This window comes from Lactuca serriola, chromosome 7, assembly GCF_051521515.1.
Source record: "Lactuca serriola cultivar US96UC23 chromosome 7, Lser_US96UC23_V15, whole genome shotgun sequence".
Classification (NCBI taxonomy): domain Eukaryota; kingdom Viridiplantae; phylum Streptophyta; class Magnoliopsida; order Asterales; family Asteraceae; genus Lactuca; species Lactuca serriola.
In genome coordinates this window covers 192402926-192475014 of record NC_136414.1, presented here as the reverse complement: position 1 = coordinate 192475014, position 72089 = coordinate 192402926, and positions in this window count along the sequence as shown.

Below are 72089 nucleotides of genomic sequence, written 5' to 3'. Positions count from 1 at the left end.
CTATGGATTACCTTGGAATAATAGGTTGGAAGAATTCTATGGGGAAACCCATTAGAAATCGTCCAAGGGGTATTCTAAAAGGGTCCATGGGCTGCTTAGGGATTAAGTAGTCAAATTAGGGTTTCCTAGTTGAAAACCCTAATAGCCTACAAGTATATATAGTACCCTGATGCCCTAAAAACGTGGCTAAGAGTTCCACTAGGGTTTCTACACGTTTTGGGCAGCCTCCTCTCTCCTTATTCTTCATCCTCTTGCTCTTGGTGTTTGTGAACCATTAGAGGAGTGACAATTGTGACTCTAAGCTTTCTAAAGTCATTACAAGGAGGATTTGAGATTATTATTGCTACATAAAAATCAAGGTAAGATCTAAAAACCCTATCAAATGTTAGTATGATTAATTGTATGCTAGATTTAGGGTTTAAAGACTTGGATGAATTGCATGTACAATAGAGAAACCTAGATCCAAGAATTAGGGTTGCATGAGCACATAGGATGTTCTTATGGCTAAAACCCATCAAAAGACCCAGCTCGACTATGAACGGTAGATGTCCCTGTCGGTCTAGAAGCTGGCGTCACTATACCCTCGCACATTTAAGTCATCACTCCCTTCGAGGACTAGAAACCATTCTTTGGTCCTCTGAAGGTACTTAAGTATATTCCTAACTGAGGTCCAATGTGCTCTGCCAGGGTTCCCTTGATATCTACTGACCATGCTCAAAGTGAAGGCCACATCAGGGTAAGTACAAGTCATAGCATACATGATTAAGCCAACTGCGGAAGCGTAAGGTACTCGGCTCATCTCTGCTATCTCAGCTTCGATACTCGGACTTTGAGGCTTACTCAACTTGGCATTACTTTGTATCGGTAATTCTCCCTTCTTCGATTTTTCCATACTAAAACGTTTTAGCACCTTGTCCAAGTAAGTACTCTGACTATGTCCTATTAATTTCTTACTTCGCTCTCTGACTATCCTTATTCCCAAAATATAGGCAGCCTCTCCGCAGTCCTTCATAGCGAAGCACTTCCCAAGCTAAGACTTAACCTCATGCAGAGTCAGGATGTCGTTTCCTATGAGTAGTATGTAATCGACATACAAAACCAGGAAGGTAACTATACTCCCACTGGCCTTGACATACACACATGATTCATCTTCGCTTCGTACAAATCCAAACTCTTTGACTTTCTCGTCGAAGCAAAGATTCCATATGTGAGACGCTTGCTTAAGTCCATAAATGGACTTCTCAAGCTTGCACACTCTATTGGGGTGCTTCGTATCGACAAAACCCTCTGGATGAGCCATGTAAACATCCTTAGCCAACTTCCCATTAAGGAAAACAGTTTTGACATCCATTTTCCATATTTCATAATCATGAAATGCAACAATGGCTAGCATCACGCTAATAGACTTTATTTTAGTAACTGGTGAGAAGGTCTCATCGTAGTCAACTCCGGGAGTTTAAGTAACGCCCTTCACAACCAATCACGCCTTATACGTGTGCACATTCCCATCCATGTCGGTCTTCTACTTGAACATCCACCTGCACCCAACCGTCTTACGTCCGGGCACATGGTCAACCAAATTCCAAGCTTGGTTGTCATACATGAACTGAATCTCACTGTCCATCGCCTCTTTCCATTTTGCAGACTCCGGGCCTACCATGGCTTCCTTATATATGTTAGGTTCCTCTAGATTTACTAGTGTATATCACTAATATACGTCTCCCCTTCGGTAGTAATATGAAAACCATACAACTAGGGTTGAACTCTAACTCTTTCGGAACATCTAAGAGGCAAGGACTCGTCAATTGGTTCAACCGGAGTTTTCTCCTCAGGTTGAGCGCCAGCGTTAGAGGTTCCTTCATCACTCGACTCTTGAATCTCTTCAATATCAATTTGCCTCCCACTGTCTCCTTGGCTTATGAGTTCTCGCTCTCGGAAAACCCCTCTCCTCGCAACGAAGTCAATATTGTCACTCGGTCTATAGAAGAGATATCCAAAGGATTTCTGCGGGTAGCCGATTAAAATACATCACTCACTACGAGGTTCGATCTTGTCGTGAGTCTCTCGTCTTAAGAAGGCCTCGCAGCCCCAAATATGTGCCAACGAGGGAGCTTTCCCTGTCCACATCTCGTGAGGTGTTTTGGCAACCTTCTTTGTAGGGACTAAGTTAAGGATATGGGCGGCAGTCTCTAAGGTACACCCCCAGAATGAGATAGGTAGTCAAGCATGACTCATCATGGAACGAACCATGTCCAACATGGTTCGATTACACCTCTCAGCCACACCATTCAACTGTGGTGTCCTAGGCGGCGTCAATTGCGAAACGATTCTGCATTCCTTGAGATAGTCGTGGAATTCAAGACTTAGGTACTCTCCTCCTCGATCGGATCGAAGCATCTTGATTTTCCTGCCCAATTGATTCTCCACTTCTTGTTTAAACTCTTTGAACCTTTCAAAAGTTTCTGACTTGTGCTTGATTAAGTAAATATACCCATATCTACTATAATCATCGGTGAAAGTCACATAGAAGTGGTCCGCATCCCTTTTGTGGTGGATCTAAAGGGCCCACACACATCGGTGTGTATGGGATCCAATAAACCCTCACCCCTCTCACAAGTGCCAGTGAAGGGTGACTTGGTCATCTTTCCAAGTAAACAAGACTCGCACACGTCATCGTCCCTAAGATCGAATGACTCCAACACTCCATCCTCTTGGAGTTGGGCTATGCGTTTCTTGTTGACATGTCCAAGACGACAATGCCACAAGCATGCTTTATCCATACTATTGGAAGAATCCACACACAATACATCATTCCCTAGGTTATCTACAACCATAACACTATCATAAATTCCATTACAAGGCAATGCTTTAAAATATAAAACACGATTTAGATAAGCATAAATTGAACCATTCTCATTATTAAACGGATATCTAAATCTTTGTCTAAACAAACCATGAAATGAAATGATGTTTCTTGCCATATTTGGCGAATAGCAACAATTATTTAAATGTAAACCTAATCCATTACTAAGCGCTAGAGAATACACTCCAATTTTGGTGACATGCGACGATCTTCTGTTCCCCATGATTAGATATATTCTTCCACACTCCACATCCCTATCTCTTCTTAGTTCCTACAAATCAGAACATATGTGAAAACCACATCCTGTATCAAGAACCCAAGAAATAGCATGTGATGAATCATTATATTTAATTGTGTAGATACCTGCGAAAGACGGCTTGATCTTCCCATCCTTGATGGCTTGCAGATTTCCGGGCATCTTCTCTTCCAATGCCCTATTTTGTGTCAGTGGTGGCACCCTGCCTCCTTTGGGTTTGATTTGGGCTTGGCAGAACCAACTTTGGTTCCACTAGAAGACATACCATCTTGGGGCTTTCCCTTGTGGTGACTCTGTGAAGGAGCTTCCTCTTCTTGCCCTTCCCTTGCCCAATGGCCAAAACAGGTGCAGCGGGTGGAGTGGAAGTTAATGCAACAGACTTGTCCTTGAGGTTTCTCTCAGCAATCCTAAGGAGCCCTTGGAGTTTGCTTAGGGTGACCTCTTCTTTGTTCATGTGGTAGGTCATCCTAAATTGGTTGTAGCACGAGCGCAAGGAGTGAAGAACGATGTCGATTGCCAAATCTTCCCCAAAGTTAACATTTAACTTGCAAAGACGATCAACATACCTCTGCATCTTTTGCAAATGCGAGGTTAGGGATTCTCCACTTCCCATCTTAGCGGTGATCATGTTGGTGATGATCTCATAGCGCTCTTTCCTTGCGCTTTGGTGGTACCTCTCCAGAAAATATTGGTGCATTTCGTACTGATACATGTCCTCATAGGACTTTTGGAGTTCAAGGTTCATTGTGGCTAGCATGATGCAATGAACTTTCGTTGCATCACGCTCATGGGTCTCAAAGACAGTCATTTCTTTAGGAGTAGCAATTTCCGGATTGATCTTTTCAAGTTTCTCGTTGAGGACATATTCTTTGTCCTCGTAGCGAGCAATCATGCGAATGTATCTTATCCATTCATTGAAATTCGATCCGTCAAATGTCACCTTTTGACATAGGCTCATTAGCGAGAATGAACCAACAGCAGCATTGTTGGAATTTGTGTTAGACATCTGCAAATAAAAAGGAACAAAGTTTGATTAGAATTGAATCCCTAATTAAACACCTAAAATGAGAAATTAGGGCTAGGATCCAACAACATTATTTACATATAAGAAAAGGGATGTTGTAATCCAACATGCAAATAATTTGTAGGTAAGTGAATGACGATTCACTAATTCTTCACCATGAAAAACATAAAAGGGTTAGGTTTTAAATGTATTGAGAATTCCTAGATTCCTTTTTGAGATACATTGAACTTTTCAATGGCATGTTTAAATCTCGATATGCCCCTCTCGTTTGTGATTGGGATGCCGAGGATCACAAAGTGGGTGTGAATAACCATGCAAATGTAGATGGTGCCCTTATTGTTACAGTCACATATTCGAAGTGTCGGTTAACCACACACACTCTATCGAACTATGACAAACAATAAGTCACCCTTTTCCACCTTTTCTTAGAACCAATTAGTGTTTCGGTTAACCACACACGCTCCACTAACTTCTTAGCAAGGGTGCAAAGTGTAATTTCATGCGATTGCATCAATTCACTTTTGCCTAAAGTAACTAGTATTAGAAATTTTGTAAAAACGTTTAGTTACTTTATATAGATTTATTATACTTATTAATGAAGAGAGGATTGCCCTATCCTACCCTTCGGCTAACGACACTCCACCAATCAAGTAAGCGGTGGGTAAGAGTGGATACCCATAAAATGGCCATTTTATAGGCCATAACCTTATACCCCCTTATATAATGGCTTCGTGAATGAGGCCTACTAACGGTAAGACTAGCATTTTAGTTATACATACATATATATATATATATATATATATATATATATATATATATATATATATATATATTAATCTTGTAATAATATAATAGTATAGGGTGTATTTTAAACATTTTAAAATACTAGGGTTTTAATTTCAATTTAAAATTTTCGAAATCTATAACCTTTAAATTAAAATTTTAAATATTAAAACTCTCGATTTAATAATTATCTAAATTAAACAATTAATTTGAATTACTAAATCATAAAAGATTATCTTAAATTAAACAATTAATTTTATCCTAATCCCTTAAATCCCTCTAGATTTCGAAAATCATGGGATGGGATAATTCAAAATCTTTTATTACCATATTTAACCATTAAGAGATAATTACAAGATATGCGATTATCCAAATCCCTAAAATTTAGGATCTTATCTTGGGAAGGAGGCATATTTCGAAAATCCTAGGGTTTGCAAACCCTAGATTTCGAAATCTTGGGCAAAAAGGAAAGGGTTTGAAAACCCTTATCAAAATTCGAAAACTAGGGTTCAAGGACCCTAATTTCGAAATACTTGCCTCCTAGGGTTATTGGCCATAAACCCTAAAGTGTCAAATTCATACAATTGTAGAATTCTAATTGAAAACAATTTAACCATATGCTCTGATACCACTGAAGGGTTTTATACAAACAATCCTATGTGTGCATGCAACCCTAGATTTGGATCTATGTTTTCTCTATTAGATACACAACTTCATGAACACAAGAAGAACCCTAGAATACACCTAGGTATTTCGAAATCTATGTATTAGAAGTGATTACATACCTCTTGTTGTTATATTTCAATAACAACACAAATCTTCAATCTCTTAGTCTTGAAAGCAAGTACCGCAAGTGTAGTACCTCTAATGGCTCACAAACACCACAAGCAAATGGAGAGGCAAGAGAGAGAGAGGGGGGAGAGGTAGGAAATCGACTCTAAGCCTTCTAGGGATCAAATGGCCTATTTCCTAAGGCCTAAGGGGTCTTTATATAGGGTATAGATTACGATTTCAGTCCTTATCCTTATCTAGTTGCTTGCCCACCAAGCAACCCATAAGATAAGCCTAGAAGCCTTATCCCTGGACGAATTCTAAGGCCCTATCACCTTGAATTCTTCCACCCTATCCATGGGGCATCCATTGCCCTAATTTGCAACTATCACATAATTACAATTTAGCCCCTCTAGTTTAATTAATTACATTTGATCACAAAATTGATTCTTAATTAATTATTGACCAATATTAATTAAACAAATATCATTTCTCCTTTAATATATTATTCTTATAATATACTAATAAATAATAATAACCTCTTTCTATATTCTTTCTCCAGTCAAGTTGCTTTGGTGAAGGCAACCCAAAAGGACCATGCACAACCGGGTCAAGTACTTACCAAATATGGTTACGGGCTTAGACACTAATCCAACAAAACATAGGTCCAAGGTTTCTAGGGTTGCATGTACACCATAGGAGTGTTAGAATGCTCAAAACCCTTCAACATGTTCATCGACTTGAAAAGTTCAAGGTCACTCAAACCCTATTGGCTAGAAAACACCAAGATGGAAGGTTTGTGTGTGCACATGTCTTGGAGATGAAGTCACACATTGACAGAATGGAAATGTCGTGTCAGGGAATTTGGTTGTTGACTTGGTTATCCAATCACTTCTCGATTCGTATGGTCAGTTTGTTAAAGACTACTATATGACAGATCACAACGTGACCCTTACTGATCTTACCTATTTGCTAATTGCTGCTGAATGAACAATGATTTGACGCACTGGTAAAGCAAATATGATAGGAAGATCTACTTCCCAAACTTCCATGTATATTAATAATGGAAACATTTGAAGTATTGAAAAGTCTTCTCTTCCCAATGGAAAGGGAAAGACTAAGTCTGAGATTGTCACGTTTGCCATTCTGAAAGAGTGTATTTGTTTCTATTGCCATGAGAAGGGGCATTGGATGCGAAGCTGCCACATCTACCTGAAGGACCATAAGGATGGTAAAGTCAAAACTTAGGACTCTGCTTTAGGTAAGTCCACTATCTAACTCTATTAAGTTCCTATTTGAATATTGTTAATAACATGATGTGATAAGATTACATTTTGATGTTTTGTAGGATCGAAGAAAAGAAAGGAAGCTTATAGAAAGAGCAGGCTGAGTCTGATCGCGAAGAGATAGATTTCGATCACATGATTCGATGATCAGAGTTTTGCGCTGCTTAGGAGTTATGATAGATTGCTTAGGAATATTTAGAAACATAGTTTTCATATGTACTGGCATTGTAAGGACAAGATTTTTCGCAATTTTATAAATAAAGAAAATTTTGATTTTATCTTATTTTATATTTCCTTGCAATGGCATTTGTGAAAATTGATGTTTGTATGTTTCTATTTTTAGAAATACGGATTTGATTCTTTCGTTTGTGATAGTGTTTAAATTTACAAAATAAGGAAGGATTCTCATCACCAAGCTTCCATTGGACAAAAACTTGGAATCATGCAACTTGTATTGTATGTTGAATGAGAACCTTCATCTTTGGGAAATTAAGACTAATTCCTTTTTCACATATAGATGTGATATGTATATTTTTATATATATTTTTATGCATTATATCTTAATATTTTGGCCTTTATTATTCTCTTTTAGAACTAAAAAGTACTTATAATGCTTTGAATTATGATTTGCAGCTATTCGTTGTCGATAGAGCACAAAAGAAACGACTGAAGCGGAAATCGGGCTTAGAAGCTAAAAGAAAGGAAAAATGTTGGAGGAGCCATTTACACCCCGCGTAAGTTGCATGTATGCTAAGCGTAATGGCTAAGTCGAGTTACGCCCAGCGTAATCTATGTGTACGCCCCGCGTAACGACTGGAATCAGATAACTCCAATCGCGTAATAATCTTCACTACGCCTAGCGTAATCCGACTTACGCCCAGTGTACGTAAGTCGGTTACAAGGGTTATAAAAGGCGATTATCAGCTAACCAGAGAGGGGGATTCGACTTCTAACCTAATTTAATCGATAATTAACTTCTGTTAAGCTGTTTTGAGGGTCTAGAAGGCTGCCGGAAGGTCGTTAAGCTAACGAGAGTGGAGATCGGAAGGATTAGAGAGAGGATACATGTCGGTAATCATATGGGTTGTTAACGTGACCATGTTTAGCATTCCATTGTGATACTATTATGTGTTTAGTTTCTGATTTAGGTGTAAAAACCTTTTACTTTGCGTTTATGATTGAATGAAACTTTGATTATTAGACTAATTGCTATATTGAATTGTTTGTTTATGTTTAATTTATCATGCCAAGCTTGTTAAAAGATCCTTACGTGTTAATGATAATTATTTGCTGTTAATTATTAAGTAAATTGAGTTGTATGAACATCTGCTTGATTGCTTGTCTCTTATGATTTTGATGACCATCGAGATTATAAGTCTAGGAATAACGAATGTGAAACTAGGATTAACTTGGGAATAAGTAAGTTAATGTGTGAGCCTTGTTTGATGACCATCAACAAGAGGTTAATTGAACGACCAATTTGATTAACTGTATTTACAAGTCTTGCTTGATACGAGCTGAACACTAGGAAGCATGTTAGTTTAATCAACTGATCACTGTTTGAATTGACTTGTTTGCTAAAGGATTAGTTATAGTGAACGCGAATCTAATCATTTTAGGAATCGATGAACATGAATAAATGAATTTGTGTATGCAATTGTCTGTGTTTTTAAGGTGTAATTTATCTAAACCAAAGTACCTGAAGAGATTTGCTTTCCTGTTAGTTTATCGAGAGTTGTTAATTAATTGTTCGTTTGAGATTTATTAAACTACTTCTTTATTCTTTTCGTGTGACCTGTAACCTATAATCAAATATTTTAAATTAATTCACCACCGTTCCCTGTGATCGACACCCGACTTACCTAAGCTATACTGTAATCTGACTAGGTACACTGCCTATAAGTGCATAGTTAGTCTAAGTTTGTTATGTTATAAATATTAAAATTAGTGGGTACTTTTGTGCACATCAAGTTTTTGGCGCCGTTGCCGGGGAACGACTTGTCATTAATTTAGTTTATTTGATTATTCGTTATTTGTTTTTAGTTAGTTTTTATTTTTAGTTTGATTTTCGTTGATATCATTTCACTTGTCAGGAAGGTTCTTGTTGTTATTTGCAGGAATTTGGGATCATACACATTGTTTGACTTTACTTTTTGCATGGGTTTCGAGAATGCAAGTGATTAGGGAATTCTTGACCTGCTTAGCCTACTACTTTGTTGATCTGTCCAACTCAATCCATGAGGCATAGTATAGCAAGGTGTATTGTGGTGGTTAAGTGGAAGACCGAGCTCTTGCTGTTCTTGACTAGTTAGGTCACTTCTTGTTCCGCTTTTAGTTAAAAGAGCAAAGAAAACAAAGGAAATATTCTAACGGGTCCCGAAAGTGGTTGTTTTCACAAACCAATTCTTGCGTGCAAAGGTTTTTGATCAACCGTTGTTGTTTGATCTCGACAAAGACAAGTGATTATGACGTCTCATTTTTTTATGTCACTCATCGGGAAGTCATGGCTGTTGTTGAAGCAATTAAAAAGAAAAATAATTAATTATAAGTATAAGTCCCCAAATTAATTAGTTAAAAGAAAGGAATTTCAAATAAAGAAAAGCAAATATTTCAGTTTCAATTACGCTCAGCGTAATTTTAATGTACGCCAAGCGTACTCAACCACTGATCGCGGATGGTTATTTCTCGGAGTTGGGTTTACGCCCAGCGTAACTTTGATTTACGTCCAGCGTAAATCGGCGACAGGTTTTATCATTTTACCCTTTGACTTTTTTTTGTTATTCTTTCAATTCCTCTTCTCTCGCATACGCTGTGACGACAAGTTCTTCCACAAGACTCTCGATTGTGCTTATTTTCTTGTAAATTCGACACAAAGGTATGTTATTCAGTTACTCAATGGCTTTGATTTGTGTTTAAATCGATGAAATAAGCTGCATATTGCATGTGTTCGAAATCTAGGGTTCATGTATTTCTCGAATTAAGGGCCGATTTCACAAATGTATAACTGATTATGGTTTAAATAGACTGATTTCCATCAATAGACTAAACCCTAGGACCTAATTTGGTCTTAATTTCGTCCAATGACCATCGATTTGAGTTTGGGGACGAACGTCTAGTGTACGCCCTATACTCCCTTCGATATTTTTTAACTGCCCCAATGAAGTTTTCCCTGTGTAGTGTTTGCTAATCTTGAATAGACAAGGAACGAACAGGGGATTGATTCATATTCTTGGACATAAGTTTAAGGGTGGTCCCGTTTTTTTTCTACTGCCTTGGACCACGTAGTTGTATGTTCGATATGGTCCTGTTTGCTAATCATGTATGCCCCCCCCCCAATGTGTTTGACCCCTGGAGTGTTTACTAAACTACCTGCGTATATGCTTAATTTGAAAGCTTTATCATGGGTTATGATTTTAGAACAACAGGGGACTGTTACGCATTCTTCGACATATGCCGTGGAAAATACCCCATTTTTTTTAATGTCTTGTAGAATACTCCTGGTGATATACATGTGTATTGTGTGACTTTAGAACAAGCAGGGGGACAGATTCGTAATACTGGACGTACGCCCAGCGTATGCTGGATGTACACCCAACGTACAAACCAGGACCAGGACCATTATTTTAGTTTAAAAATTGTTAATGTTGTGATATATTTTTTTTTTGGTTTTGTGTTAGTGTTGATTTGTGCAGATTATGGCCCAAAGAACTCAAAGGACCAACCCACCCGAGGAAGTGACCGATCACCGTTTATTACAATTTCCGCAAACTCTGAACGATGCAACCCGGGCACGGTATGTCACCAATCTGAGTCTACTTCTCACTAAGGAGATCGACATAGCACCTTCATTTGACTGGGAATTGGCGACTCAGACTGGACTTGCTGCGCTGATCCAGGATTTTTAGCAATACACGCACTCGGACGCGAGTGGAGTGCATTTGTTCGTATGTCAGGGATGGGCACGATTGTTCAGGATCCAGGAGCCTGTTTATCGGGAATTTTTGCTGGAGTTTTACGCTACAGTTTCCTATGACCCTAGGAAGGCACCCGATGATAGGACAGCCTTTGCCTTCAAACTGGGGGGTGTGAGCCGGGAGTGCAGTGTCATAGAGCTTGCGACTCGAGTGGGGATATATACAGCAGATGAGGCGAGGAGTGTCCACTTCTCGACATTCCTTGCTGATTGTCTCACGGACCGGCCAGATGCCTATAACGAAAACACTTTTTGGGTCGAGATTACAGGGGGAGTATACACGCCATCTACTACATGGGGGAGGATGATTCGGTCTACTACATACAGACTGCTGCACCGTTTGTTTTCCATATCTCTCACGCATCATAAGAACAGTGAGAGAGTGCCTTCGACAGACTTGTATTTCTTATGGGAACTTGTTACTCCACGGAGGCACCTGAACCTTGTAGTTGCTTTAGCTGCATATTTGGGACGGAGGGCCAGGGGACTTCGGGAGGATAGCCCGATTTGCGGAGGGCATTTTATCATGCGATTAGCCCGATCATATCAGTTGTTGACGCGTGAGATCACGAGATCGATGGTGTTGCATGATATGAGGCCGATGAGCCTTCAGTTATTAGAGTCGATGCGTGTACTTGAGCGGGGCGGAGATGGTATCTTGCGAGTACGACCAGATGACGTGGCGAACGAGGAGGGTGCCATCGAGCCACAACCGAGACGGGTCCAGCGGCGTAGACCTGCTCCTCTAGGAGCGTAGCAGGGACCTGAGACAGAGATTGATATGTGTTACTTAGCTCAGCGCATTGACCATATTGACTTGGGGGTTCAGAACCTTGGTGAGTATGTTGCACATGTGGAGAGACAACAACAGTGGTATGGGGATGCATTGACCGCATTCTTTTCCCACTAGGGGTTTCAGTACTCGGTTCCCTTCCCTCCACCATTCCAGCCATGACATGATGGAGCCGGTACTTCTGGGACACAGCAGCATGATGACGGGGATGATGAGTGATTTAGTTATCCTTTTTGTTTTTATTTTTGTGTTATTTTTAGTTTATTTTTGTGTTGCTAGTATTAGTATTTTTATTTGGTATGTAATTAAAGTTTAATTTAGGGTGTTTTACTTTTGTTTTCCATGTTGATGCTCTTTGGTTGTTTAGATTTCTGCAGAATTTTCGCCCTTAAAAAGCTGGCAGTAAGTTCAGCAGCTAGGTCCGGCTATTGCTAGAGAGAGTCGTGTGAGAGTTCGAAGATTATAGTCAAGACCCACAATTTGTCATAAGTGTGGGGTGCATATTGATTTCGTGAGCGATTGTTTAGAAGATTGGCATTTTTACGATATTTTGACTCTTACGATATGGATGAGCTGTTCCCACACCATAGAGTTTTATTTCGACACGAGGAAGAAGTATCATCCTGGCTGCCACGACATGGTTGACACTTTCCTATGTTGTGGGGGAGTTTTTTTATCGCGAGAAGAGGATGTAAGAGAGAGAGAGAGAGAGAGAGAGAGAGAGAAAGAGAGAGAGAGAGAGAGAGAGAGAGAGAGAGAGAGAGAGAGAGAGAATTGCAAGAAAACTTTGAAGAAATTTTGGAGCAACTAAAGTGAAGATCAAAAGATCAAAATTCCAAGAATTCAAAAAATTGAAGATACCAGAAATCAAAACAACAAAGGTGGTGAATTCAAAGAAATCAAAGATCAAATTATCAAGGAAGTGAAGAATTCCAAAAGAGCTCCATAGTGGTATCATAGATTGTAATTCTAGATTATGTATGCTTAGGTTGCTCAACTAAAAATACCTTGAGGTTAGGAGGTTTTCTGCGGATGGATTCGGAGGGTTGCATAAAATGAGCATTGTTCGGAAGAAGTGGGCGAGTGTTTATGAAGATTGTGAGTATTTAAAGTATGGGGGTACTTTAGGAAAATTTTAGAAGCAAATGCATGCGTTGCGGTCTTGACATAATGGCTGAGTTTTAAATGGATTGTTTAGTACGATATTGGTAAAATAAAAGTAAATTTGCTTGGGGCAAGCAAAGGCTAAGTGTGGGGTATTTTGATATGTGTATTTTTATATATATTTTTATGCATTATATCTTAATATTTTGGCATTTATTATTCTCTTTTAGAACTAAAAAGTACTTATAATGCTTTGAATTATGATTTGCAGCTATTCATTGTCAATAATGCACAAAAGAAAAGACTGAAGCGGAAATCGGGCTTAGAAGCTAAAAGAAAGGAAAAATGTTGGAGGAGCCATTTACTCCCCGCGTAAGTTGCATGTACGCTAAGCGTAATGGCTAAGTCGAGTTACGCCCAGCGTAATCTATGTGTACGCCCTGCGTAACGACTGGAATCAGATAACTCCAATCGCGTAATAATCTTCACTATGCCCAGCGTAATCCGACTTACGCCCAGCGTACGTAAGTCAGTTACAAGGGTTATAAAAGGCGATTATCAGCTAACCAGAGATGGGGATTCGACTTCTAACCTAATTTAGTCGATAATTAACTTCTGTTAAGCCGTTTTGAGGGTCTAGAAGGCGGCCAGAAAACCGTTAAGCTAACAGGAGCGGAGATCGGAAGGATTGGAGAGCGGATACATGTCGGTAATCATATATGTTGTTAACGTGACCATGTTTAGCATTCCATTGTGATACTATTATGTGTTTAGTTTCTGATTTAGGTGTAAAAACCTTTTACTTTGCGTTTATGATTGAATGAAATTTTGATTATTAGACTAATTGCTATATTGAATTGTTTGTTTATGTTTAATTTATCTTGCCAAGCTTGTTAAAAGATCCTTACGTGTTAATGATAATTATTTGCTGTTAATTATTAAGTAAATTGAGTTGTATGAACATCTGCTTGATTGCTTGTCTCTTATGATTTTGATGACCATCGAGATTATAAGTCTAGGAATAACGAATGTGAAACTAGGATTAACTTGGGAATAAGTAAGTTAATGTGTGAGCCTTGTTTCATGACCATCAACAAGAGGTTAATAGAAAGACCAATTTGATTAACTATATTTACAAGTCTTGCTTGATAAGAGTTGAACACTAGGAAGCATGTTAGTTTAATCAACTGATCACTGTTTGAATTGACTTGTTTGCTAAAGGATTAGTTATAGTGAACGCGAATCTAATCATTTTAGGAATCGGTGAACATGAATAAATGAATTTGTGTATGCAATTGTCTATGTTTTTATGGTGTAATTTATCTAAACCAAAGTACTTGAAGAGATTTGCTTTCCTGTTAGTTTATCGAGAGTTGTTAATTAATTGTTCGTTTGAGATTTATTAAACTACTTCTTTATTCTTTTCGTGTGACCTGTAACCTATAATCAAATATTTTAAATTAATTCACCATCGTTCCCTGTGATCGACACCCGACTTACCTAAGCTATACTGTAATCTGACTAGGTACACTGCCCATAAGTGCATAGTTAGTCTAAGTTTGATAGGTTATAAATATTAAAATTAGTGGGTACTTTTGTGCACATCAAGATGTGAGTCATGTGAAGGACTAGGGGATCAAGTACACATTGTTCTGCACTAGTCGAGTCCACCACAAAGAAGGATAAGACTATTCATCGTGATTTACTAAAAGTTTAGTAAATGTGGTTATGCTTACAATATTAAGTATCATTCTTAATCATTGAAAAAGTTTCAATGTATAGAAGAACGAATAAGAAGAATCAATTAGGTAGAAAGATAAAAGTTTCTCCAATCTGAAAGGAAAGGAGAGTACTTTAGTATCATGTTTTATAATTATCTTAATGATTATGAAAACCATATCACAGTTGATCCTCTAAGGATACCTTAGTGCATTTGTATGGCTAAGAAGAGAAATCGGGAATGGTTGAAATGGTTAAATCAATTAAGGTGAGTCATACTTCGTTCCAAAATCAAGTCTTAGAGTCATACTCCAATATTGTGACTTGAGTAACATATCTTAAGCAGGTTTATAGCACCTCATAGGATCTGGAGTAGAAATGTTTCTTGATCTTGCACATTTGAAATTGGTAGTTGTGATGTTTAGATAAGACAAATGCCAACTAAGACCAATTATATGAAGTGTCATTCTTGATAAGAATCCGCACTAACTCTTGGAAAATTTTTTATCAATGAATGTTTCTTGACAAGAGAATCCAATATGTCAAGAGGTCAGTGGGAGTCTTAAATATCTTGAAAATTTTCAAGACTAATCAAGAATAAACCCATTGTTTATCACTAGCACACAACTTGAGGTTCGTAACCTATCGTGTTGACATATTCTTGTTTTTGTGCGCATTCCAGTTAAAGTTGACTATGCATGTGAGTTCTATGAGTTCTCATCTGTTTGCATAAAGCAAAGCATCTTGTTTAGTGAAAGTTCATTCATCAGTAAGGCTAATCTGCTCAACAACCTGGAAGACATGGTAGGCCCTTGTGCTACCATATGGAAAGAAATTAAGATTGAACAAGTTCATTGCATATGATTTTGGATTTTTCACAAACCTTGTCTTGTGATTATGGTTATGACAAATTCATATGGACAGGAACACATACACCATAGCGTCTAAGTGGCAAAGATTTCTCTCCACTTCATGAAAATGATTGTGAGGAAACACTTTCACTAAGTAGATCTAAAAAGATAGTGGTTGTGTTGATTGCATTCTCAAATTCGATTATGATTATGAGATCCCTCTTCATAGTTTGAATTGTGAGAAATGGCAAATAGTTTAAACATTCGGGACTTATTGTTCTAAGTTCTAAAATAGTTTAGACACACATATAAGCTTTCTTATAAAAGATGTATGAGCTTAGAAAAAGGGTTGTCGAAGCATCTCTCATCGAAAATCTGAACTTTGGTAAGAAGCTCAACAAGTATTGATTTCTAGAAGTCCATCTGATTTCTTAGTATATGTCAAAGCTAGTGGGAGCATAAGTGTTATGCTAGTAAGAATATAATTATCATGATAGTGGGAGCATGATTATTATGTGAAGTGTTGCTAGTTAGTAATACTAGTTATAGGAAACAAAGATTATAAATTTGCAAAGTTGCAAAAATTTTGAAGAATTGTTTCGCTATAGTAAGGGAGATGATACTTATACTTCATTTCGAATTTAAAATCTTGGATTGAAATTTTAATTTAGTCATAAACATATGTGAATGCTATGTTGAAATGATTCAACATTAGGAACTTCTATATATGGAAATATTATAGCAAGAGACTGGTCCAGTATCATGTCTTCATGTGAGACATTATGAATCGTATTCCATATGCTTCGAGTATAGGATCGATTGCATATGTTATAATATTCACCTGTTCTAATTTTCCAAATTCCTAGGGAATTGAGAAGGAAAAGGGACTAGTGTTAGTTATGACTGAAAGCCATTAAACAACCGTCAAGCACAATTTGAGGTTTACCAAGGATTGATTGCTTGTGGATAGTTGGAAGTATTATAATGAATGGCCCATATTGATATCATTCTGAATAGATAGGATTCTATTAAGAATAGATAGTCATCTGGTGATTATAGCACAGTTTCCATAATAGGAGTTGGATATCAAGAATCTATGAGTAAGTTAGAAACTTTTATGCAAGAAGGATGTTCAAAGGAATGTGCTTTGAATATGAAACTTTGTATCTGTGGAATTGTCTTTTAACAATTTCCAATGGAAATTTTTGTAATTGACAAAGTCTTTGTGACTTGTGTATATAGTCATTACAAAAGGATCACTGCATATAAGCTTAGAATCTAACAGATTACAGTAAGTGGCAAGGACTTGGCATTCTTACACTGGTTATAAGGATTTGGAATTATGAAATGAGTGTCATTGGAAATGTTTACAATTGATCTATTTCACAAAGTAAGGACCATAGGTAAACATAGTGTGCATGCTTGGAGCATAGGATGACTATTGTTTTAATTCAAGTATTAAGTTGATCAGTCGAAACATTATACAATGAATAATGTGTAATCAATATGGTGAATAAATAAAAGGTGTTTTATTTATATTCAAAAATTTTGAGACCATATTGGATTCAAATATTCTTGTTCTTCACTTTTCATGTTTTCACTTCCTGAATAACAAGATTATTCGAACTATCCACAGTTGATCATAATTTGGAAGTAGGTATTGAGGTAAGACTATCATGAATCTGTTTGTAGATTGTCTAAAGTGTCTAGACATAGCACAAGTTTGCTACAATGTTCATGAGTACTCCTGTAATAAGATTCGAGTACTAGATTAAACCCAGCTCCTCTGAATCACTTCATGGATTTTATCACGAGTGATTTTGAGACGATAATATTTTATATTCTTGAAATGGAGAGATATGAGTTGTAGTTTACAAGTTGGTTGCACATTGATGATGTGAGAACGCACTAGTAACTTGGTGTTATAAAATGCATTATTGTGTATGATTTGATAAGTAAATAGAGCAAGCATATGAGTCGAAGTTTATCCGTTCCTTTTACCGTAAGAGGAATGAAAGCTATATCTATGGGCCCCTTGAAGATTTAGTGAAGATAACCCTAAGCGTTTGGGCATGCCTGGATTGATTTGATTTGTTAAATTAGTCGATCATCATAAATCGGAAATCGGGAAACAACACATAGACAAAGAGAATGATTCTAATCCATGTCTCATGTCCATACGATTGCTAGTCGAGTTTTGAAGTCGTACTTGCAGTTATAGTTATTAGACTTATCCAAGTAGGAGACTGTTGGATTAGGTGTCTAAGCTCATAACTATAATTTGTATGTACTTGAACCGAGAGTAGCATAGTCCATTTCGGGTTGCCTTCACCAGAACAATTTGATAGGATGGATATGTTAGAAAGAGGTTATTTGTGATTTATTAATATATTATAAGTATAATATATTAATTGAGAAATCATATTATTTAATTAATATTGGTCAATAATTAATTTAGTGATCAAAAGAGATTAATTAAACTAAGGGGACTAATTAACTAAGTCAGTAATACATATAGTTTGGGCCAATGATCCATGATTGATTATTGATGGACTAAGTTTATGTGAGAGTCCATAAAGTGTTAGTCCATAAGGCTTATCATATGAATTATTGGATTAAAGGCCCAAGGAATGACTTAGAGTTTACAAGTTGAAAGCCTAGGAATTCCACACTATAAATGTAACCGCTTAGCTCCAAATTCACCACCCTAAGGGTTCTAAGAGAACCCTAACCGATTTTGGTGGTTCTAGCCTCTTTCTCAAAGTCCTCCATTTATTCATGGTGTTTGTGACTTGTTTGAGGTATCACACTTGAGGTGCTAAGCTCTTGAAAGGCCAACAACTACAAGCTACAAATAAGAGATATTTTTCTAACTAGTTTTATGATTCATGTACCAAATTTGTATGTTAGATATGTTTCATGCTTTGGATAATTTTTGTTGCATGTATAACTAGAGAAAATTTAGATCCAAAGCATTAGGGTTGTATGTGCACCATAAGAGTGTTATAGTACTTAAAAACCCAACAGGAGGTACAAAAGTCTAGGTTCTCGATCCACCTCGGACCCGCTCTATGACAACATCAAAATTCGAGTTAGTTCTATATTTGAATAAACTTAGTTGCACATATAGGCATGACACATGCTATATTTAGTAGCTAGAGCGTAATTTTGATGGGTTTTGAGCATAACAAACAATCCTATGTGTGCATGCAACCATAAAATTGATCTACATTTTCTCTAATTGAACATACAATGTGAACAACAATGTAGAAACCCTAGAACACTAGTATATAATCAAAATTACATAATTAGGGTTACCCAACATACCTTTGGTTGTTATATAAAAATAACAATCCAAATCCTTAGTGTTGTTGAGACTTTAAGAACAAGCATCACAACTGTCATGCCTCAAATGATTGAGAAAGAGGAGGCAAGTTGCAATTTTTTGCTAGTACTCTTCAAAAACAAGTGGCTAAAAATCATAGGGTATCAACCCTATTTATAATGCAGTCAGGAAACCCAAGATAAGTCTAAATTCAAGATTATTTTAAACCGGTAATTATCCACTTTCCTTGATTATCCATTAAGAGACTATTATAGAAACCCTAAGGCTCTAGAAAATCGTCCATAGCCTATGGAGTGTTCTAGATTTCCTCTTGCTCAACTATTGAACAAATACAATTCAATCCCTATAGTTTTAATTAATTATTTTAATCCCAAAATTAATTCTAATTAGATTCTTATTAAATAATAATTAAATATTACTATTTCTAATTAATATATTATTCTTATAATATCTTAATAAATTACTTATTTCAATTTATTAATCAAATTAATAAATCAACCTCTTTCTCCAAAATCATCCTCCTCGGTTGCTAGTCTTGAGAATAGCCCAAAAGGACTATGCTACTATCAATTCAAGTATATACCAGTTACAGTTATGGGCTTAGACCACTAATCCAACAGTATCCCACTTGGATAAGCCTAATAACTATAGTTGGCAGTATATCCTTCTAAATTGATCAGCAAATTGTAACTCTCAAAGCCACCGTCGAACTCTGACCTAGTGAGTTACGTGTCCTAAGATAAGTGATCATATAATCCTCTATTTTGCAATATATCATGTGGATCAATGACATGGAACATAATCAATCTCATTGTCCAATACTTTGTTTCCCTATATCTTATTTGTAATGACAAAGAACTACTAATTGAACACTTCAACTTAGTCCTGGTCGGGCCTGACTCTATAAGTCAAGAACAAATCATCGAGGGGCCCAAGATATCACTTTTCCTGTTAGGGAAAAAGGAACGGATATACTTTCACTTATATGCTTGCACTATTTACTCATCAAATCATGCACACCAATACATTTTATAAAATCAAGTTTTGATGCATTTAAGTATGATCAATGCACAACCAACTCGTAAACAATAAATCATATATCTCCATTTAAAGATTACAAGATATTATCGTCTCAGAATTACTCGTGATAAATTCCATGAAGTAATTCTCTGAGTGTGGGTTAATCTAGTACTTAAATCTCTATTTCAAATTACTCATGAATGTTGCATCAAACCATTGCTATGTTTAAACTCTTTAGACAATCTACAATCCAATTAATGATAGTCTTGATTCACTACTTACCTCCCAAAGTATGATCGATTGTGGATGTTTGAATAATCTAATTATTCTGGAAGTAAAACATGCAAAATTGAAACACAATAATAAAAAAATCAATAAAAGATAGTAAAAAATACTCATAAATAATTTTCCATTATCTAATCAAATATCAATTACATTTATTTATTACAAGTTTCTAAACAACTATCTAACTACTAAAACTAATATCAACCTTCAGACCAATGCCCGTAGCATGTTGAACGTGCTTAATCCTACCTAGACCGTTTATGAGGGGATCTGTTGGATTCTTTTCAGAGATACCCTCTTAACGATGAAGTGACCATCTTCTACTCTATGTATAATGAGATGGTATTTTCTATTAATATGCCTTAATCTGCCATGATCTCTTGGTTCCTTCGTTAAGGCAACCGCCCCTTTATTGTCATAGAAAATATCTATTTGCTTTTTGATGGTTGGAACAACTCCAAGGTCTCCGATGAAGTTCTTCAACCATATAGCCTCCTTCGATGCTTCGTTTTTTGCTATGTACTCTGATTCACAGGTAGAATCAGCCATTGTCACTTGTTTGGAACTTTTCCAGGTTACCGCTCCTCCATTAAGGGTTAATACCCAGCCAGATTGAGAGCGAAAGTTGTCTCTATCTTTTTGAAAGATGATGTTACTATACCCGGTTACCCTTAAGTCATCACTGCTGCCAAGCATAAGGACCCAATCCTTAGTTCTTCGCAGATACTTAAGAATATTCTTGACCGCTATCCAATGAGCTCTACCCAAATTCCCCTAATAACGACTAACCATGCTCAAAGGGAAAGCCACATCAGGATGAGTACATGTCATAGCATACATGATAGATCCAATTGCGGAAGAATATGGAACTCTACTCATTTCTGCTATCTCTGCATCGGTACTTGGACTTTAAGTCTTACTTAGTTTGGTATTACTCTGTATTGGTAATTCACCCTTCTTGGAATTCTCCATATTAGAACGTTTTAGTCCCTTATCCAAGTATGTACTCTGACTAAGTCCAATTAGAATTTTACTCTTGTCTCTCAAAATCCTTATCCTTAGAATATAAGCAGCCGCTCCCAGATCCTTCATAGTACAGTCGGGAAACCCTTGATAAGCACAAATCCAAGGTTATCTTAAACCGGGTACTTATCCTCTTTACTGATTATTCATTAATAGACTATTCTAGACACCCTAAGGCTCTAGAAAACCGTCCATAGCCTATGGAGGGTTCTAGATTACCTCTTGCTCAACTATTAAACAATTACAATTCAGTTCCTGCACTTTTAATTAATTCTTTTAAGACCAAAATTAATTCTAATTATTTTTTGAGTAAATATTAATTAAATATTACTATTTCTAACTAATATATTATTCTCATAATATATTAATATATTACTTATTTCAATTTATTAATCAAATTAATAAATCAACCTCTTTCTCCAAAATCATCCTTCATAGTTGTTACCAATTATAGTAATGGGTTTAGACACCTAAACCAACAAAGTCATAACCTACTAGAAACTTAGAAACAGTTAGAAATGATGGATAACGTACTTAAATCTCACATCATTACAAGACTTCTACAGCTACTTTAATTGTTACAACTATCCAATTTTGGGTCATTCCTTGACTTGAGCATGTTTGTATATTCATGTAGACACATCATGCATTGACCTAGTAGTAGATATTAGGTCACATTCTCGTAGGAACTTAAGTTAAAGTTTAAAACTAAGACCAGTATACTTGGTTCTTTCGTTTCACTTGAATCTCTGGACCACTACAAAAAATGCCCATAAACCGAAAAAAAAAACAAATTTCAAGCATTATCAATAACTATGAAAGAGTTATAATACCATAAAATAATTGAAGTCTTAAAAATTCAGTTTATTGTGATATCCTATGATTTATTAAGTACCTAACTTCTAAGTTAAAATTTAAGGGTTTCATTAATGAAATTTCACTTAATACACATTTTATAAAAATGGGAACAACTTTATTTGGTTTAAAACAATCCAACATATTTTATATCCATAATGATAGTTTAAAATGTCCAAATCTTATAACAAGTGTCAAAAATTTTATGAAATGAATGCAAGTTTTAGAAACTTAAAACTTCTTCCAAAATTTTATACTATAAATATAACAACTTTAATTAATTATAAGTCATGGAACACAAATTAGATCATGGAATATTAAATAGTAAATATTAGCTTTATTTATGAATAAGTGCCAATTTTTTTATATAATTCACCATAAAAACTTATATTTTATAAAACTAAATTCCATAAAGCTCAAACCTTACAAAAATGTAAGAAAAAAATTGAATTTGGTTCCCTCTCTCCTCAAATCTCATCCATATCTTCCCTCCCTAAGAGTTCACTTCCCAAAACACCCATCATTTCACCTCTCGTACACTCAACCTCTCTACTTCTCTCTCTGAAAAGTTCTATCTCCCTTTTCTCTAAAAATGAAAAACATAGAAGCCAAATCTACAGGAGAGATTTTGTCATTCGATTATTCGGGAGTCTACATGCATTTCTATACTTTGGTGTCCGATTATCATTGAGGAAAAACCCAAAGAGATGATGAGAGAAATTGGGTATCCAGAGAGACAAAATCTCTCTTTTCTCTCTCTTTTTTTTCTCTCTAAAACCCCCATTCATTCCCTATATGAATCAGCCCCAAAACCCACAAAATTCAAGCTAGATATCCCACATTTTACTCAAAATCTTCATCCTTTTTAAAGAATTCATCTAGGTAAACACAATTTTCTTTCATTTTCCTTCAAACTTACATGATTTTCTTACATTTTCTTCTTTTTCTACACCATTCTTTGTGAACATTCATGTGCATGTTCATGCATTTCGATTTTGATGATGACGGTGGTAGGAATTTACCCAAAAAACAACATGCATGTAGCAAATGGTGAAGTCTCATGACCCAAAATCTATGGCAAACTCAAAATAACTCACTTTTATACTAGTTTTGGAGGAGAAATCATCTTATGAACCAAAGATTTCTTTCAAAAATCGATTCTTAAACTTTTCAAACTCATGCATGACCTTTAAACTAGCATGCATGTGAAGATTTTCTATTTTAGATGTTATATGTTCAAAGTTTGTTGCTAAAACACTTTCAAGTATGTTCATAAAGGGATTTATTCACAAACAAATATCTACGACTCCTTTTTTTGTCTAAATTTGGTTTTTCTCAGAATCCTAATAACTACATAAGATGATATTGAAATTTTCAGAAAATAATTTATTTTTCTCGAATTATTGTAATTTTTGTAAGAAAATAGAGCAATAATTCACAAAAAAAATACTTTTCAAGGTCAATAAATTCTTGGAAAATTAGAGGATGACCCATAAAGCAAATAAACCTCTCCCTTGAAGTTTCACCTATTTTTGTCACTATTTCTATGGTTTTTAACTTTCATTGTATTTAATTGAAAATAAATCATAAAACCAAGTTCTGAGATATGAACTAAATATCTAAAAAATTCCGCAACTAATATATCTTGTATAACGCTCAGATAAATATACCTAGAACTGTTCATAACATATTTCTAATTTTCCATGATTTTTGTCTATTTAATGGACTAAATTGGAGTGAACTAGTTACTCTTTCACATAAATCATAAAAATTTACCAAAACCTCTATTATTATAGTAGTACACTAAATAAAAGTTCTAGTTATTTTTCCCTAAAGTTTACTATTTATTTTGAATTTCTTGGCATTTAACACATCTAAAATCCTAAAAATGGGTATAAAAGTTTAAACTTTTCATTGATCATTCTCACTAGCTTTAAAATACCATATATAAATTTCCCAAAAACTTTAAGGATTTTTTCAACTGTTTGCTATTTATTTCTATTTTTCTAAGATTAAACACCTATAAATGCAAACACCAGACTCTACTATATGAAAACTACTTTTGACACTTCTACCGGATTATATATATTGTATATCAGTTGTACAAAAAGATTGTTCATTTTTTTTAACTGTTTGCTATTTTTCTTAAATTTGCCTTGATTCAAGGAGTTAAATAAAGGAAATATATATATATATATATATATATATATATATATATATATATATATATATATAAGTCTTGCAACATTTTCTGGAAGTCTTTGACTACATTTTTATCACAAATAAAATCTTTGTGATTTTTACCTACTGTTTACTATTTAATTATATTTTCTTAATATAAAATACACTTAAATTATAAAAACTGAGTTTTATTGATCAAAAGTGTCATCTAGAATTTTTTTCAGTTAAGGGACACTGTGAAACAGTTTCACAAAAATTCCAAGAATTGTTCATGATCATTTACTTTTTTCCCATTATTTTAAGATTATTCAAGGGATTAAATGGTGAAAAATACTTTGGCATATCAAAAACTCATGAAATTGTCTTTTGTTATAATTAGAATTGAAAATGTATAGTTTGGGAAAGTATTTACCTGTTTTGGTTGGATTTTTGAATATTTAACCTTTGAAACGCCTTCTAAAATGTAATAATTACATTACATTTAACATTGCGAAAATGAGGTTTTCTATTTAAATTTGTTGTTAGACAAATTTACTCTTAGAAATCTGAATTTTATAGAAAAACATTTCGAACTTATACAAAACCAAATTTTGACACAATATTGGCACAATCCTATTGTAGAAAGTAAATATATCAGTGTTAGATTTCGATTAGAAACTCAATAGTTTATACCAATATTGTAGGAGATCAGTAGTGGTACAAGTGGAACTTTGTTTAAGGCATCGTTAGCATCATCACGAAATAAGTTGTGAGTATTCATGACCCTATTTTTGGTTTTTAATATTTTGCGGTATAAAAGCATGTCAGTTATGCAATTATGTTTATTGTACTTATTTTAAATTGTATTAAATGTGATTTGTTGTGTATGTGTATGCTAATGTTAATTCATGAGGCCTTATCATGGTCAAGTCCCTAGAATCATTTCACACAACTCATTAACTCATTTAAACCCATGGTCATTATGCATAGTGCTATTAGGATGTTCACAACTCCTCACTATCACAGTTCGCGGAGTGCATTTTACCATAATTCTCACTATGTTAACGATAAACATAGTATTCAATTGGGCACCCCTCGGTCGTTAGGCTTTGGTTGTGAACTCATTATTTGTTCATTATACACATAAAAACTTTGTTTCTCATGTTAGCATCGAACTTTATTTCTCACGATAATAAAAACTTTATTTCTCATGATAACAACGAAATTGTTTCTCACTATAGCAGCGAACTTGTTTACTCACTATAGCAAAATTTTTTATTATTGGAAACATTATTTCTCATTTTAGCAACGAATTCCCATTTATGGAAACTTTTATCAATATTATGATTTTTATGAATCAAAACTATGTTATGCTATAAACATGTGAACTCACCAACTATTTCGGTAGTTGGCCGCCCATTTTACATGCTTATTCAGGAATCATCTAGTAAGAGGCACCTAGAGACACATCACTTGTAAGAGCATTTGCATGTTTTGTTTTTCAAATACATTGTAATTTCTTTTAAAACTTGTTCAAACTTATTGTAAATTGTAATGTTTTTAATAGTATGATTGATGTTGTCTTTTAACTTTTTAATACTATGATTGGTGTTGTCTTTTAACTTTTGATGAGACCTCTCTACCATTGTGTCGTCGCCTTTCACCATAGTCTAACTGTTCGAATTTATTGTGCCAACCAATACCACGATACTATTGTTCGGTTGGTGGCAGCTGGTGTCCTCGATCAGTGGTGACAGTTGTTTTCTGAGTATTCAAGGCAACCGTTGTGTCGGTCGATGCTTTGGAGGTGCTGGAATTATCATCTTGCATGTTTCTTCCAAGATTAGGTCTGATCGAGCGGTGTAGAAATTTGGCAGAGGGGTGGATTGTTGGATCAAAGTGGCGAGGCTTTCATATTTATCTCTAAGGTCGTTTATTGATTGATGGATGGTAGGGTTCAAAATATTCCATGGATTATGACAATGGCCCCCCTTGATGATATGTAGGTTATTGACCCAAGACTTGTTTTATTCCCTATATAAAGTCATGTATTATTCATTATCAGGGTTAAGAGTAAGGCAAGATGTAGCCGTCAATCATAATGAGGTTTCTTAGGTAGAATAGATTTACTTTAATCTTTTCTTATAGTGTAATTTCCTCATGTTCTTGAATAAAATATTTTGTTTATCCGTCACATCTTCATTATTGTGTTCGTTCTTATATTCCGCATTATAATCATCAAATCGTTCTTGAGGTTTGACCCACAATGATCAGGCGATCATTAGAAACGAGTTCATCAACATTGGTGAGTTGATCCTACATGGTTTTGAATTTTTGACAATAAGCAGAAACATTAGAGAAACATTCCAGTTTGACATTGTTGAACTTGTTTTCTAGGTACAATTCCCTTGAATGTTTGTTTTCAATAAAGATGTTTTCCAACAATTTCCAAGTTTTTTCGACTGTAGTGTTAGATTTTAGAATTGTAATCAACAATTTGGTACCATGTACTTTACATTAATGAACATCCTAGTCGAATATGATCCTCTTAGACGTTTATCTTAACAAGGTTTGTTTAAATTGCTTTTTTATGGATTAATTTTTATTTTGGATGTTTAACTTGATTTTAAATTCAAGTTGATGCTAAATGTTAGTTGTTTTGAATTTTTTTTATATTTACATACATGAATATTTATTATGTGATAAATTATTAATGTTAGATCATTAAATAATTAAGTATGATATAAGCAGCCTTTTTCCCTGACTATCAAATATCGGATGAATCATATCTCATAGTAATATGATGTTTTTTCGAACTAACATTTTATTAAGCTATGCAAGTTATTAAGCCTCCACGATTATCATTTTGTTAGAAACCATTTAATTCTAGTCTTTTTATGCATAAATATATAAACGGTAAAAGTTGGTTTTCATATGTTCATCTAAAAAATCTTATGGATATTACAAAACTTAAATGATTAAATGGAAGTTTGATGTTCATTTTTGGAATACAAAGGGGTCGTAAGAAAGTTTTAAACACAAGATTCCACCTTACATGTAGCTTGAAGAGATATTAGATTCAAGTTTGTCTTTTTTTTTTCTTTTAGGTAGGAGTGGTTCTGTTAATTCACTCAATTCATTGTCAGATCAGCTCCATATCAATATTTTTTTCTATGACTTTCATCTTTCCCAACCCGTAACATATGTAAGTAATATTTTTCTGTACCAATTCAACTCACTGAATAAAAAAATGTACCAAAAAACTATAGTAAGCACATTTATAGATGAACAAGCAACTAAAGCATGAGCGAGTAGAGAAAGAATGTATAGAGAGGGACACATTACTAGATTATGTAACCCGCTATCCTTCATTCTTGCTAAAACAATTTTTTTCTCGGGGAATACTCCTCGCGATACCGTCTTCCCAAAATCCTCCTCCCGAACCACTCTTTCCTCCCTAAAACTTTATCATAACTTATTTCTCTTCCTGGTATGCTTGTTCTTATTTTAATTGATTTTTTTTTTTATTTTACAATAATCTTCATTTTAAGACATATGATTGAAGATATGGACATGTTCATAACTTTTGATTGTCATCATATACAAAATTACATATTTATTTTTTATGGTGATATAAAGTTGACTTGAGGTGTTTGTTTTTGGAAGCATTGCATCAAATATATGGTTACATATTTAGTGATATAAAGTTGACTTGAGGTGTTTATTTTTGGAAGCATTGGATCAAATATATGGTTTTTGTGTTTTAACAACGGAATTTTAATATTCCATATTATATAAAATGTATCGTTTTTGTATTTTAGGAATGGAATTTAATATTTCATATTATGGTTATAAAGATTAAATAGGTTTTAATTTAGGGATATATATATATACTAAAGTCTCAATATTTTTATCGATTTAACAAGAAAAGTCATAAACTTTATTTTTTAACGGTAAAGTCCTAACTACCGATAGTTATTGACATGTTTACCTTTTTTTTTTTCTGTTGGCCGGTAATTAGGACATTTTACTATAAAAAATTATGACTTTCTTGACAAATCGTCAATTAGGACTTTACTGTAAAAAAATAAATAAATAAAGTTCAAGACTTTCTTTGGAACTTCACTGTATTTTTGTAGTCCAAAAACTTTTAATTGTGATTTTAGTTGCAGTGCCACTGTTATTCTTACAACAATCATCTTTACCTTGATACAATCACGATGAGCGAGTGAGAGAGAGTGTGAAGACTTGTAAATTCTCTTCTTGGTTCGCGCGCCAAATATTGAACTGAAAATAGAGGACAAATTATACAAACACAAACAACACACCTAGTCAAAAGGGTGTGATTATAGAGAAGGGGTAATAAGTTTCGTTTTTTCTGGTTTCTCAGGTCTCCATTTTTAGGACTGTAAAAATCCAAAACAATTGTGGTTTTTTCTTTCTTTATTGATTATCTCAATTTTTTTCAATGTCAGTTTCTTGAGATTAAAAAATATTTAACAAGAATCAAACGTTAATGATTTTAATATAATCTAGCTTATCAGGTTTCAATAACTCTTATTTCTAAAGACTATCATACCATAAAAGTTTCTAACCAAAAAGGGATATATATATATATATATATATATATATATATATATATATATATATATATATATATATTTATATATATATATATATATATATTCCCAATATTTTCAATAATTTGACAAAAAAGTCCTAAATTTTATTTTTTTTTACAGTAAAGTCATAATTTATGATTTGACAATAACGTCATAACCTTTTATTGACAGTAAAATCCTAATTACAAGTTACTATCAAAAAAAGGTAAACATGTCAAAAACTGTCCATAGTTATAATTTTACTGTCAAAAATAAAGTTTAACACTTTATTGTCAAATTTATAAAAATATTGGGACTTTAGTCTATATATCTGTTTAATTTATAGCAACTCAACCTAGTAACTATTGTTTTTTTCTCATATTTCCATGTTTAGTGACCAGATGGACTTTGCTCTAACGGTATCAATTCGTGTTCAAAAGATATCATCCAAAATGATTCAAGTCTCATGATGAACACATATGTATATTCATGAACACATTTAGAGTATATCTGCATATTTACCATTCTCCAAAAAAAAAAAAACAAAAACAAAAAAAAAATAAATAAATAAATAAACTTAATGAACATAGACTTGGTCGTTATCGTCATTAACATTGCAACCAAAATCATTAAATCAATAACCTTTTCATGGTTAGTAAACAGGTTGTTAATTGGATAAAATGGTAATGAATTGATTAGTGATGAAATGAGTCTTCACAAATATATTGACCATTATACTTTAGTCGCAATTTGGTGTCCATTTATATGTTTTCGTCTCTAATCAATTTAGTGACGGACCTATAATGATCGAAAAATAAACACCAAAATTTTGGTCACTCATTTTAATGATTATTTTCTACTAGTTAGTTAATCATATAATGTTCGTCGTCAATTAGGATTTGTCACTTCTAATATCATTTTTATAAGCACAAACTGTTTTTTTAATTAATTTACAAAGCATGGTGTTGCACATATCTACAAAATCAAGTGGCCACTAGCAATAAATAAATAAATTAAATTAAAAATTAAAAAAATCAGATAACCACCACATAATTTCATTAACGTCACCAATGAAATGATGGTTTCAATTTACACATATCTCTTACAACAATAATTGAAATCGGAACAATGGATTTGACGTGTTCAACTTGATTTTGCTCAAATTAGTAATTTAAAAGAGACGCCGTACCTCTTAGTCCAAAACCAAACTAAGCAATATTCATTATATGTTAACAACTCAGATTTGAGATTGCTTTGGAATTTATATTTTGAGGAAGCATATCATCTTGCTAGGTCTCAACTTTTGTGAGTATAATGTGTGGTTTTAATATAAAATCACATGTTTCGGTTCATTTATGTTTGTACATTAATCGGTTACAAACACGAAAGCACATCATAAGTCCATGGTAAACTCATGCTTATGCAGTGCTTTCGAATTCTTATTTCTATTTAAGTATAGACTTAGTGCCGGACAAAAGTTTAAAGTCCATATTATGTTGAAATGATGTTTGAAATGAGCTATGTTATGCACACAAGTCATGCTGAAAAGATGCATGTGACAAAGCATTTGTCCGGTTCTTATAAATGTAGGCAAACTAAAATCGACACATTGAAATTTGACAATGACATTCTATAGATTAGTTATAAGTTTCCTACTGTCGTTTAGTTTCAAGTTTCAATCGTACTTGAAAAAAATTAAAAACTAAGTTATCTTTAGTAGGACATAAAAAACATGATGAATTTATCTACCAATTTATATTGTATTCAACTTTAAAAAATCTATGTTCGTGCTTCACACATTAAAACAAAAACACCAACGTGCATATGGCCAAACGATATGGTGAGATGTCATTTTTCCAACATGTTGATTTTGAGATGTTGAGTCTAATTTCGAGGGCGAAGTGTTTCGGAGAAAGGAATATAGTCTTCGATATTGAAACGTAGTTGTGACATTCCCAATTTCACGGCCAGAAAAAACCGATTTGTTTATGTTTTGTTTTTATAAATCAAAGTAATCATTTAAAGAAAACGGTTGCGGAATTTGTTCCCAAACAAGATATGATAAAACTTTATCAAAACATTTCTCAAAGAGAATGTACTTTTCATTAAATAATAAAATCTCGGGATGTCATGTTCCGATACAGACCAAAAGCATAAACAGTATAAAATAGACCTTACAACAATTATTTATAACTACTAATCTATAATCTAAAATCTCTCGTCAAGTCCACCAATTTATACTCTTGTGCCATTACCTGTAATGCAAAGAAAACTGAGTGGTCAGGCTTGGGAGTCTGGTGAGCATATAGGGTTTTCAACCCACAATAATATAATTATTATATTTAATCATCAAATAATCAACCCAATTACCCATCCCCATTATCTTCTTTATTTCTTAAGATTTTACCCTGAGAATCAACTATCCTTCATTCATTCATTCCTAAGGATTGATCTAAGGAATTGACACAAAATCCATTGCTACGTAAGGCGCATCTACCAACTTTATCCTCTAAGTGTCTCTGCCAGGATTACAATATTCACTATTAGGGGCCACTGCCTGGATTACGACATACACTATTAGGCGACACTGCCTGGATTACATCATACACTATTAGGCGCATTTGCCAACATTATCCTATAAGCGCATCTGTCAGGATTACGACATTCTCTATTTGGCGCATCTGCCAACATTATTCTTAAGTGCATCTGCTAGTATTATGACATTCTCTAATTGGTGCATCTACCAATATTATTCTTAAGCGCATCTGCTAGTATTATGACATTCTCTAATTGGTGCATCTGTCAATATCATTCTTAATCATCTTACATACCTCATCAATTGACTCATCATTTTATCACATACCAACTATCTCATCTACCCATGTTCTACCCAACATATTAGTAGATATAAAGTACATATACAGTTTAACTCATTTAAAAACTATATAAAACATCAATTCCACACTCATCTCAAATAAGAAAACAATGTATAAACACATAGCACATATTTCAGAGCAAATACTTAATACTTATGTGTTAGAAGAAAGTAACCACACACTCACACGTATAAACAGCTATATATATATATATATATATATATATATACACATATCACGTATTTTATAAAATACTTCATATCTATGTGTAAGATGAAAGTGACTATACACTCACACATATAAACAACAATATACTTAATACATTCAAACAATAGTTATATTATTATCGTGTTTATGAAAGGGACTATACACTCACTTGATTAGAAGATGATCGGACAGCACTACGGCTTGTAGAAGTAGTATTCTTTGGTAGATCTAGAAGATCTTCACACAAATTGGCTTCTCGCGGGCAGAGCTTCGGCTCGGGAATTGCACTTCTCGGGATCTTCGGGTCTCGGGAATGATACTGGGGCTTCGGGGGGTTAAAATAGGGCTTAGAGAGAGTATCGGGAGTAGGAGAGTAATAGATGAGCAACCAAACTCAGCTGACCCTCGATTTCTATTTATAGGGTGAATTTTCTGAGTTCACCTCGTGAGTTTCTAATATTCACCTCGTGAACTGGCTCACCTAGTGAGTTTCCAATATTCACCTCGTGAGCTCGATACATCATTGCGTTCGTCATGGCCACTTGCCCTGGAAGACGTCGATCATCTGTTCACCTCATGAATTTCTAATATTCACCTCGTGAGTTCTAACAGTTTTGGGGTTTCGCACGCCGAACTTCAAAAATTCATAACTTTCGCATACGAACTACGTTTTTGACGTTCTTTATATCCACGCATAGGTAAAAATAAGATCTACAAATTTTATTTAGACTTTGTTGGCTTATTTTGACTTTAATTTTAATATATTATTTTTAGTAGGCCGGGACAGGAAAACTCCGTTCGAAATTCATAACTCCTTCATCTGAACTCTGTTTTCGTCTATCTTTTTATCGTTGGACTACTATTGATGAGATCTTCAATTCTTATTTAGAAATTTTTCGCTAAATATCACTCGACCTCAATCTCGAGTTTCGGGCTGCATACTTTTAATGCTGAAACTTCGAAAAAAATCATAACTTCCTCATACTAAGTCAGATTTAGACGTTCTTTTTATGCACGCTCTCGGTTTAACATATTCTACGACTTTCATTTAGATCGCTAACGCCAAATATCACTCTAACATAAATTCACTATTTACGTCGCGCTGTGTCGTGTCGGTTTTGTCGCGAAAATTCGACAGGTCATAACTTCTTCGTTATAACTCAGATTTCGGCGTTCTTTATATGTACGGAATTCTTGTAACATATACTCTAACTTATTTAAGATTATTCATCCTAAATAATCTTCTATCAAAAAGTCATTTTTGATGCTTATCGTCTCTAAATTGACTAGCCCTAATCTACGGGCGTTACAGTAGTCAAGGCTTCGGGAAAGGGTAAAATGAAAGTTGGTTTCAACAATGATTTGAGATATTCAGAAGAAGCGATATCAAAGCAGAAGTGCAATCATAGCTAAATGTTCTGACACACACTCTTATCTTCAATATAGTTATGAGCTTCAATATTCCTAGAAGTTTTCGGTCCAAAGTGGCATTGAAGTAGCTCAAAGGTTCAGTACGGTTCGTATAATCCTGGAGATCAAGTTTCGACTTGAAGCCAACATGTTAAAGGCCCATTGGTGAGACCCATAATTTTAGGTCAACGCCGATATAAATACTTCACATTTATTGTAATCCTAAAGTATGTGACTGTGATATACGAGAGTATGTAAGCGGTCATTATCAATGTAGTAAATACATAGTTTTGTCTAGATTCTTTGCAATCCATAAAATAGTATCTTTAGTTAGTCTGGTGGACATAGTATATCACACTGATTAAGTGAACCACGTTACCTATCCTTTTTTTCTTACACCATCTCTTATAGTTAGCATTTCAGAAATGCACGTTTTAAATCCATTTGAAATACTTCAAATTTTTTGTGTGCAAAATAAACTAAGAAAATGCGAACAACTTCAAGTTTCGCAATTGGGGAAAACGTCTCTTTGTAATCAGTACACTCTTCTTTGCAATGTCCTTTCACAACGAGCATTGCCTTGTTTCACGCTATATTTCCTTCATTGTTAAGTTTGTTGTAAAAGACCCTTTTGAGACCTACAACATATACATATGGATGTGTTGGAATAAATGCCAAACTTTGTTCATTTCAAATATATTTAGCTCTGCTTGCATTGCCTCCACCTAATCAAAATGATCAAGTGTCATCTTCATATTTTTTGGTTCAGTTTTAGAAATGAATAAATTAAACATGAAAAATTCTTGATTTATGTTCAACATTGTTTGTCTTTCTTTTGTTGTGCACATGCTAAAACAACAGTTGATGTTTCACCAATGACTTGTGATTTTGTATGATCCTTTGTCCATTTCACCAATGGAGGGTAATTTGGAATCCTATTTAGGTATCACTTTAGAATTAACCTCTTTAGCTTTAGAATAATCATCATTATCTTCATGCATAGGATTCTCTCCCTAGACATTAGCATCATCATTTGTTGGACTCCCCCCTAGATTTTAACTTTGTTGTTTGGAGTTTTGGAATCAATAGGCTCTTCTTCACAAGATTGTATATTTTGAGTAGGTTGCTCTTCATTTACAATATTCTCCCCCCTTAACTGGATCATTCATATTTTAAGAAGAACCACTCACCCCCTCAACTAATACTCTAATATCAATGATTCTTTCATCTATAATGTTCAACAATTCATTATAAATTTTGTTATTTGCTTTTGATTCATAATTAATAGCACATTCTAGTTCATCAAATAATTGTGAGAAGTCATCATCAAACTTCATAATTTGAGATGTTTTTGAAAATGATGATGGAAAGATTTATTCACATTAATTAACATCTTTTTGAAAGGTTTTGATATATTTATCATCAAACGTGACATAATATATTTCCTCGATATTTTTTTGTTTTCTTGTTGAAAATATGATATGCTTTTGATGTGATGAAGTATCCATAAAAAATTGCTTCATCCACCTTCGCATCAACCTTGCTGCGATGTTTTGAATTAAAAATGAAGAACTTGGAACCAAAAACATGGAAATATTTCACATTAGGTTTGCTATTAGTCAAAATCTCGAAGGACTAATAAATTTGCTTATTAACATAAGATATATTTTGAGTAAAGCATGTGGTTCGTATAGCATTTGCCCATAAGTAAAGTGGTAAGTTAACAAGTGTGAACATTGTCCTAGCAGCTTCACAAAGAGAGCGATTTCGCCATTAACCATGCCATTTTTTAGGGTGTATAAGGAGATGAGAAATTATGAGTAATTCCTTTTTTTTCATAAAAAATTCCTCAACTAATTGATTTTTGAGTATGTCCCATTGTCACTGTGAATCTTCCTTACTGGCATTTACAACTGTAATTCGACTTGCTTCACAAAACCAATCATCTTTTGAGTGGTTTTAGATTTCTTCTTAAGAAACAAAATCCATGTAATTTGGTAAAAAGCATAAAAAATAACATGTATGTACTTATTACCACCAATACTTTTAATTGATGACAGACCACACAGACCGATGTGAATTAATTCAAGTGGTTTAATGATCTTTGTATTCATGATTGATTAATGGCTTTTGTAACTTTGCTTTCACTTTTGACAGGCAACACATAGATGTTTTTTATTGTACTTTAGTAATGGAAGGTCTCGCACTAATTCATAAAGAACTAACTTATTAATGTCTTTAAAGTTCCAATTTGATAGCCATCGGTGCCACAACCAACTATCATTAGAAGAATCCTTTGTAAGTAAGCAAATTGACGGTTTTCCTTGAATTGGTTTCATATCCAATAGATACATCTCTCATTTCCTCCTTGATTTCAAAAGAACTTTCTTTGATTCTTTAGGCAATATTTTAGATCCCTCATCATCAAAAGACACTTTTAATCCAATACCTAGAATCAATTGTGAAACATGTATCAAATTTTGTTGTAAGCCTTCAACATAAGCTACCTTTCGTGTCGTGAGTTCTCTATTAATAATCATTTCATAGTCCTTAATTTCTCTTGTTGCATTGTTTACATACTTGACTCTTCCAGCATCCTTCAAACACCAAAATTCTCTCATTTGTAATTTCTTCTGAAGACATCCACTGTCAATGTACTATTCGTTATCATAATGTTTGTCACATAGAATTTATGAAATTACACCAATTTAGGAACCCAAACCTTCTTTGTCCCTTGTGAGAGTTTTGATTTGGAGTTAACAACTAGAAAAACCTTAGTCTTACTAATCCAAAATAATTTCATAATTGGAACATTATTAACAACAAATATCTTTTTGAAAACTTTGGTATTTTTTTCACATAAATTGATTTCCACAAAAGTACTTTTATTTTGAATAAGAGACTTTATTATTGGAACCAACTCACTTGAAAAACCTTTTTCTTCTTCCTTTTCTTTTGACACTTATGTTATTGGAACAAACATTTGTTTTGAAACATTTTTCTTTTGAATAAATTTTTGTTCTGAGACCATTTTTTAGAAAAACTTTTGTTGCTTTAAAATATCCTTTTTGAGAACAAATTTTTTCTTGAAAAATATTATTTGTAATAAATTGTTCTTTTGGTACACTCTTCTTTGGAACAAAATCTTGTTTCGCAACAAACTATTTTGGCTTGATGCTCTTGTTATACGAGTTTGGAACAAAATGAGCTTTAGTTTTATCGAAATATTGTGAATAATTTTTTTGATTAGAAAACTTTGATGAATTGTTGGACTTTCCTTTTTTATATATGATTTTAAGCATGAAGAACAATAAACAATTTTTTGAGATTTATGAAATATTTTTGATGTTGCTAAAGTTTCCTTTGCTTTCTAAAACTTCATTCTTTCCTCAAGAATTTTCTTAGACCTAGATCTTCTAGCTTGATCTGTTTCTTTATTAGTTCTCTTGACCTTAACTTCCTGATCACAAATTATAGATTTTCCTTCAGGATCACTGAACACGGATTTCTATTTTACACATGGTTTCGCAAGTGGAACATCAAAATTTCTTAAAGCATTATGTGAAGTAGACTGAACATTCAATGATACTAAAATGTATCTACACTTCACTCTCTATGATGTCTTTTCACAAAGACCTATTGTCTCCTCACCGTTGTCTATCGGAGCTGACCAAAAATGACTTTCTTAAGAATTGATAATATCAGTTTGCACAACTGAAGTCAAATCAACAATGCCATTTTCGTTGAGTCCTTTTGTAACAAAAACCTGATTCGTTGCACTTTAGACTTTTGGAAAAAAAAAACACTTTTTCCTTCAAATTCTCAATTCCTTTATTTTTAACAACTTTTTCAAATTCAATGGAATCTTCAAGAATCATGCTCCTTTTCGGTTTTTCATCATTAATCACAAAATTTGAACACTCTATCTCATCTTCCAAAAAAAATTCACTCAATTCACTTTTCTCAAATTCATATTCAATTGTAATATTGTGAGACTCGTTTGAATTCAATTTATTACATGCCTATTAATGCAATTCTTCTTGATTTGTTTCTTATCTGCTTTAGTCAAAGTAGCTTCCATCATTTCTCCATTTCTTTTATTTTCAAGAATTCTTCTACCCTTTTATAATCCAACACTATAAGCATCACCTACGATTCATTAAATGAAATTAAGGATTGAAATTTATAACATTCATCATTTATTTCATCTTCCCGAAGTAAATGAATGGCAAAATTTTCTTACGCATTTGTTTAGATATTTTACAGTTAAGATAAAGTTGTGTTATATTAGCATAAATGTGACAACCCAAAAAAATTGTCTTATAAGTCCAACCAATCAATCGAGAGTTAGACTCATTTTTGCTATCTTTTAGCATTGTTTAGGGTTTGTTTTAGTGTTTGAAGCCTAGGACATTCAAGTTTTGGGTTTAGGGATGTGTGAACATAGGATCATCGTGTTACATTCGAGCCAAGAACTCCTTCAAGAGGAGTGTACGGCCACACACATGAGTGTATGGTCGTACACTCAAGATGTGTAACGCCCGTAGATCCAGGCTAGTCAAAATAGAGGCAATAAGTGTCGAAAATGACTTTTCGACAAAAGATTATTTAGAATAAATAATGTTAACCAAGTTGTAGTATATTTTACAAAGTTTCCAAACATATAAGGACCGCCAAAATCCGAGTTATAATGAAGAAGTTATGACCCGCCGAAGTTTCGTGACGGAACCGACACGATACCGGGAAGCGTAAATAGTGAATTTACGATAGAATGAGATTTAGCCTTAGCGATCTAAACTAAAGTCATAGAATACGTTAAACCGAGAGCGTCCATAAAAAGAACGCCCAAATCTGACTTCGTATGAGGAAGTTATTAATTTTCTAAGATTTGGCTTAGCAGTACACGACCCGAAACTCGAATTTTAGTTCGAGTCGTTTTTGGCTTACGCGACCTAAATGAGAGTTAAAGATCTCATTAATAGAAACTTAACGATAAAAAGACAGACGAAAACGGAGTCCGTATGAAGGAGTTACGAATTCTTCGCAATCATTTAGCAGTCCAACCTCCTCGTACTGTTAAATTTAAGATCGATCGAGAATTAGCCGACGGAGTCTAAACGAAAGTTGTAGATATTATTTTTAACTACACGTGGAAAAAAAGAACATCGAAAACGGAGCTAGTATGCGAAAGTTATGAATTTTTGAAAATCGGATGATTTTACCCTGTGTGCGATGCCACGTGTCAGCACCAGGCTGCGCCTGGCTGTAGCCAGCCTGGCTCACGACGTGAATATCAAAAATTCACGATGTGAGTCACCCTCCAGCAGCCTATAAATAAAGATTCCCCCCTCCATTCATTCTCACACCTCCCCTCACTTCCCTCTCTCTTTAGAACTTCTCTCTAGCCACGAAACCCCACCAAAACCCCCGAAAAGCCTAGGGAACCTCCCTAGCACGAGGCGGAAGCTGTGACATCCCCAAAATCATGGCCAGAAAAGACCAATTTCATTTATGCTTTTTAAAATAATTTCAGAGTAAATCCTTTTGATTTAAAAGTGTTGCGGAATTTGTTCCCAAAACAAAACATGATAAAATAATATTTATCAAAGCATTTCATCAAGAGATGCATTTTCATTATATAGTCAAAACTCGGGATGTCATGTTCCGATACAGACCATAAAGCATAAACGATAACATTACAAGTCATTCAACAAATACGTACATATACAAACTTGTAAACAAAACAACTCGATGATTCATCCATGTTACGCCCTTGCGCCACTTCCTGTAATACAAATAAAACTGAGTGGGTCAGGCTTGGGAGCCTAGTGAGCATATAGGGTTTTCAACCCACAATAAATAAATTATATTTAATTTCACCAACCAATCACTATCCCGATTACCCATTCCCGTTATCCTCACTTTACGTCCCTAAAATAACATCTATCTCAAGGGACCTAATCTAGGATTTTCATCGGGACGGACATTACTGCTAAGGGGTTTCCTCAACAATAGATATCCTAAAGGCAACCATGAGGGGGATAGAGTACACCGGTGAACACATCGTTCACAACACCTACAGGTTATGAACCTGCTAGCGTTCCACAAGACTATTTAGAAAGAGTCTGTGGTCGTTATCCATACTCCGCTGAATAACTAGATCAACAACAACAACAACATCGAGGCCTCTCATCTGTTTATTACACACCAACTATCTACCCATGTTCTACCCAACATATTAGTAGATAAAAATATATATTTTCATACATAGTTTAAAACCTGTATATCGTTTTCATTCAATACATATTCCACATAACAGATGAGGCACACCCACATAACACGTATTTCATAGAAAGTAAATCAGATCTATGAGATAGAAGAGAATGAATATACATTCACACTTATAACAACAAAATTATAAACATAAACAACAATATACTTAATACACTCAAACCATACTTGTATTATTATCGTGTTTATGAAAGGTAGTATACACTCACTTGATCAGAAGATGATCGGACAGCACTACGACTTGCAGTAGTAGTATTCTTCAGCAGATCTGGAAGATCTCCACAAAAATCGAACTTCTCGCGGGCAGAGCTTCGGCTCGGGAACCGCACTTCTCGGGATCTTCGGGATCTCGGGACTTGCTTCGGGGGTCGAGAATATTACCGGGTCTTCGGGGTATTTTTGGCACGCAAATCGATGCAAAACGGGAGAGAGAAGAGAGAAAAATAGCAAAGGAGTCGGCTGCCCTCGCATCCTATTTATAGGAGGCTGGAGCCTCGGAGTACGCGGGGCGTACTGCCTCAGAATCGTCATTGCTTACGTATCCAAATAACTCGAGTGCGAGGCATGTCATGCTTTGTTGTACGCGGGGCGTACGCTAGTACGCTGGGCGTACTTCGGATGAGTCCGATAACTCCTCTTCGGATAATGTCGGATTTAATAATTAAATTTAATTATTAATTATTTAATAAACTTCAAAAATTCATATCTTCTTCATACGAACTCCGTTTTCGACGTTCTTTATATCCACGCGTAGGTGAGACTACGCTCTACAAGTTTCGTTTAGACTCCGACGGCTAATTTTGAATTTATTTTTATTATTTATTTTTAATAAGTCGGGACAGAAAAACTTCGTTATAAATTCATAACTTCTTCGTTTGACGTCCGTTCTCGCCTAACTTTTCATCGCTTCGATACCAACAACGAGATCTTCGATTCTCGTTTAGATTGTTTCGGCTAAAAACCGCTCGATCTCAAATCGAGTATTTCAGGCTGCATACCGCTAAGTCGAAACTTCAGAAAATCGTAACTTCCTCATACGAAGTCAGATTTGGGCGTTCTTTATATATTCCGAAACCTCGTTTCAACTACTAAAACATTATCCAAAGATATCAAGTTTATTTTACACTTAAATTTTGACGCTTATTTTTATTCTTAATTAATCCAACCACATAATTAAGCAATTAAGCATAAAACACATAATACTCAAATAATACACTTCTATTATTTCAAAACGGGTTACAAAGGTTAACCTAGACTATTATATCAACATTAATGACAGGCCCAGAAACACAGGCGTTACAGAAGCCTCGGAGCGCCCGATGGCTCCAAGTGGAAGAGCCTTTCGGCTCGGGAACGCTGCTCCAGCGGAGCCCGGTTTTGAGAAAAACCCGCTGTAAGTGAGCTACGCCTAACCTATCTTTAGTATAACTTATGTTTTAATGTAGTAATGTTATTAGGACCTTAAAATAATTATTTCGGCTATTATTATGAGTTATATAAGAGTGTTTCTTAACGATTATATAATAGTAATAATAGCTAGATTATTAATTAGTCGCGGTTAATGTTAAAATAAACCCTAGTAGTAATGATACTAGGTTTTGTCGAGGGAAATTGTTTTAAGAGTAACGAACCGATGTCTGAATTCAGGGTCACCACCTTATCAAGTGATTACATAGTTACTTTCATCTTACACATAGATATGAAGTATTGTATATAAATTACGTGCTATGTGTGCATATTATCTGAATACTTGCTATCTATGTTGGATGAACGATTTTATACATGTTTTAAATGATTTAAACTGTATATGTATTTTATATCTACGATAATGTTGGGGAAAAACATGGGTAGATGTAATAGATGGAATATGAGTTGAGAGGTGTTATAGACCACGAGGTGAGGATTAGAGGTGAACGATGTGAGAAGCCTTTCCCAAATGATGGCCCCGTCATTCAGCAGAGTACGAATGACAACCACGGACTATTCTAGACAGTCCAGTGGAACAATAGCAGGCTCGCAACCTGTAGGTGTTGTGAACGATGTGTTCACCCGGTGTACTCTAAACCTAGTTGATAATGCAGACTTAATGCCTAAACCCTGGTGATCATGCAGACTTGATGCCTAAACCCTGGTGATCATGCATAATTGATGCCTAAACCCTGGTGATCATGCAGACTTGATACCTAAACCTTGGTGATCATGCAAACTTGATGCCTAAACCCTGTCGACTATGCAGACTTAGTGCCCATTGTGTAAACCGTGGCAACGATGGACTTTGTGCCGATTCCTTAGGATGATCCTTAGGAATAAATGAACGAGGAATAGCTGATTTTTAGTGTAGATCCTTAAGAATAATGAAGATAATGGGGATGGGTAATTGGGTTGATTTTTTAATTGTTTAAACAGTAATAATTGTATTATTGTGGGTTGAAAACCTTATGTACTCACCAGGTTTCCCAACCTGACCCACTCAGTTTATTTATATCACAGGTGTTGAGAAGAAGTCACATTACACTGAGAGATTTAAAAGAGATGTAGATCACTAGTGATAGTGAATGTAAGTTCTGTTTATGCTTATGTTTCTGTATTGACGATGACATCCCAAGTGTTTTAAAATGATTAAAAATTCTTTTCTTCAGAAATGCTTTGATAACGTACTTATCATGTTTTACTGGGAACAAATTCCGCAACATTTTTATTAAAAGAGGTAGTCTGATTTTTATAAAGCATAAACAAAATCGGTCTTTTCTGGCCTTGAAAATGGGGATGTCTCAGTTGGTATCAGAGCATTAGTTTAAGCGAACTAGGAATATGGATTTATTTCTAGACTTAAAATTAGAATGCTAAGCAATGATTGTGAGGTGTGTGTCTAATAGATTTAGGTAGTACACCTGAATAGACACAAGCACTAGCTTATTTTAGGAATGATGTCTAAATTGCTTTTACGTGCTAAATGATTTGTTATGCTTTATGCTATAATTTGATAGGATCTATGGTCTGTTGCAGACCGGATCTGGAAACCTTTTGTGTTTAGGATTCTAAACGCATGAATACGATATTAGAACTAGCATATAAACGTTTCGGAGTGATAATGATGATTTAAAACGTCAATCCTAAATTAAGATCTAGATTCACCTTATTCGGTGTATAGATCAAGATGGCAAGGACCCATAGCGGAAACGTAAACACAAATGGAAATAGGAACCAACCCCCTCAACCACCAGTGATACAACAAATACCTGTTGTCGAGGAAGTGGCACCTGAGCCAATAACGATGGTCGGAGTGCAAGCGATGATCCAGATGATGTTGGATCGCCAAATGGAGGTAACAAGGCATTTACTTCAACAGAACCGGGAAGAACTTACCGTACCAATTGAACAGACCGAGCTGAATGATGGGCAGTTAGCAGGAGGAAACTACAGTGGGACTGTTGGTCAAGCCAACCCACCGATAGTTAGGCAAAACCACCCAGATGGACGAAATGACGGACGTGGATGCAAATACAAGGATTTCATGGCATCCAAACCACCGAGTCTATCCGGAAGCCCGACGTCGGTGGAAGTCATGAATTGGATCTCCGAGATGGAGATGATGTTTGAGAGTTGCGAGTGTAGCAACAGGCAAAAGACCGCTCTCGCGGTTCCTCTGTTGAAATCTGGAGTACTAAGCTGGTGGAAGCTACTAGATGATTCAATGCCCAAAGGAGAAGCGAGCATGATGTCATGGGAAGATTTTCTGGTTCAGTTAAAGATGAAGTACTGCTCTGAGCAGGATCTTCTAGAGATCAATAATGAGTTCCAGAATCTAAAGAAGGGAAGGATGATTGTCATCGAGTATGCTGCAAGTTTTACCTAGTTGCAACAGAGCTCTCCAAGGTCAACAAGTTTGCCCATGGATTACCAGCTGACTTTGGACCAATGGTCAAGCAAGCAACCATTTTGGAAGGAGCCATATGGGCAGCCAGGAATGTTGAGACCCAGATTAGGGAAAAGGGTATGGAGAGAGCTGAAGTTGGCGAGAAAAGGAGGCATGAAGGATCTTCAAATTCCAACAAAGAAAGGAAATTCTCAAAGAATGAAGAAGGAGGAGGAGGTGAAGCCAAGTGGTGCGAAAAGTGTAAAAAGAAGCACTCCGGGAAATGTAGCGAGGATGTGACTTGCTACAAATGTGGAAAGACAGGGCATTACGCCAACAAGTGTGCGTCTAACAAGAAGGTGTGCTATGGATGTAACAAAGAAGGGCATATTTCTAAGGACTGCCCAAAGAAAAACGAGGCAGCAAGAGCAAACACACCACCAAGGCCAAGAGCATTCCACATGATTCTCGACGAAACAGAAAACCATGCGAGGGATCAAGGATAAGGACTTCATATCCGAAGATCAAGTTATGCCGTAGCCATAGTATCGTATGATGTAGCCTATTAGAGGCATAGTCTAGGGTGAAGTTGAACACCTATGTAATAGTTTCGAGAAATAATAAAGCCCTCGTTTTGTTATCTGAGGTGTTAAACTGTTATGTAATTTTTCCTGTATGGTGACTTGGAAAACTAAGAGACAATACTTGGGACGAGTATGAGTAGGTGTGAAAGGTAGTAGATGCATATACTACCGGAAGCACAGGACTCACACCTGGATCAGGGAAAGTCACAAGGTTACCAAGAAGCTAGTAATTGATACCGTTTTATTCAAGCATGTCGTTACCATCGTTTTGGTAATGACTAAGAAGATTGTTGTTATTCCGACCCTAAAGTTCATATCAAGTTAAGTCCGACTACGATGAGTATGTTATGTGGTTCAGAGAACAAAGTTCGATGTAACATCCGACTTAAGCCAGAAGATTGAAGATAGTTAAAGCGATTGTGAGCGTTGTTAAAGTAAGAAACTTGTAGTTCAAAGTACTACGACGTGACTCAATCACATAAGAACATGAAGATCATGATTGGAAGTCTAACATGAGATAAACAGCAGATGCAAGATTGAGCACCGCCTATAGTCAAAGAGTTTAAGAGTTAGATACTCGTTCGAAGAAACATCAAAGTTATGACTTAGGATGAAGAGATAACGTATGGAGTCACCATGAGAGCCCTATTTCGTTGATGATTCTAGGACGTAATCATCCTAAGGGGGAGGTAATTGTAACGCCCGTAGATCCGGGCTAGTCAAAATAGAGACAATAAGTGTCGAAAACGGCTTTTTGAAAAAAGATTATTTAGAATAAATAATCTTAACCAAGTTGTAGTATATTTTACAAGGTTTCCGTACATATAAAGACCGCCAAAATCCGAGTTATAACAAAGAAGTTATGACCCGTCGAAGTTTCGCGACGAAACCGACACAATACCGGGAAGCGTAAATAGTGAATTTACGATAGAACGAGATTTAGCCTTAGCTATCTAAATGAAATTTGTAGAATAAGTTAAACTGAGAGCGTCCATAAAAAGAACGCCCAAATCTGACTTTGTATGAGGAAGTTATGAATTTTCTAAGATTTGGCTTAGCAGTACACGGCCCGAAACTCGAATTTTAGTTCGAGCGGTTTTTGGCTTACGCGACCTAAATGAGAGTTGAAGATATCATTAATAGGAACTTAACGATAAAAAGACAGACGAAAACGGAATCCGTATGAAGGAGTTACGAATTCTTCGCAATCATTTAACAGTCCAACCTCCTCGTACTGTTAAATTTAAGATCAATCAAGAATTAGCCGACGGAGTCTAAACGAAAGTTGTAGATCTTGTTTTTACTTACGCGTGGAAAAAAAGAACATAAAAAACGGAGCTAGTATGCGAAAGTTATGAATTTTTGAAAATCGGCTGATTTCTACCCTATGTGCGATGCCACGTGTCAGCACCAGGCTGCGCCTGGCTGTAGCCAGCCTGGCTCACGACGTGAATATTAAAAATTCACGACATGAGTGACCCTCCAGCCTCCTATAAATAGAGATGGCCCCCTTCATTCATTCTCACACCTCCCCTCACTTCCTTCTCTCTCTAGAACTTCTCTCTAGCCCCGAAACCCCACCGAAACCCCCTGAAAAGCCTAGGGAACCTCCCTAGCATGTGGTCGAATCCCCGGAGCACCCGATGGCTCCTAGACGAAGAGCCTTTTGGCTCGGGAACGCTACTCCAGCGGAGCCCGGTTTTGAGAAAAACCCGCTGTAATCGAGCTATGCCTAACCTATCTTTAGCATAACATGTGTTTTAACGTAGTAATGTTATTAGGACTATAAAATAATTATTTGGGCTATTATTATGAGTTATATAAGAGTTTTTCTTAACGCTTATATAATAGTAATAATAGCTAGACTATTAATTAGTCGAAGTTATCGTTAAACTAAACCCTAGTGGTAATCACGTGAATATTAAAAATTCACGACGTGAGTGACCCTCCAGCCTCCTATAAATAGAGATGCCCCCCTCCATTCATTCTCACACCTCCCCTCACTTCCTTCTCTCTCTAGAACTTCTCTCTAGCCCCAAAACCCCACCAAAACCCCCCGAAAAGCCTAGGGAACCTCCCTAGCACGAGGCGGAAGCCTCGGAGCACCCGACGGCTCCAAAATGAAGAGCCTTTCGGCTCGGGAACGCTGCTCCAGTGGAGCCCGGTTTTGAGAAAAAAACCCGCTGTAAGTGAGCTACGCCTAACCTATCTTTAGTATAACTTATGTTTTAATGTAGTAATGTTATTAGGACTATAAAATAATTATTTGGGCTATTATTATGAGTTATATAAGAGTGTTTCTTAACGCTTATATAATAGTAATAATGGCTAGACTATTAATTAGTCGCGGTTAACGTTAAACTAAACCCTAGTGGTAATGATACTAGGTTTTGTCGAGGGAAATTTTTTTAAGAGTAACGAAGCGCTGTCTGAATTCAGAGTCACCACCTTATCAAGTGAGTGCATAGTTACTTTCATCTTACACATAGATATGAAGTATTGTATATAAATTACGTGTTATGTGTGCATATTATCTAAATACTTGCTGCCTATGCTGGATGAACTATTTTATACATGTTTTAAATGATTTAAACTGTATATGTGTTTTATATCTACGATAATTTTGGGGAAAACATGGGTAGATGTAATAGATGGAATATGGGTTGGATGATGAGTTGATAGGTGTTATAGACCACGAGGATAGGATGAGTGGTGGACGATGTGAGAAGCCTTTCCCAAATGATGGCCACGTCATTCAGCAGAGTATGGATGATAGCCACGGACTATTCTAGACAGTCCAGTGGAACACTAGCAAGCTCGCAACCTATAGGTGTTATGAACGATGTGTTCACCCGATGTACTCTAAACCTAGGTGATCATGCAGACTTGATGCCTAAACCCTGGTGATCATGCAGACTTGATGCCTAAACCCTGGTGATCATGCATAATTGATGCTTAAACCCTGGTGATCATGCAGACTTGATACCTAAACCTTGGTGATCATGTAGACTTGATGCCTAAAGCCTGGCGACTATGCAGACTTAGTGCCCATTGTGTAAACCGTGGCAACGATGAACTTTGTGCCGATTCCTTAGTTTAATTGTTTAAACATAATAATTATATTATTGTGGGTTGAAAACCCTATGTACTTACCAGGTTTCCCAACCTGGCCCACTCAGTTTATTTATATCACAGGTGTTGAGAAGAAGTCACATTACACTGAGAGATTTAAAAGAGATGTAGATCACTAGTGATAATGAATGTAAGTTCTGTTTATGCTTATGTTTCGGTATTGACGATGATATCCCAAATATTTTAAAATGAATAAAAATACTTTTATTCGGAAACGCTTTGATAACGTACTTATCATGTTTTACTGGGAACAAATTCCGCAACATTTTTTTTAAAAGAGGTACTCTGATTTTTATAAAGCATAAACAAAATCGTTCTTTTCTGGCCGTGTGAATGGAGATGTCTCAAGATGGCCGTGAACTCACCCCCAGATGTATCATATCCCTTCATTTTCTTCATTTCTTACACTTTTACCTCAAGAACTTCCATTCTCTCTTAACTATAATCGAGAACGCTCCTTCTAATCTTCAAAAGTGGTAAGTGATTCTTCCATCTTTCTTGATATCATCCTTAGTTTTGTAACATCTCATGATTCATCCATGAAAACATCTCTTTATGATAGATCTTCAAGCCTTCATCCATTTCACCAAGAACACATCGTAGTTCTTGGGCCGTGAACCCCCTTCAAGCTTCCAAATCGTAAGTATCCTTTCCATATACTTAGTATACATTTGAAACTCTTGATTAACACCATAGAAACAACCAATTTAGCAAGAACAACAAGAGTTTATGGCCATACACCCTTTCATGGCCGTAAAACCTTGTTTGGTGCATGTTTTGGTTGCAAACTCATCTCATGTCCCAACATAGGATTATGAACACTTAATGGATGGTAGATAGGGCCGTAAACACCCCTTTTACATGTTTTTCCATGAGTGTACGATCGTACACTCCTTAACCATACAATCCTTGGCCGTATACTCCTTTGTGTGGCCGTAAACTCCCTTTAGTCAATCACATGTGATTGTAACACTTCCTAGCAAGTGTTTCCTAGTCCCTAAGGTTGTTTCCTTGCATGTTAGTTGCTTAAAACACTAATTACATGCCTATATATACCATTATATGTCGTTTAGGACTCGTTTGTGTCTCGGGAATTCATTCGTCGAAGTTCTCATCCTTACGTGAATCGGCAATTGAATCACCCACATAAGGTAAGTTCATACCCATATAATAAATCTTTTAAATTCTTTAAATGCTGAGGGGGGGGGGGAATACAAGTTGAACACAATGATAATTGTGTAAATGTTGTTGGTGATAACCATCACGTTAAATGATTTCTTATACTTTTATAAGTGATCAAAACCATTTCAAAAACTCTTTTTAAGTTATGTTACTTTATTGTTTATAAAACACCGTTTTTAAAATACAATCATAACTCAGTAGATAAATGATTCTTTTCTTCAAGACAGTAACAGTTCACGTAAACACACAAATAAACTATAATAGGTATAGTTTAGGGGTTCAATACATACTATAACGAGAAAGAAGGAGGAACATACAATAACAAGAACATAAAGAAAATGCTATAAAGAGAAACAGGGAGGAACATACGATAACAAGAACAGGATAACAATAATGTGAAACCACTACTTCACGACTTAGCAATATACTAGCTAGGTTGCGTTTGTAATTAGAGTCTTCTATAGGGAGAGCATGAGTTTGTTTATAGATCTATACGGGTTTGACACCCCACACCTTGCTGCTAGCTACAATGGGACTTGCAAGTCTATGGGTGACAAATGTCACATTAGTTTCGGCGCCATTCGGTCGCCGTGTTAAACACTAGTTGTGGGCTTAGGGCAGATTCACACAAATAACTATTCATTCGATACTAGATTATATATACCTTGTATAAACTAAGTGATTATAGAAGGAAGTATTGTGGTTACCATTTTTACTAAAGGAAATAAGGCTTTTTCTTAAAGAATGTTTTCATCAAATAAAGGAACTATTATAGTTAACTCCGTAAGTACAAAATGAATATGTCAGGGTTGTATACAATGAATATCTAACAAACAATGGGATGTGTGCTTTCCGCCTCATTCGTTGTTCCTTGTTTTCTTGTGGGCTTAGGGCAAATTCACACAATCGATTGTCTGTTTACCCTAAATTGTATATAACTTGCATCCATTTAGTACTCATAGAAGGAATTGTAGAGTCACTTTTACTTTCATTCATCATATCAACAAATATTGGATTTTCTGGAGGAACAGGCGAACTTTTCTAAAAGAACTTACAACATACTTTACATCACTAAAATACTTATGAACTCACCAACTTAAATGCTGATCTACTCTTTCAAAATAACTTGTATTCTCAGGAGACTAGTATACAGGTATGCGCAATGGGATTCAGAAGATGAAGTATAGTAGCATCATGTCTTATTTTGTTATTTACTTTTGGATTCAATCTTTTGGGAATCACTACTTTGTAAACACTTTAATATTAATACAATGCTTGGTTGTTACTATGATTACTATGATACATATGTTGTGATACTAAACATGACGTCCTCCGCCCCCGAACGTTTGACGTTTAAAAATTTGACAAAATACATGCCTTTGTTTCATAATAAGTCTATTTTCACATTTGAAAACAAAAACATATATCTCACTCTTTCTAACTCAACCTCAAGTTTCTCTATTTTAATTCTTCTTCCCTCACTTCTAAAACTACACTTGTTAAGATCATCATCAAGATTTAAAACTTGTATGTGACTCCACCATAAACTTTCACATAGTCCTGAAATACTATCTTTGAGTTCATTCAATTCATCATTATATTTATAAAAACAATAATATTTAGAGATTTAAGAATAGAATGTACCTTCTTAAACGCTTTTTCACAACCTTCTGTCTGCTCCCCTACACTCTTCTTATAGAAGAATGTGCTATAGGAATTAGCATTAGACACTCTACCACTTTTGAAGTTGTATCCCTGGATTTTAGATCCTGAGCTTCCAACCATCAATAATTTTTCTTCCTTTACACATGCAAGCAAGTTAGACACAGAAAGAGCACCTTGAGTTGGTCTGCGAACCTCCTCATCTTTTAAGTTTGTGGACCATACTTCAATGCTCCTGCCATCGCCATCTCCTTCTTTTCACTCTTCGTTTACAGTACACATTCCATTTCAAAGTGATTCTTTCCATTGAAATAGTCACAATCATAGCCCAAGTCACCAAGGAGTTTCTTCTCTTTCTTCTCTTGAGCTTGTTGTTAATAATTCTTGCCACTTTCATTTTTCTTTTTAATAGAAAAAAAGTTTCCACTTTTGTAACCTGATCTTGCACCATGAGACCTTGTGTCTCCACCACTTCTTAACTTAGAAAAATTATTCTTAGGGAATTTCTTAGGATTACACACAATAAGAGCTTTTTCCTCATTTATGAACTCTTCATCCGTAGCATCCGAATCAGAATCAGCAACAACAACCTTCTCTTTGGACTTCTTTACCTTCGTAACTTCCTTTGTCGCAACCAATGCTAAAGGACCTACATCAGTAGTTGACTTGATACTTTCCATGGTCTCATCTTCATGTGACTCCAAGATGCCAACAACTTGTGCTAGTCTATCATTTTTAAATTGCTCATGTGCATTCACAATTGACACTGTCATCTTCCATTCTGGACGTAGACCATTCATGAAGGTTACCTTCTCCTTGATCAGTTGTAACATCTTGATTTCTAGGTATTCCATTTATGAACTTAGTAAGAGAATTGTTGCAAATTGGTCCTTAATGGCATTTTTGTAATTTTGGATCTTACATGGGTATGATGGGCGTATATGTGTATGTTGGGCATACGTCCGTACGCTGGGAGAACGTGGAAGAATTCCAAACCCTAATTTTTAGGGTTTGGACTCTATTTAAACAACCTTATACCCCAATGTTCTCTCATTACCAGCCTCCATTGCCCCTTTGAGCATCATTTCGAAACCCTAACTCATTTTGAGAGATTTTCTCCATGTGTGTGTTTGGTGAACCTTAAAGAAGAAGAAGCTTTATAAAGGAGCGTTGATCAAGTTGAAGCTTGTAGATCCAGATTTTACTCACATTTCTCAGCTTCATTAAGGTATAAAGTCTTGACTTTGGTTATCCTATGCTTGGATCTAAATCTAATGAAGTTTTGGGCATATTTTGGTTCCATGAATGAGTTCTAGTGAGTAAATGTTACTACATAAATTTTTTGTTGCTCCACTTGATGTTTCTGAGGTCCCTACTCCATAAAGTTTGCACCTTGATGGTTGTAGATTAACCAAGCATGGGTTACTTCCCATTTAGTGAAAGTAGGATTCTAAATCTAGGGTTTGAGTCTCATTAAGTAATGTAAAGTAACCAAGTTAGTACCTTTATCATTTAAGGCATTCCCCAAGACCTGGATCTGCAATTTGGATGTTTGGACTCAAGTATTAAGTGCTTAATGGCATTTTGGTTAACTGGAGCATACGTCGAGCATGCGCATCTGGGTTTCCGACTCTTTTGACGCAATCTAGTATGTGGGGCATAATTAGGTGGTATGCGGGACTTACTCATCAGAACCGTTATTGTGCAATTTCTTGGACTTTAGGACTTTTGTGATTGGGTTGTGGGTTGTTGGGCCTAGGGTAGGAAAGGAAAAAGGGTCTTTTACCCTTTATATGAAGATTTGGACTCTCAATCTCGATTAATGGCCTAATTGCTAATTAGAGTTTTATTACTTGTGGTTTAGTGTGGGTAGTTTGCTGTTCAGCAACCTGGGTGTTATTTATTTATCAGTTGATCAAGGTGAGTCTTCTCACAGTGTATTGAGCGGGTCAAAGGCAACAATGTCGGCTCTTAGATTATTGATACTAGAACCCTAGTTGCCTATGTGACGGGCAGGGCCCGATGCCAGGTGAGGCCTAATGAGTGTGTTGGGCAGGGCCTATTGTATGTTACCGATAGATCTATACCGGGTGGGCCCGATAGATCTATACCACTAAGCTTTGTGCTTACTGTTTTCAGTTTATGTTTCATGTACTTTCAGTTCGAAGGGGAAGAGCTCAGGGTGATCGCATCGCACACACCATGATTTCCACCTTATTTGACTCTAATGTATTTTTGGATGATTTTTAACATACTTTGAGTTCCTTTATCGTTTTTATAAGCATGTTAGTTAATGGTTTTATTAATATAAAATTGAAATTTTGGTTATAACTTTTGGGATGTTACAAGTTGGTATCAGAGCCTTGGTTTGAGGGATTCATGTATACTCTTGGGGGTGTCTAAATTCAAACTTAGGGTTTGGTAGATTTTCATAAAAAGAAATATTTTATTAAAGGATTTTCTAATTAAAGAAATGGGTGTGGTGCTTTGAATTGTGAATTTGTGAATCACATGGTAGATTAGGGCTAAGGACCTGCTCATGACTACATAAAAGAATGCTAGAAGAGATGCCTTTATATGCCTACTGTATGAACTTGTAGAGTTACATGCTAGTACTGGATCAATCGGTTGATAAGATGGCATGTTTAAGTTATGCTTAGATTCGTATTACTCAATGTTTGAATGTTGCTTGCTTTGTGCTTTAAGGAGTTCTCATTAATATCAGCTAACTAGCAAGTGAATGCATTAAGTTACATATTACCTAGGTTAGATAGTTTTAGAAGGTTAGGTTTAACCCCTATTGTATAGGTCTACTTTGAGTCCAACCATTGTAGTGTGAAACCTTTTAGTCGAAGAATTATCTGGTGTTGCTAATATATGCTTATATTCGTAAGCTAGTTAGACAGTATTAGATGGGTTTCCTTCTACATCTGATGGAGGAGACTGGTGTGATGGTATCCCAAGGAGAACCTAGGAGGTGATTTGGTATAGTGAGCTTTGATTTGCTAGATGTCATTTAGATTGATATGGAAGTAACTTGAGGGATTCGGGTCGATCCTTGAGGAAAGCACGAATAGATGTGGATGGTAGTATTGAGCCCGTACTACTGGAATCAAAGGATCCGTGCTCGAGTCAACGAAAGCCACTATGATTCCAGGGAGCTTGTAGAATGTGGGATTCTTCTAGTATATTCTGATGGTTTGTATGGTTTATTTTCAGTATGGTGGTCACTCGAGGAAGTTCTAATGGAGGTATGGGTGCCGGTGATGATTCATGTTTGGGATTTGGGACCGGACATATGGATTATCAGATGTAGGAGTTCATTTCATCAGAGATTACCTGCAGTATTCTTGAATTGACTCATGTGATATTCGGTACGATTAAGGTTGGTATCATGGGGATTCTGGACAAGCGATTGAACGCTTCTTGTTTTGAGATGGTGGCGATAGTGGCAGCTCGCTCTTTGAGTTTTTAAGAGTTTCGGGTATGTGGGGCTACAGAGTTCTTCGGAAAGAAGGACCCTATTTCGAGCAGGTATTGGTTATTGGATGTCACAAACGCCTTTTGTTGTAGCTCAGGACTGGTGGGAGGAGATTGGTCATACCTTGGGAGGTGAGGCGGTTGAGTTGATGACATGGGAGGATTTTGTGACAAGGTTGTGATCTGAGTTTGCACCTGTGATTGAGATCCAACAGTTGGCGAGGGAGTATCAGGACCTTCACCAAACTACTAAGATGGTGGCGGAGATCACCACTATGTTTCACGAGAGGGCTTTATTGGTTCTGCTGTATGTGGTGGACTAAGAGATGATGAAGGAGAGATATCATGATATGTTGAGGAGCGATATCATACAGTTTGTGAGCATATGTAGATGCAGAACACTTGATGATATGGTCGCGAGAGCTAGAGAGAGGGGGATTGATCTAGAGATGGAGAAGAAGATGAAGTTAGATCAGATTTAGAGTTTATAGGGTTCGGGAAAGAGGCCTAAGATTTTTGATTCGAGATCGTGGGGTTAGTAGGGGTAGGGCCCTTATGGCAAGTGTGGCAAGATGGATGATGGAGTCTATGTTGGATTAGTGTCTAAGTCCATAACTATTTTGGTATGTACTTGACCCGATTATGAGCATGGTCCTTTTGGGTTGCCTTCACCATAGCAATATGTAGGATGATTTAAGGAGAGAAAGGTTTAAATATGATTTATTAATATATTATGAGAATAATATATTAAAGGAGAAATCATATTATTTAATTAATATTAGTCAAGAATTAATTAAGAGTTAATTTTGTGGCTAAAAGAGATTAATTAAATTTAGGGGACTGGACTGCAATTATTGGATAATTGAGTTATTGGGCTAAGGAATGCTAAAGGAGTAAGGGGTGAACGAAATTATGATGGAAGCCCATCATATTTTCGTCCATAGCCTTATCCAGAAGGTTCCATGGGCTGCTTAGAGTTTAAGTTGTCCATTAAGGTTTTGACTGAAACCCTAGCAGTCCACACAAGTATATAAAGGACCCTTTAGGCCCCAAAAACGTAAGGAACTGATTCTCTAGGGTTTCTAGTCGTTTTTGGCAGCCTCCTTTCTTCTCTTCTTCATCCAAGTTGCATAAGGTGTTTGTGACTCCATTAGAGGTGCAACACTTGAGGCACTAAGCTTTCTAAGGCCAATCCAAGCAAGGAATTGATTGTTATTTCTATATAACAATCAAAGGTAATTCTATAAACCCTAATTCTGTTTATAATATGTTAGATCTAAGTTTATTAGTCTTGGATTCAAAGCATGTACAATAGAGAAACCTAGATCCAAGCATTAGGGTTTGTATGAGCACATAGGACTGTTCTTATGCCTAAAACCCATCAGTCTATAGGACGTGCGGTTCTGGCTGCTTCAAGTGCGGCAGGACAGGTCCCTTCAGCAGGGATTGCACTGCCACCACCAGCATCCAAGTATCTGATCTGATTTGCTTTCATTGAAATCAGAAGGCCAACTACCCAAGTTTAGCAGCCTTAGGACCAGTATTAGCTCCTGAGATGGCGACTTTGAGGATCTTTGATGGCCGCCGAGACAAGGCAGAGGAACCAACCATTAGGAGGAAAGCATTTCAGCTGGCATCCGAGAAGGATTGTGCACCACCTAATGTGGTTACGGGTGTGTGTCTTCTTCTTATATCTTTATTTATGTTACTTATCATGCTTATATATATATATATATATATATATATATATATATATATATATATATATATATATTGTTTACTTTTAGGGTCGTTCCTTGTGAACGATATCTCCGCTCTGGTTTTATTTGTTTTGGGGGCTATCCGATCCTTTGTATCTCTTGCACTTAGCAAGAGGTTTTTCGATGCTCCAGGAGAGCTGGATTATCCATTAGAGGTTGAAATTGGCAATGATTGTCCCATATGAGTATCAATGATTCATTGGGAATGCACCTTGAAGATTTTAAGTGAGCGGTACACCATCGATTTGGTTCCCATTCCCCTATACGAGAGCAAGGTTATTGTGGGGATGGATTGGTTGCCCCAATGGGGAAATGATTGATTGCGATCATCAGTTGTTACATCTTAGGACCCCAAGTGGTGGAGAGTTGGTGATTTAAGGAAAGGGTGTCCAACGTGGACTGACTCTCTGTTCGGCAACAAGGGACATGCATTATCTTCAGTAGGGTTGTTCCGGATTTGTGGCTTATGAGATGGATACCCGAAGATGGGTAAGGTGACTGTAGGCGATGTACCAATTGTTTGGGAATACCCGGAGGATTTTGTTGGAGTGTCTCCGGAGAGGCAGGTGGAGTTTCAGATTGACTTGGTTCCAGGTGCGACTCCGATAGCAAAAACACCTTATCGATTAGCACCTTCAGAGATACAGGAGTTGTCTATCCAGTTGCAGGAATCGTTGGACAAAGGGTTCATTCGGCCAAGTAGTTCACCCTGGCGAGCACCGATTTTGTTTACGAAGAAGACGGATGGGTCGCATCGGATGTGTATCGACTACCGGGAGCTGAATAAGCTAATGGTGAAGAACCATTATCCACTCCCATGAATGGTCGATTTTTTTGACCATATTCAGGGCGTATCTTGGCTCTGCAGGATTGATTTGCGTTCAGGTTATCACTAAAAGAGTGTTAGAACGGAGGGTATGCAAAAGATAGCCTTCCGAACTCCTTATGGTAATTTCGCTTTGGTGGTGATGCCCTTCGGGCTCCCCAATGTTCTAGCTGCATTCATGGATCTCATGAATCGTGTATGCGGACCTATGTTGGACCGGTTTGTGATTGTGTTTATTGATGATATCCTAGTCTATTCCAAGAATCTGGAACAACATGAGGATCATATGAGAGAGGTGTTGCAAACTTTAATAAGGTAGAAGTTGTATGTGAATTTCTATATGTGTGAGTTTTAGTTGTGAGAAGTGCAGTTCTTTGGACACCTTGTCAACTAGAACGGTATTCTGGTCGATCCAACCAAGGTGAGGTAGTGATGAGGTGGTAGGTATTCAGAATTTCCTTTGATTGGTGGGTTACTATCGGAGATTCATTCAGGATTTCTCCAAGATAGGGTTTCCTTTGACCCTGTTGACAAAGAAGACCTTCACTTTTCGTTGGGCGCCTGAGCAGTAAGCAAATTTTGAGACTCTGAGAAACATGTTGTGTGAGGCACCAATTCAGACCCTATCGGAGTGTGTTAAGGACTTCGTGGGGTACTATGATATGTCAATCATGTGTCTGGGTGCAGTGTTGATGCAACGAGGTCATGTGATTGCATACGCTTCGAGGCAGTAGAAGCCTCGTTACGTGAATTACCCTACACATGATTTGGAGTTGGGGCCGTGGTTTTCTCCCTCAATATTAAGCAACATTACCTCTTTTGGGTCCGTTAGACCATTTACACAAATCACAAGAGTCTGAGGTATTTGATGGACTAGCTGAATCTGAATATAAGGCATCATAGGTGGTTGTATGTGGTGAAGGATTACGATTGTGAGATCCTCCCCCACCCAGGGAAGGCCATTGTGGTGGCCAACACTCTCAATCGCATGGTGGCTACCGATCTAATCAGGTATGCATGTCTAAGGATGATTGTGATTACTCCTCTTCTAGATTAGATTCAGGAAGAATAGGTTGAGGCTATGAAGGAGGAACACTAAAAGAGGGAGCATATAGTGGGTCAGGTTGCTTCTTTTCATTACGACAGCCATGGATTACTGACTCTTCATCTGAGAGTGTGGGTTCCATATAGGGGTGGCGCAGATCAGGTTTTCATTGTGGAGGCACAGAATTCGAGGTTCTCTATTCATCCTAGAGCATAGAAAATGTATAGGGATCTTCGGCCTGATTATTGGTGGCCCTGTATGAAGAGGGATGTAGCCTAGTACGTGGAGAGGTGTTTGACTTATAGGAAAGTCAAGGCCAAGCACCAGTGACTTCCCGACAAGATGGAGCTATTAGTTCTTCCCGTTTGGAAATGAGGAAATATCACGAATCATTTCATTATGAAGTTACCACGGTCGATGCACGGAAAGGATTCTATATGGGTCATCATGGATTGATTCACCAAGATCACACATTCTTTTCTGATATAAGAGAGTATCTCTGTGGAGAAGCTGGCAAATATCTACGTCTAGGAGGTTTTGGGATGACATCCGGTGCTAGTTTAAGATATGGAAGTTTTGTTTACTTCCAGGTTCTAGAAGATATTTCATGAGGAGTTGGGTACTCGTCTACATTTTAGCACGGGTTTCCACCCATAGACTAATGGTCACTAGATTTTAGTGGGAGTTGGGATACGTATCTCCCTTTGGCTAAGTTTTCGTATAGCAACACTTATCATGCTAGTATTGATCAACCTCCTTTTCAGATGCTCTATGAGAGGAATTGTAGGACCCAATATGTTGGGGTGAGGTCGGTCAATGGGTTATGGGAAGTACAGAGGTGGAGCTCAAGACGATAGAACTAATTCAACAAGTTCACGACAGACTTCAGACAACGTAGAGTGGACAAAAGTGCTACACCGATAGACGCTGATAAAACTTAGAGTTCCAAGTTGGGGACATAGTACTCTTAAAGGTTTCACCTTGGAAAGGTGTCGTCCGATTCAGGAAGCAGGGTAAGTTGGACCCCAAGAACATTAGTCCTTTCAGGGTTTTAGCTCTGGTGGGCAGGGTTACTATTCGTTTGGATCTACTGGAGGAAGTTAGTTAGATTCACAGCACATTTCGTACTTCTCAGTTGAAGAAATTATTGGTTAACGATTCCATTGTGGTCCCATTGGAGTACATTCATGTGGATGATCACCTGAATTATATTGAGAGACCATCTGCAATCCCTGATAGGAGGACAAAGATTCTGCGAAACAAGGTTGTGGATCTTGTGAAGGTGCAGTGGCAGCACCGAAAGGGTTCAGAGTGGATGTGGGAGCCTAAGGACGAGATGAGGGAGCATTATCTAGAGTTATGTGCCGCAGGAGACTTCGAGGACAAAGTCTAATTCAATTGGAGGAGAATTGTAACATCTTGATTTCTATGTATTCCATTTATTCCCATAGTATTAGAATTTTTTGCAAGTTGGTCCTAAATGGAATTTTTGTAATTTTGATCTTGCATGAGTACGCTTGGCGTATGTAGGTACGTTGGGCGTACGTGGCAGAATCTTAAACACTAATTTTTAGGGTTTTTACCCTATTTAAACAACCTTATGCCCTAAGGTTCTCTCATTACCAACCTCTATTTCCCCTTTTCAGCCTCATTTCAAAATCCTAACTCATTTAGAGAGATTTGATCCTCGTATGTGTGTTGTGGTGGGTGTTTGGTGAACATTGAATAAGAAGAAGCTTGGTAAAGGAGCCTTGATCATGTTGCAGCTTATAGATCCAAAGTTTACTCACACTTCCCACCTTTATTGATGTATAAAGTCTTGATCTTGGTTATCCTATGCTTAGATCTAGATCTAGTGAAATTTTGGGCATATTTTGGTTCCATGAATGACTTCTAATGAGTAAATGTCACTTTAGACATTTTGGGTTGATCCTCTTGATGATTTTGTGGTCCCTAGTCCATAAACTTTGCACCGTGATGGTTGTAGATCAACCATGCAAGGGTTAATGCCCATTTGGTGAATGTAAGATGCTAAATCTAGTGTTTGTGTCTCATTGAGCCATGCAAAAGCACCAAGTTAGTAACTTATTCCCCTAGACCTGGAAATGCAATTTGGACGTTTATACTTAATCATTAAGTGTTTGATGGCATTTTGTTTAACTGGAGTGTACGTCGGGTATACGCAATCGTACACTGAACGTACGCATCTAGTTCTCGACTCTTTTGACACAATCTAGTACGCGGGGCGTAACTAGGTGGTACGTGGGGCTTACTCACTAGAAGCATTATTATACCATTTCATGGACTTTAGGACTTTTAGGCTTGGGTCGTGGGTTGTTGGGCCTAGGGTAGGAAAGGAAAAAGGGTCTTTTACCCTTTATATGAAGATTTGGACTCTCAGTCTCGGTTAATGGCCTGATTGCTAATTAGGGATTTATTACTTGTGATTTAGTGTGGGCATTTTGTAATTCAGAAGCCCGAGTGTTATTTATTTATCAATTGATTGAGGTGAGTCTTCTCATTGTGTATTGAGCGGGTGAAAGGCAACAATGTCGGCCCATAGATTATTGATATTAGAATGCTAGTTGTTTATGTGACTGTTGCATGTATTGTATGTGTTGATATGTACGACAGGTGGGGCCTGATGCCAAGCGGGGCTTGGTAAGTGTGTTAGGCGGGGACCATCACATGTTACTGATAGATCTGTACCAAGAGGGGCCTGATAGAGATCGGGCAGGGCCCTATGTATGCTTGGTATGTGGTAATTTGGGGGAAATTCACTAAACTTTATGCTTACGATTTTCATTTTATGTTTAAGGTACTTCCGGTTCGAAGGGGAAGAGCTAGAGATGATCGCATCACACACACCATGATTCCCACCTTATTTGACTCTGGTGTATTTCTGGATGATTGTTAACATACTTTAAGTTACTTTATGGCCTTTATAAACATGTTGGTTGATGGTTTTATTAATACAAAAGTGAAATTTTGTTTATAAATTTTGGGACGTTTCATCAGTTCTCTTTTCAAATTGTATTTCATTAATCTACTTAGCAAGTGATTAATCCTCTCTGCGACTTTATCAATTTACTCTACAAGCTTCCGTCTAAAAGATCCAAACTTTGAAAGTAGTGAAGTCTACAGAGAGTGCATTTAATTAGCATCACCTACATAAAGTTCCTTAAGACGTTACTAAATCTCATTCTTTGTTTTGAGAGAGCTTACGATTCTTAACATGCTAGGTTCAAGTGCGAAACATTTATCTCACTTTGCTCTCAAGTCATTTTGAAGCCTTTTTCTCTTCTTTTGTTATATCATTATACTTATCAACAATTCTGCAATAAAAAATCCCAATTAATTAAAATTTTCTAAAATCAACCATTCGTCATCATTGTTTACAAAAATAGTCATTGTTTCAAAAGTATTATTTCAATTTCGAGGTTTCCTAAGATCCAGTGACAAAACAAGGAGTTGTGTATGATCACGCCTTCTCCCTTCCACGATCCTCTGGAGTACCTGAAACCATAAACTAAAAACTATAAGTCAAGGCTTAGTGGGTTCCCCCGAAGTACCACCACACAAACATATAATCAAACACATAATGGGTCCACAACCTCCTGGTTGGATTACCCACAAACTTTCGGTTGGAATGCACCTGCCCATAACCTTTTAGTTGGCTTTCCGAATATATAACGGGTCCATATCTCCTGGTTGGATTATCCCGGCCTACTACCTTCTGGGTGGAATGCCCAGGCCTAAAACCTTTCGGTTAGAATGCCCCGGTCTGTTGACTTATAGCACAAAGCAATACAGTCTCAACCCCACCATACCATGTTGACATATACATAACAAATAACATATATCCAACAATATATAATCATATAGCCAGTTGAAAAACTAGCAGAAAGATTTACAGATCACTACTATATAGCATCATCCTATATACTAGGATACATAACTAAAGGGGCCGACATTGGTGCCTTTGACCCACAAGAACAGTGAGGAACTCACCTCTTAGTCTGAACAACAGCTGATAAGGTCTTGACTTTTAATCTCCACTCTACATGTCACTTATACATCAACAGTGCCAATTCTTAATCACAATCCAGAATATCGAAAATACCCTTAGGCCCAATTTAGACAAAATCCTGGACAAAGTCAACAACCCTTAATGTCAAATATCCATCCTCATATCGTGACCAGACCTTGATCATGTCGTGATAGTCCATTCGGTCCGACTCCAACTTGACTCGTCCCAACCTAGCCAGCTCAGTCAAATAATTCACCTAAGATGAGATCATGACGTGAGCACCCACTCTTACATCGTGATCTCCAAGGATCTTAACAGCAAATGAGAGCTATTCAAATCTCATGTTGTGAGATCTTATGTCTCACATCGTGAGCACCTTCGGAAGCTAAAAGTCACCAATTTGAGTGCTTATTCCATTAAGCCCTCAAATCCAATTCATCTAGAAGTTATAGGGGACTCCTAAAGTCCATAAAAATGTCTCCTTTATGCCCATGCTTGCACCATGCATGATCCAACCCATTCTAGGTCAAAAGTAAAGAAATATGCTTCTGATTCTCATGCATGCCTCTTAAATGTCACCAACTTTCATATCTGAACAATATGATGATCAAGGAACTCTTAAAATCCATAAAGTTGGGAACATTATGGATTTAACTCGCTCAAGCATCCTTAACATAAAGGAAAGTGGACAAAATCCTAGATCTACCAATGATATGCAATAAAGTTTGGATCTTTGATACTTACAAAGGTCCAACAGTAAGAAGAGGTGATGATAAGGTTGCTACTTTGCCCAATCCACCAATAGATTACACCTTTCCTCTTCTTTTCTCCTTCTTCAAGCTAGAAATGGTACCAAAATGGCTAAGAACTTCAAGGACGACAAACCTTAGGGTTCTATGGGGCTTACAATGTGAGGGAGGCGGAGGCTGAACAACCCTATTCCCCTATTTCCTTTAAATACAAAAAAAATTAGGGTTTTTTGGTCCTCAAACTCTCTCACATCATGAGCATTGGATTGCTCACATCATGAGCCTCAAAATGATGTGCAGAACAAAATTACTCCTCATGACGTGAGTATGCATTATTCACGTTGTGAGAAGGGACAAAATTGAAAACTTTGAACTTCATAATAATAATAATAACAATATGCACATGTCCTGAGTGTTACAATTCTCCCCGACTTGAATCACACTTCGTCCTCGAAGTGCACTACTCTGAACAACTCTGGGTAATGCTTTTGTATCTCTGATTTGGGCTCCCATGTCCATTCGATACCCTTCCGATGTTGCCACTGAACCTTTACCAAAGGTATCTCCTTGTTGCGTAAGACCTTCATCTTTATCTCCACCACCGCTACCGACCACTCAACACAATTCAGTACCTTATTGACCTGAATGTCATTCAAAGGGACCACTACCTTCTCATCCCACATGCAGTTCCGTAACTGCAAAACATGGAAAGTGTTGTGGATCTGGCTGAGCTCACTTGACAAATCCAATCGGTAGGCCACCCTACCTACCATGGCGATCACATGAAACGGTCCAATATACCATGGTCCCAATTTCTCCCTTCTTCCTGAAGTGTATCACACCATTCCATGTTGAGACCTTCGGTAGTACCATGTTGCCGACCTTGAATTCTAACTCTGATCGACGTCGACCGACACAGCTCTTCTACTGACTTTGAGTTGTCTACAATATATGCATGATCTTCTAGATGAGCTATGTGGTATGGAGGACTACTTCAGTCCTCCCCATGACGTTAATAGGGCATGACATCTCCAAGCATACATAAGGTCGATGGGCGATGCACCAATGCTCGAGTGATAACTGTTGTTGTAGGAAAACTCCACAAGAGGTAGGTAGGAATCCTAACTCTCACAAAAATCTATGACGCAAGAACATAACATATCCTTAAGTGTTTAGATGGTCCGCTCACTCTGGTCGTCGGTCTGCAGATGATTAGCAATGTTGAAATGTAGCCTCATACCCAGTTCCTCGTGAAACTTCTGCCATAATCAGGAAGTGAACCGAACATCTCCATCGGATACAATGGAAACCAGAACCCAATAACGAGAAAAAATCTCCCTAACATAGACATCAGCCAATTTTTCAGCCGACGAGCTCTCTCGAATGGCCAAAAAGTGGGCATTCTTGGTCAACTGATCCGCGATGAACCACATAGCATCAAAACCCTTGGAAATAGTCAGTAGCTTGGTGATAAAATCCATGGTGATCTATTCCCACTTCCACCTGAGAACCTCCAAAGGCTGCAGCTTGCCATGCAACCACCAATGCTCTCCTTGACCATCCTATAGGTCAAGTACCTCTCAACGTACCATGCTATCTCCCTCTTCATACACGCCTACCAATAACTTGGTCTCAAATCTCGATACATCTTGGTGGCTCCCTGGTGTATCGAAAAGCAAGACTTATGAGCCATTTCCAAAACTATCGGTCTGATCCCACCTGAAACCGGGACCCATATCCGACCACACCGGGTCAGTAATCCCCGACTATTGGTGACAAATATATCGATCTCGCCCCTGATCATCTCCTGTTTCCACTTTTCCTTTCTTGACTCTTTCTGCCTGTAACCCTCTGATCAAATCCAAAAGTGGAGAGTCAATGGATATCCTCATACATATATCCCCAGCTGAAGATCTAGTCGAATTGCGGCTCAAAGCATCCACGACCACATTCGCTTTACCAGGGTGGTAAAGGATCTTGCAATCATAATCCTTGACCATGTAAAGGCACCTGCGTTGCCTCATGTTCTGGTTCGGCTGGTCCTTAAGATATCGTAAACTCTTATGATATGTCTAAACGGTATAACGGACCCCATATATATATATATATATATATATATATATATATATATATATATATATATATATATATATATATATATATATATAATGTCTCCAAATCTTGAGGACAAATACCACTGCCCCCAGCTTCTGGTCATGAGTAGGATATCATGCCTCATGCAGCTTCAGCTGCCGAGAAGCATATGCAATCAATCGCCACCTCTGTATGAGAACCACCCCCAAACCAGTGTTGGATGAATCAAAAAATACATCTAAATACTCAACACCCTTCGAAAGGGTCAACACCGGTGCCTCACATAGCCTCTGGCGTAGTGTCTCAAATGTCATCTCCTGCTTAGGGACCCATTGGAAATCCATGCCCTTCCTCATCATTTGAGTGAGGGATACAACAATCTTGGATAAATCCTGGATAAATATCCGATAATATCATGCTAATCCTAAGAAACTCCTGGTTTCTAAGAGATTTCGGAATCTCCCACTGCATCACAACCTGAATCTTGGCCGGATCAAAAAAAATTCTGTTTCCGTTAATGAGATGCCCCAAGAACTGGACCTCTCATAACCAAAACTCACATATACTCCCAAAATATCTTGAAGGTGCTCCATGTGCTGCTCTCTAGTCTTGGAATATACCAAGATTTCACCAATAAAAAGAATAAATGATCAATCAAGCATTGACCTGCATACCCGATTCATCAAGTCCATAAACACTACAGGCGCATTAGTGAGCCCAAATGGCATCACCACGGACTTGTAATGACCATAACGAGTTTGAAACGCGGTCTTCTCCATGTCTTTCTCTCTAAGCTTCACCTGATGATACCCCGACCTCATATCGATTGTGGAGTACCAAGATGCACCTTGCAACTGATAAAAGAGGTCATCAATCCATGGAAGGGGATAAAGGTTCTTCACCATCAACTTGTTCAACTCCTAGTACTCAGTTCACATCTGGTCTGAACCATCCTTCTTCTTTAAGTACAATATCGGTGCTCCCTACGACGAACTGCTCGGTCGCATAAACTATTTGCCCAACTACTCCTGAAGCTAAGAGGACAACTCCTACATCTCATGCGATGCAAAATGATGTGGCGCCCTAGAAATAGTAGGCACACCTGGCACTAGGTCAATCTTGAACTCAAGCTGCTTCTCGGGAGGCACACTGGGTAACTCCTCCGGAAACACATCAATAAACTCCTTGACAACTGGAACATCCAAAACCAATGTCTGCTCCACAACCTGTGTATCAACCAAATAGGCAAGATAACTAAATCCTATTACCCTCTCCATAGATAACCAGTTCTCCCCCACTTGGGGGTCGAACTGTCACTCACTGACCCTCATAATCTATCATAGCACAAAATTTGCTTAGCCAATCCAATCCTACTATAATGCATACGTCCCCCATGGGAATAAGAATCAAATCAATTCGATAGGCACCCCAAAAATTTCCAAGACGTAACCCTGACCCATTACGTCCAATAGATACTAGCATAATGATTTCAACAAGCTACTCCACGAATGGCTATCCATTCAAAATTTAAACCGAGGATCAGAATTTCATACCTATGATTCCTTGAGCGTCAACCTTGACCTCCCCCAGGATGGCGAACATATGGGCTTGCACTCCCTCTGCTACCCACATAGGATAGTCAGGTTTGAGATGACTCGACTGGTGACAGTGGAAACACATCTGATCCTTCTTGCAGTCGTGAAAGATATGACCTCTCTCTCCACACTTATAGCATTTAAACTTGTGACAAGCAAACCCGTGGGTTCCCTCACACTTCCTGTAGATATCATAACTCCATTGGCTTCAGGTACCTATGTTAGAAGCCTTAGTCTCCTCGTGCTTCTCTAAAAGAGCCCTCCTACTCTTTGCTACTCGTGTCACCTCATCAATATCACCACCAGTACCTTTTAGTACCTCTCGCAGTCTACAAAGCTAGAGTTCGTTTCTCGAGCATGAAAATTAACTTGCCATTAATCCGATCCACGATACTAGACAATTCTTCCTGAAATATCTTCGAAACCTCAATGGTAATCATTTCTTGAATCCAATCAATAGTAAACCCCGCCCTATATTGCCATCAACTCCAGATCCCGAACCAGATCACCTCACAGACTCCATGTTGAAAATGAATCAAGAGCATTAAAAATGCCACAACAAATATTTCTACAAGCACATGTAAAACCCGATCTAAGGTATCAAACAAAATCACTAGAATTGGTGTGGAATCCCAATCTAATGATTAATGTAAAACAATTATAACGAATTAAGACCAGAATATCAAATTTTCAATGCACACTCTATTGATTAATAGTCTAGTACATAAGATCTCTGTAACATCCTATTTTGAAGACATTTTCATTTCGAAAGGGTGAACAAGGTTTGGGTATTAGCTGGGTTAGAATCCTCGAAGAAGTTAGTTATTGGGCTCATTTAGAGGTGGATGCTATATTGGATGTTTTGGGTATTCGATTTTGACTTGGAGCAAAAAGAGTATTTCGATAATTTGTCGATCGGGCTTTATAGGAAATGGATTTTAGATTCAAGTATGAATTGATAATAGTGTTAAGCGTCTTGATGCCTTTCTATGGATATATGGATGGTCGAGATCGGAGCTGTATCGAGTGAGTTATGGAATTCGGAAGAGTTATGGTTTAAGGGAAAACCCTTATACGTGGTGCGTACCGAGTGATACGTAGGGTGTACCAAGGAGAAAAGGTCTACACGAGGCGTACCTGGGAAGAACACACAACCTAGGTGCGAGGTTTGAGTCGGGGTGCACGGCCTCGTACGTCGGGCGTACATGGGTCAGAATGAAAAACTCTAATTTTAGGGATGGACACTATATAAAGAACATAATGCCTTAAAGATCATCCTCCCTATCACCTTAGGACAACTTTCACGAAACCCTAACCCTTCTTGTGTGTTCTTGGAGCTTAGAAGACCATTAGAAGAGTGTTTTGGTGATTTTGAAGTAGGTGCTCACTCTTGAAGATTCATTGAAGAACCTAGAGCCTTTAGATCCAAAAACTAATCAGCCTTTGGCTCTCATTTGAGGTATAAAGTATCAAACTTGGTGTTTATTTTCTTATATCTCTTTTGGATTGAGTTTATGGACTCTTTTGGTCCTGTTGATGAAGTCCCTTCAGTCCATATCATTTTTGGAGCTTAGAGTTGCCCCTCTTAGTGTTATTTGGGACCTGGAATCATAAATTTGTGATCTTGGAATTTTTAATGGGTTCATGCAAGAGTTAAAACCATTTTCATGGAAGTAGAATGCCATTTTTGGAGTTTGGGATTCTGTGGGGCATGCAAAGTCACCAAGCCAGTGACTTTATGGGTTTAAACGTTATTTGGGACTCAGATATGTAGTTTGAACTTATAGCTTAAAGCATTAAGTGCTTAATGGAAAAGTAGGTTTAAGAGGGATGTATGCTTGGTGTACAAGCTAGTATGCGCATCGTACAAGCCATTAAGCGAGTACACGCAGCGTACCACTTAGTACGCCCTGTGTACTCTGTCTGAGTGGGTTTACATATTTGGGCTTTGGTTTGGGATGTCTTCTTGGGTCTGATTTTGGGTGACTGGTCAAGCCATCTAAGAAAGGGTGTTTTGGATTGGAGTTAAGTAGTGGGCTTTAGGGTATGTCCCAAGCAAGGGCTTGGGCCCAATTTGATAAATTGGGCCAATAGTGGAGCTTTTTTGTCTTGGGCCTTGGAGGGCCCAATGAGTTGGGTCAGTAGTGGTCATGGTTAGTTGGGCCATCTATGGTGTATAGTGTTGGGGTGTAGCCTTGTATAGTCTTTGATTATAGTGTTGGGTTGTTTTGGCCCAATATAGGAGTCAGTGCGCAACAGCGGCGACAGTGTAGGGTTTCTCGCGTAGCAGTTGAGGTGACTCATCTCACTATACTTACCTGAGTGGTAATACAGTGTGATCGGAGGGTCTTATATGTTTATGTGATATTCAACATTTGTCTTTGTGATTTATGTTGTATATTATTCAGTGCTTTATTGGTTAGTACCGGAGGATCCAAGCAGAGTTGTGAGAGCAAAGGGTCCTCACTGAGACACATGGACCGGAGGGTCATTATAGAGATATAGCCATGGGAGGCTAATTATTTGTGTGTGGTATATTGGGGAACTCACTAAGCTTCGTGCTTACCATGTTGTGTGATATGTGTTTCAGGTACTTCTTAGGATCGTGGGAAGGCGTTGGCTTGATTGTACACACGAGTTAGAGATCATGATTTTGAGGATTCTGGGATTTTATCAAACATTTGTTGACCTGTGTTTTGACAAATTATATATTTTGTGGTTTTAGGAAATGTGACATTGAGTTTATGGGATTTTAAAAATGAAAATTTTATTTGAAAATGTACAGTGTTTCAAGTTGGTATCAGAGCCTTGGTTTGAGGGATTCAGATGTACTCTCGGGTAGGTCTGGACTCAAATTGAGCATTTGAGAAAATTTTCCAAAAAGAAATGATTTTCTAAAACGAGTAAGAGCTTTTAAGATAAAACAAGATGGAGCAGTGTGTACAATCACCCAGATCCCGAACGTTTCCCAAAATACCATTACTTTTTTACATTATGAGCTACTTATGAGATATTAGAACTGCATGCTAGAGGATAAGCTAGGTATTTCACGAATTTAGAGCTAGATTTGCATGATCCGTGATGGCTTAGCCTAGGGATGCTATTGATTGATATTATCTACTATTTGCTCTATGTATGTGCTGAGTAGGAGTACTTAGCAGAAATCTTTTAGAGAGAGCTTTGAGTAGTGGAGTAATCTAGGAGAGATACCTAGATGTGCATTTGAGGAATCTACTGAGAGAATAGTTAGATACTCACGAGAGTTGGAATTGCCTCAGTTCGGTGATGCCTTTTGAGTTGTTGATAGAGCAAGTGGAGTTGTATGCCATAGTGTTTTTATGTGCTAGTGAAGGTTATTCGATGCCCGATTCTTGCTTGATTTGTGCTTTGTGGGACTCTTGAATGATGGGAGTCAACTACAAAGTTAATATGACGATATTCACGAGGTAAATGGCTGGCATCATGAGGAATTCTCCAACAGCTGATGGCAGAGAAGCGTGAGAACCTAGGAGAGTCTAGGGAGTAATTTTAGCCCGAGGAGTGTGCTGTTTAGAGGTTAGCATTTGCTGGGGAGCAAGCATGTGTAATGGGATTGGTCGATCGAGAAGGTTGAGCAACTACTTAAGAGATATGGGACGATGCGTATGGAAAGTATGGGTAGATGTGGAAGGTAGTATGGGCCTGTACTACTAAAAGCAGAGGAACCATACTCGAAACAAAGAGAATTTGAGAGGTTATAAGTCACCGATGGAGGGGGAGATAACATGGTTCGGGTACCATGATTCATGCCACATAATGCTTCCGTCTTTATCAGTTATCCTACTGTGGTTGTTCAAAATGAGTGTGGATATGGTAGTTTGTAGGGCCAGAGGACCATGTCGTTCGAGCTTCGACAAAGTGTACCTTGAGAGGAAAATTTGAATTTAGATCCTGAGCGGTCTGACTGGCAAGCTACCAGTTGGAGTCGTAGGACTCAAGGAGAACTGGAGATAATGCCTTATGGAGGATTGCAATCTGGGTTGAGTGATCGACCAATGGATGAGATGTCACTTTTTGTGACGAGAATTACACTGTTTCCGCTTCCCATGTTTAGCGAAAGAGATGACGAGCTTCCAGTTTTAGAGTTTAGAGGTAAACCCCGTGGGATAGCATACAGTTGTGATATTTTCGCTAGAGTATTTGTGGTATGGTTTCTGCGAGGTATTTCTTATACCGTGAGAGAGTTATCAGAGTGGATTGAGATGGGTGAGGACAAGTATATGCCTTAGTTGAGTATAGTAAGGCATATTTTACCAGCAGTTCCAGGTAATCAAGAGGAGTATATCGGGGCGGCGACTCTTGTTGTTTATGTTGTATATCGACTATGAGAGTGAGGTATCTTACTTCTATGATATGATGGAATGCTGGCTGAGGAATCGGAGATGAGGTGTGTGTGATAGTTCATTATTTTCAGGTTGAGAGTCGTAACAAATTCGGGACAGTCGAGATATACGGTGAAGTTTCGGTATGAGATTTGGGATGACTAGAGGCAGTCACATTGGGAGGATTCCGAGGTTTCCATCTGAGATTCGGGATATTTGGAGTTATTTGGTCATTATCCGGAAGGACATCGAGTACTGCATGTATAATCAATGAGTTGGGAATGGTACATTTGGTGAGCCAGTCCGAATTGTGGTCCGTTAGTATGTCAATGAATGATGGTTCAAACCCTAAGTAGGGGACAACTGGGTATTTTGTGGGGAGGATCCTCAATCTGACGTGGTATAAATGTTTGGGTTATGGGGATCTACAGTACAAATATATGAGGCTGGGATCATGGGGTAATCAAGGCAATGTATAGAGCGAGATGACACATATTACCGGGGAGAATGAGTGTCTTCACGGTAGGTGGCTGTTGGACAGGAATTCGATTATGGTTTGTGTTTCTTCGGGTGTGTGAATTTTGGAGTTTCGAGATGGTTGGGTCGCTGAGGTCAAGATTCGATTGCTGAGAGATTGATAATTCGACGTATAGATTGTTATATGTACTGCAGGAAGAGCGGTGGTTGAGTTGTCAATAAACTTTAGAGTCAGTATGAGTAGTTCCACATGGTTTTGATCAGTAGAGGATGGGGTTTTGGATTGTCGTCAATGTGTTCTCAGTCATTGAGGATTCCTCCGTGCTTCTAATTGTGAGTTGGAGTACTTCAAGGTTTCGAGTTGTGTGAGTAGAAGATCAGTGGCCGTGACAAGACATCGTGAGATTATGTGATGGTGTATCGAGGTATCCGAGTATGATGCCCTAAATTGTTGGATTAGTATGAGACTTGGGTTGTTCAGACGGCAAGTGGAACATCAAGCGACTATATTTCCAGATGTGAGACCATCAGTTAATTCTCGCCAGAAGGGGATTATCGAAAGGTGTGAACTGTACTGAGGGAAAGTGCTTAGTCTACGAGGATTTTTGTCAAGAGTAGTGGTGCATAATCTTGGTAGGTGTGTGCACCTATCTATGTTGGACCGTGAAGCATGAATTAGTGAACTCAGTGCGGGGATGACTTGATGAGGAGATTGTTGGGTGATAAGAGGGTGAATGGATCCGGGTGGGAGTAATCACTTAGGAGAGTTAGTGAAAAACTGTGGGATGAGTTGATGGTGAGTAAGAGAGTGTTGTAAGACTACGGAGAGTCATAGCATTGATGAGGCAGTGAGGGAGAGTATCGTATGACCGCGGGGAGTCGTAGCATATACGAGTAAGTAAGAGTGTACTGTAAGACTATAGAGAGCCGTAGCATACACAGGTTAGTGAGAGGGTATTGTAAGACTACGAAGACTCGTAGCATTCACGATTCGGTGATAGAGAGAGTATCGTGAGACTATGAGGAGCCATTGCACTAAGTAGTCAGTAAGAGAGTGTTGTAAGACTGCAGGGCGCCGTAGCATTCACTAGCCAGAGTGTGACGTAGAGGGGTTCTTAGGCCTGGGTAGCCTTTCCAATTAAGTATGTGGGAACCTGGTTGTTGGACCAAGGGAGAGAACGGGATCTCAACGATGGTTGGAAACCGATATATTTTGAGTTAGGGAGGGGTTGTCGCAAATCGGAAGGATCGAGGTGTAATGCATGTGTAGATTTTTGGAACATGGGTCATGATTTGAGTATCAGACTGGGTACGAGTGGTTCCAATTCTTTGTCGGACCAGACTCTTGTGTTGAGTTTGGGCTCTATCTGTGTGGAGGATAAGCAGGTTGGGATTCTGGGGTTTTTAGATGGATTTCATTGTGATTAGGGATGTTTCCCATCTAATATTTTAGACCGGGTAGATCAGTTTGCTGGTTTGAGGAGAACCACGAAACACATGACATAGCAAGTAGTAGATGACAGAGGTCAGAGGTGAGGTGCGACTTCAAATCAGTGGTAGTAACTGCTCGGGGTAAAGCAAACTTGGTAATTGTGAGTCTAGTGAGATTGCCTAAGACAGCGCAGTTTGATAGAACGACTATGAAGTCGTATGGACGGATGTGCTAGGGTAACCTTAAAGGTTCAACTTTTAGGTCGAGAGCTGACCTGGTACTCAGAGAAGGAAGGAACATTTAAAGGAAAGAGTATTGAGGTTCATT